A 72,089-nucleotide genomic window follows, 5' to 3' on the forward strand; every position below is an offset into this window, starting at 1 on the left:
TCTGTGTCATTACAAAGTCATGATTCCTTAATCTCTCTATTTAATATCAGATTGGTTAATTTGATATCAAGAAATGCACAAATGGCAAAGCTCTGAAAAAATAGAAATTCTAGTGTCCACCTAACTACTGTGCTACAGCAATAGCTTCTAATGCTCAAGAAATGAATAGGATGTGTTCACATAGAATATTCAGCTACATTTATGTTTTGAATGAACTTCTCAAACCTGTGGTTTCTCAGAACACTTATGCTTCCAGTAAAAAAAGTTACATGTTCATTGACATTCTTGTTCATTGAATAGTCAGTGTATAATAAGTGTTCAGATAAATTAAAATGGTTAGTGGGTCATGTGGAAATAACAGCAAAAAAAAAAAAAAGTAGGAAACTTACTGCATGCCTCTGAGTGCAATGGAAACAGAACAATTTCTCATTCATTATTCTACTTTAGGTATCTGATAGTTACTTTTAATAAATTTTACCAAAAATTGATATTCTTCTTATTTTGAAAATTGAACTATGATTAATACCTTCATTTGAGAGAACTAAATTTCCATATGAAGTTTTATATTTAGTCTTCTGCCCCTTTGGCCCTTAACTCCAAAAATAATAAAGATTTATTTATTTTTTTATTTTATGTGTGATGGAGTATGCACCCCACATGTCTGAAGGGAGTAGCAGAGGCTATCAGATCTCTACAACTGGAGTGATAGATAGCTGTTAGCCAACTTTGTGAAAGCTGGAAACTGAACTCCAGTCCTCTTCAAAGAGCAACAAGCATTCTTAACCACTATTCTGTCTTTCCAACACTGCATACACCATTTTTTAGTTCACTGTGTATAGTATTATTGTATCTTCCCTTATCTGTATTGAAGAGAACCATTTTCAGTTCTGATAAAGTATAGTATCTATCAGGAACTCTTTACCTAAATTGTCATCTTCCATTCTTCTTTTTTAGATATAAACCTGCCTTCTCTAAAATAATATAGTTTTTTTCCTAGTATTAATCAGATGTATTTTCTGGAATTTTTCCTACACATTTTGGGGATGACAACTCCGAGGATGATATCTATGTAAACATGCCAGTTCTTTTCAAATGTTGAAACATCTCTGCTTGCTCAATTGCTAAGACCCTAAGGTATAAGTTTCAAAAAAGAGCTTGGCCACCCTGGAAGCATCTTACCTTTACTGCTGCAAAGGTGCATCAAAGATACAAGTTCATTTTCTGCTAACTAACTAGTGTTCTTAATCCTCAAGTTTAAACTGAGTTTGGATTCTTGAAATGTGACTAATTGTTGAGGTTTTTTTTTTTTTTTTTTACAAGTCATGATTGGATTGGATGCATAGGAAACAGAGAACAAGTGAGTCTCAGGAGATTTAGCTCTAGATTGGATTTTAGCACTTGCATGAAGGATAGGAAGATAAAAAGGTCAAGGGACGCTTTTGTTTGCTTTTGCAATGAGACCTATTACTGCATGTTTGTAAAGGGGACTGATGTAACCGAGGTGGAAATTCAATGATTTATTACTGAAAGTATAAATTCCCAGAAGGCGGGGCTGAGAACACATAAGTGAATAGAGACAAAGGTCAAGCTTAAAAAGATTAAATCTGAGCATGTACAAGTCCACCTAAATCATTGAAAAGAGGATTTGTTAGACAGACAGAATGGGTTTGTTTTGGTTTGGTTTGGTGAGTCCAGGAAACTGTCTTTTGTTATGTGACAGCTGGTGGGACTGAGTTACAAAGATACATTTGTGTTAATACCTATGGAGTCCTTAAACAGACCTTGTTAAAAAGGGATACTGTCTGTTAGCTCCTGAGAGGAGTGTTGATTCTGGATCTACTAAATTGGATGTTAGCTGAGTGCAAACAGATCCACTGGGTCTCACCATTCCATCCCATCCTGGACTCAAAAAAGAGCAATAACTTTTCCAAGTCTGGTCTCAAGTTTACTCAAAATGTTATTCAGTGAATATACTAAAGTATACTTGGTTTGATTTTAGATCTAAATGTACAAGAAAGAGAAAGTTGGGAGAATAATCATAATATGCCCAAACTTCCACCAATGGAGGCATCTCCATAAATTATAGGCTAAGTACATTGTCTCCTGGTGTTGAGGAGGTATTACCAGAATCTTTTATTGTTCTCCTCCTAGATTTCTGGTCCTTGCTATGTTAGTCTAATAAATTCAGTTGAAATTAACACAACAGCATAGAGGTGTGTTGAAGGCAATGTTGATTGTAAAACAACATGAAAAATATTCAGGGCTAAGAATGGGCAATGGGATAAAAGTTCATTGAAAGGGAAACCCTTTCTTAGTGAGAGCAGAGAGTGGCCAGAGAGATCACAGTGTCTACCCATTTAGGTAGATAGCTTTAATACTGTTTTTTAAAGTGTTCAGATCAATTGGCTAGCCTGAAAGACAGTAGATGTGTAGGTGACATTCTGACTCATTTCAATGAACTCGTAAGGAAGGTGGAATGGCTCCTATTTGTTCTTTACAAGAAAGGTTCCGTACAGACTACAGTTTTCCTATAATTTCCAAAAGTCCTGTTTCTACCCCAGGCCAGAACCCAGTAATCAGAGCCGACATTCTAGGTCCTGGCTCCCTGACTGTAAAGGCTGCTCAATTCTGTCAGGCTCCCTAGACAAAGTATTTTACTGTAATGTCAGAATTAAGGTATTCATGAAGGAGAACTTACTGTTTGAAAATATTTTGAAAAATATTTACCTTATTATGAATCTGATGTATACTACTTTTTAGGCAAAGTTGGATAACAAGTTTGAAGAGAGATTTTGGTTCTAATTTGCAGTATTCTCTTAAAACCTAAAATAAGATTTTTAACTTTTTATCAGAACTTTTAGCTAACTGTATCTTAAAATGGTTGATTGCTTAAGATCTCACATTTGAGTTTTTTACTATGTTTTTCCTAGATTGTTTGACTTTCCCCCTTTGCATCATAAATACGCAGTACATTGAAAGAACAACAGTATTTACTTTCCTCCAGACAACATTATGTAATACTAAATATTTAACTTATAAAAAAATATATAGTTTAAAAATAGGTAAAATATTTTATATAAAATTTTATGTTGTTATATTTTAATGAATTTCAAAAAGTGAAATTAAATCTTTGTATATATATTTGTATGTCAATAATTTTTCAGGCACTTTTTCCAAATTAAGCAATTCCTACCCTACTTTTTAAATAATGACTATATACAGCATCAATCCTTAGAGCCTGAAGAAGTTTTCTTCAGTAAACTGCCGAATCAGGTCCTATGGAAAGAGTTTGATGGTTGTATAATGCCACTCTGCAAATTTCTTGACATCTGAGCACAGGGAGAAATTACATTTGAAGATGTGAAGGTTCAGAAAAGAATTTTGTCGAGTGAAAAGAAATTTCACAACTTGAGATAGACAGACTTTCGAAAATACCATTTTAAAATATGCTGTTTTTCTAGTGTAATGAGATAAGCCAGTCTAAATGCAACTTACCAAAACTTCCTTAAGGTCAGAAACTGATTAAAAGAAGCCTTCACTCATGTTTGATAAACTATATAATATTTAGTGTAGAATGAACACTAATATGAGGCTCATTTTGATGATAGAATCAAAGCTTCTTCAAATGTTTCTTTGAGAAAATACATTCTTAGAAACAGGGGACTCAGTTTCTTCTCTCTGTCATTGCTGGAAACACTTGTTCTATTCTTTCATTTTTTGCCTTTTTTGCTTTTTAACTTATAAGAGTAAATTCTCTATGACTGGAGTCTAGACTTTTAGAATGAGCAGTAACAGGTCAGATATTCATCTTAGCCTTGCCTTCACTTTAATTTACTGAGGGTGATCCAGGCATCAAACATATTTTCTGACCAATGTGATATATCAGCATGACCCTGAAAAAAAAGTCCAATCGTTACCAAATAGGCTCACTGGACATGTTCAGTGATTCTTCATTCAAAATAAAAGTAGATATTGCTTTTTGCTTGTTTACTAAAGAAGAGGCTTTGAGTTAATTGTGTTCAGAATGCATCTTAGAGAATTGACCTAAGGTTGAACTCTAACAGGCAGGTAGGTACCTAGCACCAGTTTCCAAGTAATTCCTCAACAAATTTTCACCCCCAGATGGCAAACCTTCCCCTGGCACTTCACATCCTAACAACTACCAATTAGAAAAAAAGCAGAAGTTAAGTTTATGGTTTGGCTCCCAGTACCAGCCAATTATGTTAAAGCCCATAATGGCCCACATCTGATGCATACCAGGCTAGATGTCCACTTCTTGCGTCCATAAATTGCTTGCCTGAAACTGGGCATGAGGCTCCTCCTGTTTTCCTGTGTCAGAGACGGTGGTGTGGCCCAAGATTGAACTTGAATAAAGAGATTCTAATGTGGTTGTGTTGGATTCAGCTCCTTAGGGAGTTCACAAGTATTTGTGGCACAACATTACCATTAGCTGATGTCATTCAGAGTTGTGAACAAAGCTATAGGACATCAGAAACTACACCATTAGTCCTATGCTTAAAGCCCCAAAAATAAGATTATATTAGAACTTAATAGAAGAATAAAAATATCTCCAAGCTTTCAAAGTATATGTCTTCTAAGAGTTGAAATAACCTTAGATATATATTATTGGCACTAAAGTACTAGACATATTATTTAGAGCATTATTCACATGACTATTTTTGATATGTGTTGAGTCTGTCAAAAATTATCTGGCAGAAGTTAAGAAATCTATTTCAGGTCACGATTTATAAATAAATTTAAATTTTATTACACTAACAATAATCTAGAAAATCTTCAAAACTTAGTTAAGACAAAGGAGATTCTGACCTTTTTATCCATGTTGGTCCGATACAGAAACTTTGAACATTGTAGGCATAATAGTTTTGTGCATTATGTAATGCTTATCCTTATGTCATTTAAATGCTGATTTATTTGCCTTCACATCTTGTTACAATCTTTATATAATGCTTATGTGTAAACAATACTTACCATTGATTCTCTGCCTTGTCAATTAATACTGATTATCCAATGGCTAAGCAGAAGAGAGAATAGGGCAGAAACTTCAGCCAACTAAGGGTAAAGAAAGAGAGAGAGATTCAGATCAGCCACAAGGAAGAGAGGGTTTGAAAAGACACCATGAGAATAAAACATCTAAAGCCAAAAAAAGCCAGATGAATAATAATATGCAAGTACTGTGGGAAGAGGCTGGGAGATAGCCAGATTCATATAGGGTTAAGGTATATCCATTAACTGCCCATATATTGAGGTGTAGCTTGAAATAAATGTTTTCTGCGTCGTTATTTGGAAAATTATACAATGGAATATTACTCAGATGTTAAAAACAATGAATTCATGAAATTCTTAGGCAAATGGATGGAACTAAAAAATATCCTGAGTGAGGTAACCTAATCACAAAAGAACACACATGGTATACACTCACTGATAATTGGATATTAGCCCAAAAGTTCACAATACCCAAGATTCAACTTACAGACAACATGAAGTTCATGAACAAGGAAGACCAAAGTATAGGTGATTTGGTCCTTCTTAGAAGGAGTAACAAAATACTCATGGTAGCGAATATGGAGACAAAGTGTGGGACAGAAACTTAAGGAGGGGTCATCTGGAGACCGTTCCACCTGGGTATCCATCCCATGTGTAGTCACCAAATGTAGACACTGATGTGGATGCCAGAATGTGCATTCTGACAGGAGTCTAATATAGCTGTCTTTTTAGAGGTCTCCAAGAAGAGCCTGACATACACAGAGGCAGATGCTCACAGCTAACCATTGAACTGATCACAGGGTTCCCAATGGAGAAGTGAGAGAGAAGACTGAAGGAATTGAAAGGGTTTGCAGCCCCATGGGGAGAGCAACAATACCAACCAACCAGAGCTCCCAGGGTCTAAACCACCATCCTGGGAGCACATAGGGAGGGACCCATGGCTTCAGCTGTGTAAGAAGGGGAGAATGGCCTTGTTGAGCATAGGTGGAAGACGAAGTCCTTGGTCCAGTGAAGGCTGGATGCCTCAGTATGGGGGAATTCATGGGTGGGGAGGTGGGAGTAAAAGAGTGGGTGGGAGCACATGCTCAAAGAAGCAGGAGGACAGGGGATGGGATAGGGGGTTCCTGGGGTTGGAAATGGGGAAAGGAGTAACATCTGAAATGTAAATAAAATATTGAATAAAAAATTAAAAAATAACTACAGCCATACTAATTTCATGAATCTATGTTAATATAATGATCATTTCACAAAACATTGCTATATTCCAAAGCTTAAGCGCAGTAAAAATGAAAATATAGGATAAAAAAGAATGATAGAGACAAATTACAGTTCAAGCAGTAAAACAATATATTATATAATCATATGTAAAATTATAGAAGATATTCTTCAGTATACAGGAGGGTTAGCTAAATAACAAAATAGAAAATTACCTTAGGCATTTGAGAACTTTAAAAATAAAAGAGGTTATTAGCAACCTTTAAGGAAATTTTGAATTATCAATTTCAAACATTATTGAAGTATGGTAGCTACAGCACAAATGAGCATGTATCTAATGGGCCAAAGGTAGAAAGCAAGACAGCCCACCACCAGGGCAGACAATAAGTGTACACTGAAATCTGGCACAGAAAAATCATATATGCTGTATTCCTCTTGGTAGGATGAAAGAGAATCTAAGCACACTGACCTAACTGGCAAAATTGGTAAAACAAAACAGAAAAAAACATGAAATGCTTTAATTTTCTTTTGCTGGAAACATTAGACATTCCTTCTTTTGCTTATCATCGATTCTCACTTTCTGTTTCTGTTTCTCTCTGTCTCTTTCTCTCTGTTTCCCCCTTTCTCTTTCTTTCTCCCTTGTGCTCTCTCTCTCTTTCTCTCTCTCTCTGTCTCTCTCTCTTGTGTGTGTGCATGTGTGTGCTTATATATGATGTTCATTAGTGGTACACAATCATATATGCATGCATGTGCATGCACATGTATGCTAATGCATATGAAAGTCAGATGTTAATTTTAGATATCTTCTTTAATCTCTCTCCACCTTACACTCTGAGAAAAGGTGCCTCAAAGAGCCTGGAGCTCATAAATTCAAGTAAAGTGCTTTGCTAGACAATCTCTGTCCCTTGAACTACTGGGGTTCCTAATAGGTATATGACACTTGAATTTTGACTGAGGACAAACACAGGTCCTCGTGCTTTTGTGATAGACACTTTACCCACTGAGACACCTCCCTAGGCCCTGTCTATCAATAACTTCCTTAGACTCATGGAAAACCTCAAAGAACATTGTGGTACTTTTGTCCTATGCATTTAGTAAAATCCTAATGACTACTGGAGATATGCTAGGTCAGAATGTAGGATGAGTACACTGTGCTTTAATTGATGATAGACTCTTCCAGGTAAAACCAACAGTGATTTCCTAACTATTCTGTACTTCTCTAAAATTTTTGAGTGCTAAGTTGAGTCACAAATTAATCTTGTTTAGACTGGATTCTGCAGACATACTCTAAGATATAGAATTGTAATATTGAATTAATTTCATGAAAAGAAAAATTTTTGTCTTCAGATAACAGAAGAGTAGGCTGCACACTTTAAAGCAAGCTTCACATTAATTTGTCATCAGTTCTTTATGGCTCAGGACCTCACTTTTAAAGGATTAGAAACCCTGCTACAGCAACTCATAGAGCAGTTGCTCAAAAGAGACACTAACAAACTTGGCATGTCCCAGAAACACAACAGGTTCCACAAAGCATCTTCGAATAGAAATGGATGATGAAAGTATTCAGAACCTGTAATGGGAGAATTTGGTGTACAGGCAAGAATGATCAAGAGCTGGAGCAACAGTGAAGCAGGCAAGAGCTCTTTCTGCTCTTAAAGAGCCTAGTATTTGGTCTTAGCATCCTTCCAAAGGCCAGTACCTCTAGCTCCAAGGATCTGACAAGCTTTTTTTCTCCTTTACAAAGCCCAAAATTTATGCATACATACACACACACACACACACACACACACACACACTCACACTCACACAGATACACACACTCTCTTTTTATAAATATTTGTATTTTATTCATATGAGTATTTTGCCTTCATGTATGGTTGTATATATCCCGGGAATGGAGTTGCAAAAAGTCCTGAGTCACCACATAGATGCTCAGATTGGAATTCAGGTCACATAGAAAAACAGAAAATTCTCATAGCTGAGCAATGTCTCCATACCCATAAAATAAAACTTAAAAAAAATCACTATTTTCTCTCAAATGCATTTTTTGAATAAAATAACATTGCTCTAAATAAAATGCCTTTTGCAGGTAGCCCCCTCCCCCAAACACACGTGTATATAAGCCAGAAGTTGAAATGGTATGTTTTTCTGGAACAATCATCACTTTATTGGTTAAAGTAGAATTTTTCTGTATACTGAGATCTCAAGCTTGCCTAGAGATAAACTTCCCCTGCCTCTCAAAGTTTAGAATTGCCAGCAGTTGTCTGATCCATCTTTGTGTGGCAAGCACCGTATTTGCTGTTTCCTTGAGAAATAGTCATGCCAATTCAAAATGGGATTTTCCTTGTAAAATTCACAGACTATAAACTGGAGAGTGCTAATGTGAGTGAGATAAACACAGTTCTTTTTTGGAAAAGTTGCTGCTTTAAGGGGATCAGTACATTACCACTTGTGATTATTGAAGAAAGACTTCTTGGCCTGCCCTCTGATCTGCTTTACCCTTTAGTACTGGTCTATACTAACGTCTAACTTGTTCGTTTCACTCAAGGTTAGCTACATTCAGCACCACAAGGAACTTAGTCATCTTGAGAGGTCAGATTTGATTTGATAGGCACACCATCTGATATGCAAATCCAAAATTATATATATATATATATATATATATATATATATATATTCCTAACAAAAAATGTACAAATAGGATTTATAAAATGTGACAAATAAAATGATACTTAAAAAGAAAGGAACATAAAAAATTTACCAAGAATAAAGTTTGAACAATGAAGTGGCACAGGATCATTAGTTGACAGCTAGTAGAAATGTCAGTATTAACACTACTTCCTTTACTAGTCTGACCAAGGGTTTCAAAAGTTACCTGCTTGGGTAGTTGTTCAAATAATATGATAGATTTGTTTTTGCAATTGTTCCCTATATGCTCTACTAAAATTTCTTAGATAGACATCTGAAGGAAACACAAGCCTGGCATTTCAGATGGAGAGCAAGAAAGCAGAGTCACTGCAGAAGATTATTCTAAATCCTGGTAAATGATATGTATTAAACAAACAGACAAAAAAACCAACAAATATGAAAATTCTACCCTTTTCAGTACTTTACAGTCAAAAAAGAATAGAGCTAGGAAATTTTGCTACTGATTTCTGTTTTCAGTATTTTTTTCCAAATAAACACAGTTTAGGTTTTCTTTTTTTAATTTCCCTTGTTTCTCTCCTCCCTTAATTATTCATGTTGTTGAGTATGTATGCATGTGTGTGCTTGTGTTTGTTTATTAAAATACGCCTTGATCATATATATATGCATATATATATATGTATATCATCTCTATTGGAATAATATTAGTTGAAGTCTCATGCAGAGTTATACAGTTGGAGAGTCTGTTTACTCCCTTTGCAACATACTTTATAAAGCTACTAAATTCCTGAGGTAGGTCTGTCTCACATCTTGGGATATTTTGCTCTTGTCATCAGCAAACAGGCAAAGTACGAAAGAATTCTCTTCTGAAGACAGAAAACAGGGATTTTACAATAAGAATCAGAGCCTTCTACTCACCACCATGCATCAGTGACCTGAAAAGTGCAGGGGTAAGAGATAAAAAAGAAGGGAAAGGAAAGCATATGTAGGAATGGGAGAGAGCGAGAGAGAAGATAAGGTGATCTTTAGATATTGGCAGTGTGGAAGTAAGGGTTATCCCAGTATAAGCTAAGGAGTATACAAAATAGTGTTAAGAACAACAAATTAAGAGAGCCAGGCTAAGGCCATTATAAACAGTGAATTAGAGTAAAGAGAAGAGAGATAATTCTAGAGTGAAGGTATGGCCATATGTAAAAGAAAGAAAGAGAAAATTTGAACTAGAAATGGAGCATGCACAAGAGAGACAGGAAGAGTGAAATGTGCAGTGGAAAATGTGGCAGTTGAGAGAGTGTAAGGAATTCTATGGGAGTGGATGTGACAAGCAATGACAATGACTGGAAGCTAAACAAAGTATAAATGTGTGAGAGAAGTGTGAAAAGGGACAGGAACAGAATATGTGTCAGGATGAGTGACAGAATAACTGTTACACCAACGTTAATTTCTAGCCCTACAGGTGTGCAGTCACCAGGCTGCCACTGTATTTTCTATATTTTCTCCTTACTCCCCTCTTTCTTCTTCTCCTCCTGCTCCTTCTTTTATTGTTCAGGTAGCAGTTGATCAAAATTAAGAAAATTGAAATACATGTCTAGATGAATCAAAAGCCAGAAGATACATAATACAAATAACAAAACCCACTTACTCAATTTAGTTAGGGTTATTATCCCCAAGGAAAGGGATCAGAAGTGTAGTGCTGATGAGGATGAGGAGGAAGTGTATTCTTGTACACTGTTGATGAGGATAGAAATGAATACCTTCTTAAAATATAAAAACAGAACACTAACATGATGAAGCCATGTCATATGTCCAGGACATCTCTACTTTGTGTTTCATAATACTGTTCACAGTGCCTGCAAAACAGACACTGAATTTCCAACAGATAAGGTGTGAATAAAGTAACTGGTTTGTACATTTACACAGTGAAATATTATTCAACCATATGAAGATATAATCCTGCTTCGTATGACATGGAAAGAACTAAAAACTATTGATTGATTTAAATAAGCCAATTTCAGATACACAGGAGCATATGATTTTGTTCATGTGGTTACTATAAAAAAGTTGAAGTTACAGATATTAGAGATAGAATGGTGAATATAAATCTGGAGAAAAAAACATTTAAGAGCAATTGCTAGTCTTGCAAAGAACCCTGTTTTCACTCCTGAAACATGCAACTGCCAACAGTATATAAGAACTCTTCCAGGGAATCTCACCTGGCCTTACTACACATATCAACATTGGAACTTCATGCATACAAATAATTAAGTAACAGTAACAAAAATTTTTAAAGTGGTACTTTCTAGAGGCTGGAGAGAGTATGGAGAAAGAAGAAATAGAGAAAATTTAATCAGTGCTTTCTAATATATTGATAAAGAATTCAGGCATGCTGGTGTGCTGATTCAGCTTTAGAAGAGATGGTAATGGTGGTAAAGCAATACACACTTTCATAAAGTTTCACAAGAAAGTAATTATCTGAGATGATGAATATGGTATCCCTGATTCAGGATTTAAAAATTCATACAAATAGCAAAAATATGTGCTATTCTACAAATATATGCTAGTTTTATGCTGATATATTCTAATTAGAAATATCATTTACATTAGGGCATGACATATGGCCCAATAAATAAGAATATTTGTTTTTCTTACAGAGAACCTGTGAATGACTTTCAACACTAATATGATGGGTAATAATCTTCTACAATTCTAGCTTCAGGGGCACTATATATACAGAATATATTCTCCATTCTCTTTGTTCTGGCTTCCAGGGGCACTATATATACAGAATACATACACACACATATATATATATTCACAAACTTGCATGTACACATATAGAGAGAGAATGACTAGTACAGGTAAATACAGAGTGGCACTATTAGGAGTTTTTGCCTTGTTGGAATAGGTATGGCTCTTTTGAAAGACATATTCAACTACTGGATGGGCACTGAGGTCTCAGATGCTCAAGTCATTCCATGCCTTGAGAGTTAGAGATCAAGAGTTAGAAATCTCAGCTACTTCTCTAGCACCATTTTTGCTTGCATGCTACCACATTTCCCATCATGACAATAATGGACTAAACCTTTGTCCTATAAGATAGCCTCAATTAAATATTTTTCTTCATAAGACTTGATGAGGTTACAATGTCTCTTCATAGCAATAGAAATCCAGACTAAAATAACACGCAAGATAAAATCATATAAATATATTAAATTATATAAATTAAAAAATAATAGAATATTTTATATGAGTATGATATTTTGAATCTCTAGTTCCTTTAAGTTAGGGTTTTGCCATTATTGTCTTTTCCTTGTGTGTATTTTTTGTGTTTATGTATATTTGCGGGTATCCAAATGACCATGTAGTCATGTACGCTTTATCTTTTCATGCAACTGCTCTAATTTTAACATTAATTTTATGTCTCAGTTAGTAGTATGGATAATAAGTTATTTTCTTCTCATTATTAAGATGTGTTTTAGGATTTAAGAACAAGCGATGTGGATTTAGAAAGGTCAAAATTATCTAAATTAGTTTTCAAATAAAAAATAATGTCTATAATTCAGAAATGGGATGCCATACTGATTATATATATGATTCATCTTCGATCATAAAGTGTAATAGAAAATTTGCTACCATGCATATAATATTTGTGAAAACAATATTAGTTTATTCCTTAAGACTTTGAATATGGTAACAACAATTATGGCTGAAGGAATTTTCCTTTCTCCTTTTCACTGACTATAACATTTTTATTACTATTCATCTTTGGAAATAAAAATATTCATGCCATAGCAATAACGTATATGCCCCTGAGCAGTTGAAGACTAAGTTGAGTGACTTTATAGAAGGGAAACTGTGTTTTCATTTGAGGCACTGACATATCCATCTTTAATTTCAAAATTCCACTATCTTGCATTGTAAAGAAACATTGCTTCAAGGCCCAAGTAGACAGATAGATAGGTTAAGGCAATTGCAGTCAAAACTGAGGACTTAAGTTTGATCCCTGGGACCTACATGCTGGAAGAAGAGAACAGAATCTGAAAGTTGTTCATCGATCCATTTAAGCATGCTGATGTCCCATCTTTGTCATAAAATAAGTAATTTTATATCTGTCATATTAATGTGACTATCAATAGAATTTTTACTGTTGATTCTATTTACAGATCATCTTTATATTCTCAGAGGAACTACAAGGGAACTAGTTTGAGATAACACTAAGGCAGTCCTCTATGTAGGATGAGATACTCACAGGCATTTTTCAAGAACTGTTGAAAATCTGGCCTCTAAAAGGAGGGACACAAAGTTGTAAAAAGAAAGGTGTTGAACTCTGATGTTCTTATGGTAAAAATAGTAGCTAAACTCACATGGGCTTTAACAATATGGATGACCTCACAAATGTCAACTCAAAGAAGCACAGGGAGCTGACAGGTGACTAGCAGGAGGCAAGTTGTTCTAGAAAAATTAAAAGGTGATTTTGATTCATTATTCTGCAAGGCAATTCTTGGAGAAAAGTTTACATATAAATGTCTAACTGTGATAGGTTAGACATTTTTAATTTGTTTTCATATAAAATAAATTTCTTGAGTGATTTCTTAGAATCTTGTCCTAGAATATGCTTTAGAGATAGAATCACATTCGAGGACATCATCTCATGGATATTGATTGAAAAAGATAAGTTTTTGTGCAAATAAGTGCCACATGCAAGTACACACCAATCAGAGATTTTTATTTGGAACTGATTCATTATCTGGGACCTCTGCTAAAATGTAGACAAATTTTCAAATGTCAAAACTTGATGTGATGCTGGGGACATGTTACAAGATGAGGTCAGTCATGCACTTTGAGGTTTTCTGCTTCATTGAAAAATCTTCCAAAACAATTATCTTTCTGATCTAATAACACAGTTTTGCCAAATCTGTGAAAGTATGACAGATATTTTGGCTGAAGTGAGTTTTAGACACAGTAGGAATTTAAATAACCAGAAGCATCTCACTCGTGTTAGAAAAGAGCTTGGAGAAGGGAATATCTCTGTCATTGAAAGAAAAGTGGGAAGTTGAATTTAAGGGATGGTGGGAAAGTTGAAGGTGACTGCAAGCAGTCATCATGCTAAAGGGTCACCAGCAGAGTGCTGGTGACAGAGATATCCATTCTGAAGTCTGTAGTTGGGGGTCAGAGAATGAATTTGGGTCTCATTCTAAGTGTGGTGCTAGAGCATTAGGTCAGCGTCATTCTGTCATTAATACAGTCTTCATCATCCGCATGTTGGTTTCCTTCTCAGATGCCTTCTTCACCCCTATTTCTAGCTTCTGGAAGTAATGTTTGCTATTTTAGTCCCTCAAGTAGAGTGCCTTCATGAGCTTCCTTTCAAATACTTTTCTAACTCTTATAGAAGTAATGTGAGTGAAGAAAGTAACAGAAGGGCAGTTTGTCTTCTTTTTTTTAATAATTTATTTATTTTTTTATTAGATATTTTATTTACACTTCAGATGGCATCCCCTATCCCCTTTCCCCCCACCCCCCTTAGGAAACCCCTATCCCATTCCCCCTTTTCCTTTTTGCATTTATACATTTTTTTTTTAAAAGAAAATACTGGTAATCATAGGCTTTATAAGTTTGGAATTGTTCAATCAGAGGTGTAACCCACTGACCAACCTAGATATAACAACTATCTTTGACTGGTGGAGATACATGAATATCTGCCTCCCTGTCTCCCCCCTCTTTCTCTCTTTCATCACCTAGCTTCTCCTCTCCTTTTTCTTCTCCTCTTCTTACTCCTTTTCTTCCTCTCAGTATTCTCATGTTTTATTCTGTAGTACTAGGGATCAGATTGAGATCCTTGATCATGTGAACCCATTCTCCTCTGCTGAGTGACTTTCGTAGCTTTTTACAAGAAGTCTGTATCTCAGGCTAGCCTTGACCCTGAAGACTAAGTTTGCTAGAAAGACAAATTGTGCCACTAGGCTTGGTTTGAGCTACACTTTTGATAGCAATATTTCTAAGAACTACTTCTAAAGAAACTATGAAATTCAAAGTAAGGTAAGGTTTTAGGATAAAATTTAAGTGTTCAACATAATCATCATATTTTGTTGACAATATTATACCTGTAAAATAATTAAGTTAATTTTTAACTTTGAAGTACTGCCTAAGTATCATAAATTAATTCCTTATTTATTTCTACCATATTTTCAGCTTCTTTAAAGCTTATGTAAAATAGCTTTTTATATATATAATAAGCAAAATAAATGTATAAAAAGTAGTTATTTTATTTACAATATTCCCTGCTAGGTATTTATAGTTTTAAAAACTATAAATGGGTATAGCTTCTTTTCTACAAAAATATTTACCATGCAGTGTTGCATTATAAATAAATAGTAGTATAGAATATTTAGAAAAGGTAAGTGTAACATATTATTCATACTTCGAATGGGACATTAACTGAAGATGATTAATGCTTATGGGAAAATCAATGCAGCATAATAGATGAATGGACTTTGTTTATAGTGTGGTGAGTATTGGCACTACTTTCCAGCATTAGTACAGTCTAAGGGATGTGAACTGACCTGCAAAATATGGGTGAAAATATGTGGGGACGTATTCTCTGACTTAATTTTCCCAACTCCTTTTGTCTTTTATACTCCTACATATTTATGCTGATTTTAATAATATATTTTTCAATTGATGAAAACAAATACTAAATATCAAGTGTAAAAGACGTTAAATTAATTATTATATGTGTCTTAATATCTTTTCCATTCCTATGATATGACACCATGACCAAGGTAGCTTACAGGAGAAGGTTTATTTCAATCTTAATATTTTGAAATCTTGAAACCATATATATCATGGTGAGGAACAAGGCACCAGGGAGGCATGGCATGGCATTGGAGCAGCAGCTGAGAGCCTATAACATGATTCATAAGAATATGGCAAGAAGACCTAACTGGGAATGGAAAAAGTCACCCCTAGTGACACATCTTCAACAAAGTCCCAACACCTAATGTTTTCCAAAGAGTTTCACCAACCAGATATCAACTCATCAAACTTATACATCTATGGAAGCCAGTCTCATTCAGATCACCACAATATAAAAGACAAATTATCAACAAGTATATTTATTTTACATATTTTCATAATATTATTAATATTATATTTTATGAAATTATGAGAAAATATAATTATGTTAGCAGTTACTATAACTATAAAATATTTTCCTGTTTTGAGAATCATATTTCAAGGTGACTTCTTATTCATATCTAGCCCTAGTAAGTATGTCTAGTTATAGTCATGTAATTCAAATGGTCATGATTTATGAATATCTGTTTTTTGTGTACTAGTGCAGTTATAATTGAAAATTCATATACAGAAATGAAAAAAATTGGAGTTTAAAAATGAAGAGTGAGTGATTCTCATTTCCAGAAATCTTAAGTAATTTACCAGGCAGAAACCAAAGGAGTGTCGTACCCTCTGTGTCAGTGCTTTTATTAATTGCATATTCTATTTTATTTTCTTATTTTGTTTGAAGACTAGGGATATATATGTATATATTCCATGTTAGTTTAAAATTCACCATGTAACTCAAGTTAGACATGAACTCTTCCTACCTCTCCTCTCAGTTGCTGAAGCTACAGAAATGTGCCAATAAAACTATCTAGAAAGAGCAGTTTACCAATAGCACATTTACAACAACAACATGCAGTGATAAGTGAAAAGATATTTGGTGGATTTAGAAATACTTTCTAAAGGTCTACTCACAACGTCCCATAAGTGGATGGTCAAGTATGAATTTCTCCCAAGTTATTCCTCCTCATAGTGCTGTTCTTACATAAAACACATTTGGATTAAACATTATGAGTAAGTCTCTCTTTTATAATGATACAGAAGTAAGCACTCTTGAGAATCTAAATTGGACACCTGTAGAAATAATTAACTGAAGTACCAATTTAATAATTTATGAATTAAAATTGATGTGGGAAGTGCTAATTTACCGTTGGCATCCTCCTGATGTGAAAGTAATTTGTAATTCAACAAATCTGTTTAATTGTTAGTTTAGAAATATACCTTTACACATGGCAATCATTACCATTGTTTTTTTGAAGAAAACTTTTATAATAGAAGCATGCTGAAAAATGCCAAAATGCTAGTTAGGAGATATGCTTAAAGCTAATGAGGTTGATATTTAATTTAAGAGATTATATTTTAGGTTCTTTTAAAAATAGTTAACTTCTATAGCTTCATGCATAGAGATTCTTGCTTGCACAAATTTATAAACATTATTCCTCTATCAGAATTAAATTTTTAATGTTATTCAATATAGGAATAGATAACTATCTATGGCAGTGCATCAAATTAAAGAAAACAATGGGGTTATCAGACTGTAGAAAGATTTAATTTCATAAATTATAATTACATGTATAATAATAGTTTCATTTCCCTTTCTGGAAATAAGAAAAAAACATGCAAAAGATAGTAACTTGAGTGTCAATTATCTTCATTTTATTATGATTGATTTTACGTCTTACACTTTTCTAAAATCACAAATGATCTTTGCTTTGAAACAGATACAGAGACTCACATGACATCATGCAGAGAGTCTAAATGAGATGTCTCCATCAGACCCCTCCCTTCAGAGCTCAGGGAATGGAGAAGGAGAGTGTCAGAGCCAGAGCATACTGAGGATACCAGGACACAAGGCCTTCTGAATCACATAAACAAGGCGCCTGTGAACTCAGAGATGAAAGTCACAAACACAGGGCCTGTATGGATCTGCATCAGGTCCTCTGCATATGTTACAGCTTTTAGCTTAGTCTTTATGAGGGTGGGAACAAGTGTGTCTCTCATTCTTGTGCATGCTCTCATGACTCTTTTTTTCTTTTCATGGGTTGCATTTACAGCTTCAGTGAAATGTCTTTTGTTTTATCTTTTAGTTTGTCATGTTTGGTTGTTATTATCTCTTAGAAGCCTGTTCTTTTCTAATCAGATAAAGAAAAGGAGAGAATCTAGAGGAGACAGGTAGTGAGGTAGGGGGACCTGAGAGGAGTAGACAGTTGGGAAAGTATAATTAGAATATATTACATTTTTAAGAGAAGGCAAAAGATTTTGTTTCCATTTTCTTATTTTTTTTCCTTTGGTGTGGGGGAGGGGGCCAAGTCTATTTGACCCACTTAAAGTTTCGAAGCAAAATGACAGCAAGGTCTGAACAGCCTATGATGAAGAATGCAGCAGCGAAAGCTTCCATACCGGAAAGTTTTTAGGGCCAGGCATATTTTACAGGGTTGGCAGCTATGAGGTAAGGCAGGAGCCGCAAGTGGCTCCCTCGCATCTTCCCAAAGGGTGTCTCATTCAGTTTGACCCAGGAGCAGTCTATGACCACCCTTGACTGTGCCATCTGCAGTCTGTCTGCCGGAGACAGGTATTGAGTGCCTACTGAGCTGAGTACCAGACCTCCAAATCTTTGGCTCAGGCTCAGGCAGCGCACCAGACCCAGACAGGCCTGTTTACGGCTGATACGGCCTTTGGAGTCTCAGTGGCCAAGCTCCCACATAGCCAAGGCACAAGGCAGCACTGCAGGGCCCAGGACGCCCTGGTCCTCTGCCTCCTCAGGCTGATGCATGCAGCACAGTACCCACCTTCTCAGCAAAAGCATCCAGAGAACATGATAAAATCCTCAGTGCCTCGTTTCCATTTTCTACTAGATAAATGTAAATAAAAATATGTGGTGGTTGAAGGACTGAGGCAAAAACATTACAATGAGTTTGAGGCCAGTCTGGACTACAAACAAGACATAATCTTAATAGAAAGAATCTATCTATCTATCTATCTATCTATCTATCTATCTATCTATCTAGCATTAAAAGTGGTAACATGGACTCAGCAAAACAAAATTCACAGATGCCAGCTTTGAATGTTTAGTTATCTATTTAAATTTAAGTAGCTATAGAAGTCAGGAATCTAAGAGGAACCATGAGGGACTTACAGTAGACGGAAGTTTAAAAGTTTAGACGTTTCAGATTCGTTTGGTAGATAGGCTGAGATAATAGACCTGAGTAATAAATTGTCCCTAAAACTCAAATACCCACTAAGCACTGTGTTTCTTTTTGATGGTGGGAGGAACAAGATGTAATAATTTATTCTTCATCTTAGCAGAAATATTTCTGCATGCCACATACCACTGGATTCCTGGATGATTCACTGAGGTAGAATATCCTTGAAGTTTGTTTGGATTTATTTCCTATTTTCTGATATATGTATGTCTACCTCATACTCACTTGATCTAGTCAGCACAATGTCTTCGATGCAATGAACCAATGCAATGTTTGGAAGAGAGAGATGATCAAGATCCCTTTGAAATAAATTATGACATAGTTGGAGACAATGTATCCCTTGGATAAAACTGTAAAATTTACTGTAAAAGTAAGTTTTACTCACCAGATATAATTGTCTCTGTGGCATGCTGCCTATGTCTGCTAATCTAGGCTTAGTTCTGGAAGCTTCTGACCTCTGTAAAATCTAATTTAGTCCTAGAATGCTTTCAGCATCTGAGACATACTGCTCAATAACTCAGCCTGAGTAGTTCTCTCTGAACTTTGACTGAGTGATTCAACTCAGCTGCTCTGGCTCAAACTCCTTTCCAAGCTGATTCAGTCTGGCTTCCCTTAGTTTTTAACTGAATTGCTCTGCTTGGCTTTATTTTTTTTTTTGGGGGGGGGGCTTTCCCTTTATAGAAGATTAGATTTACCATTGTAATTTCCCTGGTCCTTAAAATTCCTTCATCAACACTAAACTGAAACATATCAGGCATCTCCAGCTACTCTCAGTATACACTATTTTAACAAATTTTTCAGTCAAATAATCAAATAAACTATTAATATCATGTTTAAATGTTTGTGCTTCTGTATTAAACCCAGGACCTCTACTAAATGGGCTTAAATTAATAGACTCAGATTGATCTAATTTTATGATTCTTCTACAGGTACCAAACACCTTTAAAATTCTTACCTACACTTTTACCCAGACTTCTTTGCAAATTCATTAAGCTCTTTAGTAGTCTCACTCAACTCTCTATGGACCAAAATTTCTATCTCCTCCATGTACTAAATTTTCCATCTCCCATATAGTAGCCTGCTCGGCCTTAAGTATGATTACAGGTTTAGATGCAACTATTGCTGGGCCCTGAATGACATCAGTATTGGCTTTATTAGAGTCTTCCTAAGGCAACATTATTTCTGGCTTAGCATTCAATGAAAGATTAATTCTCTTAAGACGTAGGGATTGGGATACATTATTTGCTGAATGTGGAGAATTTGAGGGTTCCAGGTCCAAAGCTTCAGTCTGTTCCTCCCATACATCTCTGTCCCATGTGACAGTATTCCATTTCTCACCACAATCAGTTCCCTTACTTTGATTTCTAACAACCTCTGAAACTAAAACTTGAATTTTCATTAATTAAACAAATCTTACAATGAGAGCTTTGGGTTGATCCTCCACAACGTGAACTTAGTGGCTACTAGAGAAAGGATTCCATGGTACATTTAAAAACCTGGGAATTGATGTTGTGCATCTAGATCAGGTCAAGTATTTCGCTAATTCATTCTTTTCTTCACTCTGTCTTTAGATACAAATTGGTTAATTATATCGGTATACTTATTCTTTTATGTTTTCAGTTCATCTATAAATACTAGAAGCAACCAGCTTGGAGGATTACTTTTCTTACTTTTCCATGAAGCAACAAACATTTCATACAGAGAGTTACTAAATTCTTACTAAATGCAGAAAGCCTTTCAAACATTTCTACCACAGGCTTTCAATATTTTCCATACCACTAGGGGAGTCTTTACTAACTGTAGGTGTTGATGAATTGCCAAGCCTGCTTGAGAATCTTAAAAAATTCATCCGTAAAATTCTGTTTTCCCTAGAACCACTCCTGGTACCACAGTCTGTTTTAGCCACGGCCCTGCAGAGGACAGAATTTTTGACTTTTTACTTACATTACTAACATACCTGAATACATCAGAACTAATAAGACTGTGTCCTCTAAATGTGAGCAGCAGGTAATTTATACAAAATTTGTGCCAACAGATTGTGATTTGTTTTCTAGATATTAGTTAATTTTTAATATCCATAGGAGGCAGTAATTCCTGAGATTCTCATAAGAGAAAAGTCTATAATGGTGATTGTTGAGGTCTGGAAATCACTGCACAAACTCCTCAGATACCAATCTCAGTCAAATAGGGGCTGTTTATTATTGAACTTACACCCCAAGACTGATTGATTAGGGACATGAGTCAGACTTAGAAGCTGACTGCGACATTAAGATAAGACTCTACAAGGCTTTTTAAATGTGAGATCTACAAATATCTGTATCAATGTCACCAATTATTATTCTGTATTGTTCCACCAATGAGGATTTAGGGATAGGGTACTTTCTTAGGAACATGTCTTTGTTGTATATTTATCCTGCTCCCATTTCATAAAGGAGTCAATTGTGACAGAGGACTTGCCTTGTCTAACAATTATGTCTTAACTTGTCAATCAGGGTGAGAGTTGTTTAACAGCCATTTCTTAACTTGCCAAGCAGGAAGTTTGGAATTAGCATTATACCAAGTTCATATCTCTTTATCCCTAGTAGAATGTCAGTTCCTAGGGAGGTCTTTGGAAATTAAACTTTACTCAATGCCTAAACAAAATAGGAATCTTATTACAAATAGTTTGTTATATTAGTGTAGGTGTCTCTTATATGTGGGGTCCATCTCACAAGCAGTATATAAAAGCAAGTACCATAAAACATTATACACAGGTGTAGAAAGTACTGCTGGGTGGTTGGTTCAAGTCCAAGCTTATTATGCCTTGCTACAGGAAACATTTAAAAAGGACTACAACTTCCCAAGCTATGGCCAGCTATTCTCAGTCTCTACTGTCTCTCATGGAGACTTTCAGACTCAGAGCTCCAAAATCTCTCCACCCAGCTTGCTAAATTCCCACTGGCAGGTCCTTACCATGCCAGCCCCATGCTTCAAAATCCCCATGGCCTTTGTGGTATACATCTGGCAAACCCACCATTTGCTATTGTACCTTACTCTCTTGAACCCAGTTGAACCACTACTTGAAGGAAAGTGCCACACAAACTTAGTTCATAACAGTGTTAACTCAATCACTGGGCAAACAAGTAGAATCCTAATCTTGTAAGCCATATTAAATCTAAATCCTCTAGTGGTGAATCTGCCAGGATTCTTCATATAAACTGGAAGACACTAGTAGCTACATTTTTGTCCTTACACTATCCCTCATTCTCTCCAGCTTCCTCTCTTCTCTTATCCAACCTGAAAGTCACCTGAGGACAAGACTCACTCCTCATCCACAGCCCTTCCCAAGAGAGCAGAATTTACATCAAAATACAAACAGCACCAGGCCCATCCGCAATGGTGGGTAACTAAACAAAGCTGTTCTACTGACTTGTCTTCTGATTGGTTTCCAAAAGCATAGAACATAACAGAATATATAATCAACTTGGCCATGAGAAATGTTCCTAGTAACAGCAGAAACAACATATGAAAAAAAATCCTCTTTATAATGTTAGTAAGAAAACAAAATGGCAGGGTAGCCAGAAAATAGTTACCTAGGCCTTAACGTTTAAACTAGGCTTTACTATTCCATCTAGACCTCAATATTTTACCTAGAACTTAACAGTGATTAACTCAGTGAGTTTGGAAATACTGTATATATTGGCACTTTTTAGGAGGGTAATTATTAAAATTATTGATCGAAAGTTTAAAAACACCAGTCAATAGTCTTGTTCCACTATGGCTGACACTAAAGTTATTCTACTCTAAGGACATCTTAAAATTTTTCTCTTATTCCCTTTCCATGGATTGCCTAGAGAATCATATGCCTACTTTTCTATTCTCTTTAATAGCTAACTGCACTCAAATAACCCAGTTTTAATGTCCAATAAGTAAGCGGATTTGTTTGGGAATGACAACACTTTGAATCAAGCTTCAATTTATTGTTTCAAAAAAGAAAAATCCCCGCAGTTAGATTTTGCCAAATTAAGACTCAGGAGACAGATGCTGGTGTCAAAATCTGCTAGCTCAGAGAGGCAGAGAAAGCACCCAGAAGATCATCTTACTCCAACATCCCAGAAGGAAAAGTGCCTTTCTCCTTTTTCACACTATCTTAAATATCTTCCTCTTCAGGGTCCCTCCTTTTTGTTTACTTAGTCTTACTCCTTGTCAGCAGGTTAACTGGTTCACTTCTTGACCTACAGTTGACTTTATTTAGCTCTTGGAAAAAAGATTTGTGCTAAGGCTGAGCCAAACCACGTGTACTTGTGTACAATAAACAGAAAGCTCTAGAATCAAAGGCTAAGCCATACCACAATTAGAAAGAGGTTTTTACAATTCACAGTCTTGGGTTTCACAATATGATCAAATATTCTGAAATGTTTCCTCCTTTATTTTCCTAAGACTATTCTTCAACCCCATCAGAGACCTAAGAAGTATAAATATTATGTAAATTAACTAGAAGTGCAGAGCAGCTTTCAAAACTATATGACAGAGACTGCTGGCCACCTGGACAGTCATCCAAGATTCCTCTGCAATGTTGGAGGATCTATGTCTTCTGGCTACTGGCCTGGATATCTGACAGATCTCTCTGTGAAACAGGATTTATGATGTTCTACTCTACCTTGATCTGGCAGAGTTCTACTTTCTCTATGTCCTGCTTCTCCACAACTTGGACAACATACTATCAGCAGTTGAGGCAAGGGCAGTTTTGTGGCCAGTAGAAGCTTGCCACATTTGAAACAAATTCCATAAGGAGATTCTTAGATGCTCATATTCTTTTTTTAATAGAATGGGGTTGCTGACAAGAGGTAAAAGGTCTCATTGTCAAAAATGTCTTAAATTAATAAAAGATCTTTAAATGCCATATTAGAGACAGATCTCTGATGTTTTTGAAGAGAATGATGTTTTTGATGTTTTGAAGAGAATTTTAATTATCCTAAACAGTTTGTAATAGTAGCTATCTAAAGGACATTTTCAAGAATTACACTGATATTGTGAAAATAAAATTTGAAAGCAGCATTGAGACAATAACAAAAAGTTCATGGTCAGCAAAGACCACCAACAATTTGTTAAATTTAGTAATAATAAAATATTAAGTCCCTGCAGGGGCAGGGTGACCAAAAATAAAGGCATGCAAGGGAGTGCCCAGACAAGTCCAAACAAGCCCAAGTGAGTAATCGGCTATCTGGTGTTTTCTTCTCTCTCCCTCCCTTTCTGGGAGGTCCGAGGTTCTGCAAGTTCTGCCAGTTCTGCAAGTTGCGGATGTTTGAAATATCCAATCATATGTAACCATGCCAAATTTTCCCCACTCTCCCCAACCCCTACCCATAAATATCCCAAGTTTCCTGGGTTCTGGGTCGGAACCTCTATCTCCTGCGTGAGATATGTTCCGGCCCGAGGGCCCTCATTATTAAACCTCCTCTGCAATTGCATCAAGATGGTTTCTCGTGTGTCCTTGGGTTCGTGCAGGTCCAGACTTTGGTGAGGGTCCCCTTTTGGGGGTCTTTCAATACAATACCTTAAAAGAAATTTATATATAGTATGTCATAACCAAGATGTAACCTGTTTTTATAATAAAAAGAAAGTATAGTAAATCTGATTATAATAATTTATTCTCTTTGGGCTGAGAGACCAATTATTTTAATTTCAGACCCCATTTTATAGAAATGTGTCCCCAAAATATGGCCTAGGCTCTTCTCCATTAAAACCATAAAGTGGGGTGAGATCAAGTTCATGGTTGAATAAAGACCCTTATACAATTGCATCTGATTCAGCTCCTGACTTGACTTTTAGGTTTCATTAACACTTCCTTGGCACTACAGAACATTTCCTCTTGATGAGCTATCCTTTTTCTTCAGATGTTTCACTCTGAGTGCTCTCTGGTTTCTTTAGTTGGATGTTTTACTGTTGTCCTGAAAAGATAAGAGCAAAATGTTTCCTCAAACCTAATTCAGGGTGTTCTCTTTTAGGGCAGGTTATATCTTTCCTTGGTCAAAATAAGTTTGGCTGTAGAAAAAGTGTTATCTACTGTCTTCAATTTGAAATTAAAACAAATCTTTTAACATTTTAAAATTAAATATAACTTTTAAATGTATTTCTTTTTAATCACAAAGGACATTCACATTCAATTTTATCCTGTCTTTTACATTTACATGCAGCTTTTAAATTTAAATCACTGAAATTTTTGTATGCCTGCCTCTGCAAAAGTTGGGATCAAAGGCATGTGACTCCCAAGTGCTAGGATTAAAGATGTGAACCCCTACTATCTTGTTAATTCCCTGTCAGCTGGTTGATTGCTCTGCCTCTTGAGCTAGCATTGACTTTATCTAGTTCATGGATTAAAGTTGTGTGTTACAGATGAACCACACCTCAAGTACTTGTTTACAGTAAGCAGAAAGGTCTAGCACCAAAAGCTCAGCCTTACCACAATTAGAAACAGGATTTTAAAGTTCCCAATTTTGAGGTTCAGAATATGATCACATATCTCACAACAACTTCTCTGATTATAACAAAAACACTCTCTGTTTTATGTATCCTTTTTTTCCAACTTGAATATAAAAGTTAGGTTCCAGCATTATTGAATTTTCAGATAAATATGGACATAGTGGTGATGCTATTGGGTTGCTAACTGAATGAAAATATCTTGCATATCTGTTTCTGGATTACCTGAATATAAGAGCAAGATGAAATCTTAGCAAGAAAAATTATATTGTAAACAACAAAAATACCACAGAGCAAATAAAGCATTTATCTCAAAAGTAATGATAAGGTAAGTCAGCATGTAGAAATCTGATCCCCATGGGGTAGAATTGCCAAATATTAGGGCTTTAAAGAATGATGAGATGTTTACATTACTGCCTTTCATGCAAATAAGTTTATATTCTCAAAGAGCATTGGTTCCCACAATTAATGGATTACTGGCAGCTTGATACAAGCTACAGAAACCTGGAAACTGGAAAGCTCAATTGTAGTGTTGTCTCCATCAGATTGGCATACAGTTATGCCTGTGAGGCATTTTCTTAGTTAAAAAATTAATGTGGAATAGCCCAGACCACTGTGTGCTGAGCTGCCCCCAGCAATCCTGGATTGTAGCAGAAAGCAATTTGAGAAAGCATTGTAAAACAAGCCAGAAATCAGCATTTCTCCACTGCCTCTGCTTCAGTTCTTACCTCCAGGTTACTGATTCTGTTCTCTCTATGATGGAATATAATATAAAATACAAATAAACTCCTTTCATCCTCAAGTTGGTTTTGGTTATGTCACTTATCGAGGCAATAGAAATCAAGTTAATGCGGTTCACCTCCTTTCCTCTTTGACTATATATTATGATGTTCTCACCAGAAGCCACAACCTAGTGCAATGCAAATAACAGTGTAGGTAAGATACCCTTCTAGAACACAAATTAAATAAATCTCTTTTAAAAACACAAACTATATAGTCTCAGATATAGTATGTTAGAAATATAAAAATAAAGCCTATACTCTAAGACATATGCTTATTTTATTTACTCCTTTGAAGTTCAATATTCTCTAAAATGTTTTCTTATATAAATCAGATAGGAAATGATACCTAGTCAAAGTAAATAATTAATATAACCTGATCTACTGTCTTGGTATAAAAATAAAGATCTAATAAAATTAAATTATTAAGAAGAGGTGAATAAATGAAAATTATGTATTTGTTCTGCTCTGCAAATATTTACTAAATAAATATTTACTAAATGATTACTAAATGATAATGGACAATGGAGTCAACAGAAGTATTTTAAAATCATATTTATTTTTCTAACAAACATGTTAGTACAGTAAGTTTGTACTCTGGTGAAAATGATAACAGTTAGAGGATCCATCTGATATCACCCAAGTAAAAAGAAAGCTTTATAATTCATGTCTCCCATAGAATGAACAGGCAAGTTTCAGTAAACTAGTGGAATGTTTTTTTTTTTGTTTGTTTGTTTGGGTTATTTTACATTGTTTGATTGGTTGCTTGCATAATCCACAACTGTTTGAACAGAATAATTGAAGAAATATGTAAATTTAAACATGTAGTCTATAACATGAGTGACTCATAGCCAAGTCTGAAGCCTATGAAGAATACATTAAGTGTGAGATAACATGCTGTTTATTTTGATATTTAATAAATATTTATGACACTTTTAGATTTATGACACTTCTAGGAAGTTTTGTACATATTAATTATAATATTTCAAAGATTATTAAAATCCTATTACTGAGAGTCTATCATAATCTGTTCAGTTCATTTAATATTATCATTTTTTATATATTTTAAAATTATAAAAATTATATTATATATTATAAAATTATAAAAATATATTTTTATATATTATAAAATTATTTTATATATTATAAAATTATGATATATATTATATATCATTTTTACATATTACTGTATATAATACATATATATATATGTTTATATGTGTGTGTGTGTGTGTGTGTGTGTGTGTATCCTGTGTGCAGGTACCCATGATAGTACCACGAAAACTAGAGAAGACCATTAGATCCTCTGAAGATAGGGGTCTCAGCTGTCTGAAGTGGGTTTTAAGAAATGAAGCTTAGTCCTCTTGAAAGCAGCAGGCATTCTTAACCACTGAGCCATCCTTCAGTTGATTCCCCTGTAATATTTGTGATAATACTATTTCACAAAAATACTTTTTCTTGGGTCTTCTTTTATCATTAAAGTTTGTGCTTATGAGTCGAAGAATTGTTACAACAAAAATAATGGTCACTAGAGTTGACCTAAGCAAACATAATTGCAGAGTAGGATACTACCAAATTGGTTACTCACATAGGCTGTATTCTTTGATGGATTTTGTAGTAGTTACTTTGCTCTGAACTACAGAAATATAAAATGTATGTGTCTGTGCATGAACATACATAGGTATGTGTATATGTGTATGTTTATGAATATGCATGTATGAGTTATGTGGAGATGTATATATATATATATATATGAATATTTATATGCAAGTATACATATATGTACATATATATGTATTCACACACATGTATATATGTCTATACATGTACACACACACACACACACACACATCTTCAGCTTATAGTTTGTGACTGTCTCAGCATATTTTCAGCCAGATCAGAGATACCATCTGGGTATCAACCTAACCCTGCAACTACTCCAAAACCAGCTCACATTCTGAGACTCAGTGTTAATACAAAAATGAAGTGCTCTCACATTGTTGACTACCGAAAATGGAGGCACTTCTCTTCCTTAGTAAATAATGTTGTTACTATGTGAACCTGTCCCATTGGAAGAAAGGGTTAGAAATTGAAACAAATTGGCTGAGAATATACAGCTTCCAGGGAATCTGAGGATTCCCTCTATGGTCCTATCTACATCCTTGGCTTCTACCTTCCTCATCACACTGGTAACTAATTTTTTTCTCATAATAATAATTGCTCCCTGTCTAATGAGTAAATTAATGGTTTATTTCAAAGGTCAATAAAGCAGATGCTTTTTGACAGGATAAACAAAAGAATTTTTATTGGATAGACTGAGTTTTAAATTTCTCAGGAATTTCATGAGGGAGATTTCTGTTAATATTATCTCCCTTATCTGCACCAATGGTCAACTGGCTCAGGCCAGGGTATCTAGTTTCTACTTGATCCAGACACCTTCATTCTGCTCGAAGTCCTTTCTCCTGGTGTATTATTACATAAAATCCACTTGCCTTCCCACCAAGTTGTGGGTCTCTATGCTCAGAAGCAGACTGGCTATTTATTTCCACAATAATATTTTTCTACTACACATGGAGTAGTATAATTTGGTGGGTTTACTTGTAAACTCACATTCAATATTTAGACAAGGGACTGAATTTGCTTCCTAGCACCCATGTTTTGCCACAGACAATTGCTTATAATTTCAAATCCAGGACATCTGCAGCCCTCTCAGTTATCATGGTCTCATAGCTAATAGGCAATGATCTCTTCTCTCTCTCTCTCTCTCTCTCTCTCTCTCTCTCTCCATCTCTCTCTCTCTCTCATACACAAATAAAATGAATGTTAAAATTACAATTTAAAACAATCTGCATTGCTAGTTGAATGATACAAGGTGAGACATATACTATTAGAAATAATTGGTTTGCATTTGTGTGTGTGATGGTGTGTATGTGTGTTTTATCTGTATGTGTTCCTGTGGATGTGTGCATTTGTGTATATAGAGGCACATTTATGAAATTATATCTTTTATGGAACATGACCATCAACAGTTCAAGTAAAATAACTAGCCAACCAACTCCAGGAATTCACTTGTATTCATCCCATATGCCACAGCAACACTGGAATCATAGAAGCATGCCTCAGTGATTCTCATTCTTACATAGGTATGGTTTTAAACTGCAGATCCTTATGCTTACAGATCCTTTAGCTATTTTATTGACACCCATCTACTAGACTCTTAATGATGGTGTATGACCATATGCATTTCTTACTGTATTAATTTAATATTTATGACATATTTTTTGTCTTCCTCAAATCCTGGCTTTATTCATGTCATTTTCTTTTCTATTTATTTATTTTAGTTACATTTTGTTTTTACAGTTCAGACATGTTTTATTTTTAATCAAATAATTATATGCTATTTTATAGTATAATTATATGCTATTCAGAGCGTGCTGGCCTACTCATTTGAGAATTCTACCATTGGAGAATTTTAAGAATATTAAGACCAGAGACAATCCATCATAGTTATTATTTTAGGCTTAAAAATAAGAAAAAATACACTGACCAGCTTACATTATTTTTCATACTTCTTTCTTACTTTTCATTACTCCTTTGTTTCCTTGAGATGATGAAATTTCCTGCAGTCTTTCCTGATCTGAAGTAACATTAATACCCTATTCACTGGAAACGCTCTGCCTGAAGCAGAGATAAAGAGGTACATCTTTAATCCTGCAAGCTGTCTCTGTGCACAGGATCAGACAATTTTTCTTTCACCAGTAGTCAGCATGCTTGACATCTGTCACAAAGACCTAGGCTATTTTTATTTTCCTATTGAAATCATGGTACAACATCTACCTCTTTGATTCTCATAGCAGGAAAGAAGTGAGTGATTTTCAGTAAAAGAACTCACCATAGTTCTCTTCTCTTTTCTCCCTTGGTACAAATATAGAATTAAAAAAAAAAATAAAACCTATTTTCAGTAGACATGCTATTTGGAAATATTAGAAGTAAGTAAAATTATGTGGTTATGCTATGAACAATATTTCCTTAAGAAGCAATATATAACTGATACGAATATATTTATTATTTCACATAATACTACCCTTAATATATTGAAGATTATCTCCTAATTTTATCATAAAAGTATTAATAGTAGTGTAAAGTTAGTAGGCACATATTTATCAGTAGCTGATAAGTTAAAATAGTAAAGTAATTATATACTTTAAAAAATTTATCATAAATTATTTGCTTGGAAAGTGGTACTTTCCATCAATATTGTTAAAAAATGGTAGAAGAAAATATTGAGATGTTTTAATAAAAATAATAAAAGTAGGGCAAATGTTCTGTTAGTCTAAAAATGTGTTGGAAAAAAATCCAAAAGGAATTTCTTTCATACACTGAAATATTCAATATTGTTCACTGTGTGAGAAATTCAAAAGCCAAGTACCAGCACAGAGCAAGCTGCATACTCAGAAAAAACAAAACAAACAAACAAACAAACAAACAAAAAACCCCAAAAACCTTTTTTAACAAAGACTGATTGGCTGATTAGAATGTTAGTCCTGTGGAGAGGTAGGATTGTTTCTGGTTCATGGGCTTATCTTTAGCTAATTCTTACCTCAAAACAGCCATTCCTTACCCAGCTCTATATTGGAACTAATATTTTGAGACTGACAATTAAATACCTTTTAGAATTAAGTTAAAAGACTACTAGCTTCCACCACCCCAGAAGCTAAGAATTTCATCATATTGCATCCTGGGCCTATAGAGGTACATTTTCATTCTCACTGTACCTGACTATATGATGTACTCAACTTTATATTTTAAGTTTGCATGGGTTTCTGATTTCTTTGTTCTGTGAAGTTATAAAAATATCATAACACGCAACCATGTTAATACAAGGAATTAGGGGTAAGTGAAATCTATATACCCAGGCCATGGTCACTTAAAATGACTCCAGAATTTTCATATAGGCATATAATAACAACTAGTAAAAAATAAGCTATGAATTTAAATGACAGTTAGGAGGTGTATATGTGAGGGTTCAGAGGGAGAAAAAGAAAGAGGGATTATAATTAAATTATAATCTAAAATAAAAAAAATAGTTAACCATGGCTAAAAAAAAAAAATTTGGTGATAAAACAAGGAAACTTTTTTTGAAATTTCCATAAATGAGGAGACCCAGATATCAATTGTTTTAATAAAAAGTACAGAAGAGTGTTAAAACATCAATGAAATTAAAGAAATGATTGCAGATATAATCCAAAAGAAAATATGAATAATAAGCCAAAACTTTAAAGTTAGGAATCACATCTAAAATCTAAGTAAGAAATTGTAATTAATGTAATAAAAAAATCAGTGAGGGTTCATTAGTAATTTCAAGAGACAGAAGAAAGAAGTCTCTTTGATGATAACTCCATTGAAGCACAAAAAGAAGAAAGAAGTTAAATGAACAGCGAAGTCTAAAAGTGCTAAAGGCTTATAAAGACACGTTGATGAAAGTTGATGAAAAGAAGCACTGCTCTTGGAGTCCCACAAGGAAAACAGAAAGAAAAATAAAGGAGTAATGCTCAAAAATACATTATCTTCAATGAAATTATAAGAATCTATAACTCTCATGTGAATGATGGGCTCCTAAGTTTGCCAAATACTGATATTTAAATAGTTACTAAAATAACAATCAAAGCAACAGATCAAAACTCTAGAAAGCATCAACACAGCTCAATGAACAGAAAAACATCAATTGATTTCTTATCAGAAACCACAGACAAGAGAAAGCTTTGAAATGATATATCTAAACTACTAAAAATTGTTGTTCTATATTTGACAAGAAATGTACTTCAGAAATTATATTACGAATGAATAAAAGGAAGACATTGGTTATACTAGAGTTGTCATAAAGGAAATCACACTGAATCTTACCTGTTAGGAATATAGAGGACATTGCATAGTTATTCAATGTCATAGAAAGATCTCTAGTAAAGATAGTCATGTATGTTGTCAAGAACAAAAGCCCATACTTTGTATTTTAAAATTTTATGGATTTAACATTTTTTCTATATTAGTAAAGATTACTATACAAAAGCTAAGACACAATTTGCAATTTTGACACAAAGTTATATGTTACAAATGAATAAATAAGCAATACTTGTTTATAAATTTTGTATCATCTCAAATTCCAGTGTTATAATCTTCAAATGTTAGTATAATCTTCATGGTAATGACAACCATAAGTCTTTACTTAAACATATTTATGTTAAATATGAATGGTTTAAGTTACTGCTGCTTCAAAACTAACAACTTTTAACCTGTGTTCTTTCTCAATGACAATGTCAATACCAATAGACATGATATAATGTGGAAAGGAGAAATGTGAGAGAACACTATCTCCAGATAAAAAACTATAGCAATTATTGATTTCTGAGAGAGGAAAGATTAGTCACCCTCAGAATGAGCTGCCTAACTGGTTATTCAGTACAAAAGGACCAGCACTGAAATCATATTTTATAAGTACATATATGTGTATACATATACATATATACATGTTTATATGTCTATGTCTCTCTCTATATATATATATATGTATATATATATATATATATATATATATATATATATGAATGTTCTACAACCTGCTGTGTCCATTTAGTATTGATATATATATCATGTATGTTTGTATGTTTTTCTGCTTATAAGAGTAATAATTAAAGATAAAATTACTGTGAATTTGAAAGGGAGTTTTAGAAAAACTAAAGAAAGGCTAAAGAGATGAGGGAGAAATGGACAATTAGTTTAAAATTTGCAACATTAATATTTTTAATCCTTATTATACCCTCTTCCCTTTTGTCTACCTTCAAGCTCATCTTTTATTTTCGTATAGCATCTACTGTTTTGGTTTTTTAGTTAATGATTCTTGTGAATAAGTTGCACTTACCATGGCAATCCTTAGTAACTGCTCTATCTCAAATTTTCTGTCACATGTTAAACTCGTTTTCCTTGTGATCATATAAAGAAATTGGAGAATTATTTGAGAGTTTATTAAAAGTCTTTATTCTTCCTCCACTATGGCCAGAGAATATGCTAGGTATATCTTTACTTCCTTTAATTTTTATGCTTTCTTTCATAACCTAGGATGTGTTCAAACCTCTTTTTCCTGTTTTTTAACTGTTATGCATTTTGTTATATTGAATAGAATTCTTATACTTGACTTAATATTTAAGTTTTCAAAACTGATTAAAATGTGTCTTTTATTTAGATTGATTTAAGTCAGATATTTAATGTACATCCTGATCACACCTCCTTAAGACACAAGTGCCTCCCTTGCTTCTTTACTGTGGTGATTTGAATAAGAAATGTTCCCCATTGGCTTCAGTATTTGAACAATTAATCCTCTCTTGCTGCTCCTTTTCAGGGAGATTTAGGTGGTTCATCTTTGCTGGAGGAAGTATATAATTTAAGTGGGCATTGAGATTAAAAACCTAGGTCCACATCCAGTTTGCTCTCTTTGCTTGTTTTTATCTTAAAGGATATGAACTCTGAGCATCCTTTTCCTACCAGAATGCTTGCTGTTCTCTGCCATCTGTCTGCACCAGGATGAATTCTTATCCCTCTGAAACTGCAAGCCCAAATAAGCTCTTTTTCATGTTTTCTTTGTCATGTTATTTTATATCAGCAACAAAAGAGAAATTAATAAATTAAGGGTGGACATGATGTTAGGTCTTGCTTTAACTTGAGTCATATTCCTATACCCCTTTTGCTTGCTTTCAGAACTTGGGCCATGAAACTTATATTTGATTAACTGTGTTTATTCATTTAGATTACACAATTTGTTTCCCTACATCTGGGCCTAAAGAACATGCATGACACTTTCTCTGGTCCAATGAGAGTGGGAAACCAGAAGAGGAGATTTAAACAAATATCTACATCATAGACAAGTCAATTATGTATACTGTAAAGCTTTAATATAAAATTGATTTACAAAACCAAGATTATAGTATAAATAAGTCTGTGCTCTTGAATCTGTGAGAAATTTTTAATGCTGCATTACAGAAGTAATAACTTTTTAGGTATATACAAAAACAGGAAGTTCATTAACTAAACCAGAATACTTCACAGTGAAATAATATATCTTCATGAAATATAATTATAAGTGAACAATGTCAATATGTATGTCTTATCAAGAATAGTGTATATACATAGTAGTCTTTCAAATAAGAACAACAATGAATTTAGTACTCACCTACTCACCCCCTTTGGTTTTTCTTTTATTTTTTATTTTTTATCTATATTTTTTTTATTGGATATTATATTTACATTTCAGATTTTATCCCCTTACACCATTCCCACCACCACCCAGGAAACTCCTGTCCCATCCCCCTCCTCATGCTTTTATGAATATGTGCTCCCTCCTACTCCTCCACTCCCCTTACCCACCCTCAAATCCACCCCCCACACTCTGTGTTCAGCCTTCATGGGACCAAGGATCTCCTCTCCCACCTATGCCCAACAAGGCCATCCTCCCCTACATGTACAGATGGAGTCATGGGTCTTTCCCTATGTGCTCCTGGGCTGGTGGATTAGACTCTGGGGAGCTCTGGTTGTTTGATATTGCTGTTCTCCTCATGGGGCCACAAAACCTTTCAGCTCTTTCAGTCTTCTCTCTAACTTCTCCATTGGGCAACCCTTGGTCAGATCAGTGATTAGCTGTGAGCATCTGCCTCTGAATATGTCAGACTCTGGCAGACCTCTAAGGAGACAGCTATATCAGGCTCTTGTCAGCATGCACTTCCTGCCATCTACATCAGTGTCTACTTTGATGACTGCACATGGGATAGATACCCAGGTGTAATGGTTTCCAGACAGCCTCTCCTTCAGTTTCTGTTCCACAGTTTGTCTCCGTATTTGTTCCCTTGAGTATTTTGTTACTCCTTCTAAGTAGTTCCAAGGCATCCACATTTGGTCTTCCTTCTTCATAAGCTTCATGTGGTCTGTTAGTTGAATCTTGGCTATTTCAAGCTTTTGGGCTAATATCAGCTTATCAGTGAGTAAATACCATGTGTGTTCTTTTGCGATTGGGTTACCTCACTCAGCATATTTTCTGGATCCATTCATTTACCTAAGAATTTCTTGAATTCATTATTTCTAATAGCTGAGTAATACTCCATTGTGTAAATATATCACATTTTTTGTATCCATTCCTTTCTTGAAGGACATCTGGGTTCTTTCCAGCTTCTGGCTATTATAAATAAGGCTGTTATGAACATAGTGGAAAATAGGTCTTTGTTATATGTTGGAGCATCTTCTGGGTATATGCCCAGGAGTGGTATAGCTGGATACTCAGGTAATGCTATGAACAATTTTCTGAGGAACTGCCAGACTGATTTCCAGAGTGGTTGTACCAGCTTGTGATCCCACCAACAATGGAGGAATGTTCCTCTTTCTCCACATCCTCACAAGCATCTACTATCACCTGAGTTTTCGATATTAGCCATTCTGACTGGTGTGAGGTCGTATCTCAGGGTTGTTTTGATTTGCATTTCCTTGATGACTAAGGCTGTTGGGCATTTCTTAAGGAGCTTCTCAGCCATTTGAGTTTCCTCAGTTGAGAATTCTTTGTTTACCTCTGTACCCCATTTTTAATAGGGTTACTGGTTGTCTGGAGTATAATATTTTGAGTTGTTTGTATATATTGTATATTAGCCCTCTATTGAATGTAGGATTGGTAATGATCTTTTCCCAATCTGTTGGTTGCCATTTTGTCTTATTGACAATGTCTTTGCCTTACAGAAGCTTTGCAATTTATGAGGTCCCATTTGTCAATTATTGATCTTAAAGCATAAGCCATTGGTGTTCTGTTCAGGAACTTTTCCCCTGTGCCTAGGTATTCGAGGGTCTTCCCCACATCCTCTTCTATTAGTTTCAGTGTATCTGGTTTGAGGTGGATGTCCTTTATCCACTTGGACTTGAACTTTGTACAAGGGGATAAGAATGGATTGATTTTCATTCTTCTACATGCTGACCTCCAGTTGACCCAGCTCCTTTTGTTGAAAATGCTGTCCTTTTTCCACTGGATGGTTTTAGCTCCTTTGTCAAAGATCAAGTGACCATAGGTGTGTGGGTTCATTTCTGGATCTTCATTTCTATTCCATTGATCTTCCTGCCTGTCTCTGTAACAATACCATTCAGCTCTTATCACTATTGCACTGTAGTACACTTTGAGGTCAGGGATGGTTATTTCCATAGAAGTTCTTTTGTTGTTGAAAATATTTCTGGCTATCCTTTTTTTTTATTATTCCAAATGAATTTGAAAATTGCTCTATTTCTATGAAGATCTGATTTGGAATTTTGATGGGGATTGCATTGAATCTGTAGATTGCATTTGGCAAGATGGCCTTTTTTACTAAATTAATTCTGCCAATCCAGGAACATGGAAGATCTTTCCATCTTCTGAGATCTTTGATTTCTTTCTTCAGAGACTTAAAGTTCTTGTCATATGGATCTTTCACTTCTTTGGTTAGACTCACTCCAAGATATTTTATATTATTTGTGATTATTGTGAAGAGTGTCATCTCCCTAATTTCTGTCACAGCCTGGTTATCTTTTGAGTAGAGGAAGGCTACTGATTTGTTTGAGTTGATTTTATATCCAGCCACTTTGCTGGAGTTGTTTATCAGGTTTAGGAGTTTTCTGGTGCAAGTTTTATGGTCACTTAAGTATAGTATCATATCATCTGCAAATAGTGAAATTTTGACTTCTTCCTTTCCTATCTGTATCCCTTTGACTTCCTAGTCCCTGATCTTAGTGATATTGCTTCAAGTTTTTCTCCATTTAGTTTGATGTTGGCTACTGGCTTGCTGTATATTGCTTTTACTATGTTTAGGTATGGGCCTTGAATTCCTGATTGTTCCAAGACTTTTAATGTGAAGGGATGTTGAATTTTGTCAAATGCCTTCTCAGCATCTAGGGAGGTGATCATGTGATTTTTTTTTCTTTAGTTTGTTTATATAGTATTTTACATTGATGGATTTCCGAATATTGAACCATCCCTGCATTCCTGGGTTAAAGACTACTTGATCATAGTGGATGAGTGTTTTGATTTGTTCTTATATTCGGTTTGTGAGAATTTTATTGAGTATTTTTGCATCAATATTCATAAGAGAGATTGGTCTGTAGTTCTTTCTTTGTTGGATCTTTGTGAGATTTAGGTATTAGCATAATTGTAGCTTCATAGCATGCATTGGGTAGTGTTCCTTATGTTTCTATTCTATAGAATAGTTAGAAGAGAATTGGTATTAGGTCTTCCTTGAAGGTATGGTAGAATTTTGCACTAAAACCATTTGGTCCTGGACTTTTTTTGGTGGGGAGATCTTAATGACTGCTTCTATTTCCTTAGGGGTCATGGGACTGTGTAGATGGTTTATCTGCTCCTGATTTAATTTGGTACCTAGTATCTGTCTAGGAAATTTTCCATTTCATCCAGATTTTCCAATTCTGTTGAATATAGGCCTTTGTAGTAGGATCTGATGATTTTTTAAAATTTCCTCAGTTTCTGTTTTTATGTCTCTTTTTTCAGTTCTGATTTTATTAATTTGTATACTGTCTCTTTGCCCTTTGGTTATTCTTGCTCAGTGTTTATCTATCTTGTTGATTTTCTCAAAGAACCAGCTCCTGGTTTCATTGATACTTTGTACAGTTCTTTCTGTTTCTACTTGGTTGATTTCAGCCCTGAGTTTGATTATTTCTTGCCGTCTACTCCTCTTGGGTATATTTGCTTTGTTTTGTTCTAAAGCTTTCAGGTATGCTGTCAAGTTGTTAGTGAATGTTCTCTCCAGTTTCTTTTTGTAGGCACTTAGAGCTATGAGTTTTCTCTTAGTACTACTTTCATGGAGTCCCACAAATTTTGTTATGATGTGTCCTCATTTTCATTAAATTCTAAAAAGTCTTTAATTTTTCCCTTTATTTCTCCCTCGACAAAATCATCATTGAGTAGTTCAGTTTCCACTTGTATGTGGGCTTTCCATTGGTTTTGTCATTATTAAAGATCAGTCTTAGTGGTCTCTAGGGTGCAAGGGATTATTTCAATTTTTTTGTATCTGTTGAGGTCTGTTTTGTGACCAATTATATGGTCTATTTTGGAGAAAGTACCATGAGGTTGTGAGAAAAAGGTATATTCTTTTGTTTTAGGGTGAAATGTTCTATAGATATCAGTTAAATCCATTTGGATCATAACTTCTGTTAGCTTCATTGTGTCTCTGTTTAGTTTCTGTTTCCACGATCTGTCCATTGTTGAGAGTGGGGTGTTAGAATCCCCCACTGTTATTGTGTGAGGTGCAGTGTATGCTTTGAGCTTTAGTAAAGTTCCTTTTATGTATGTGGTGCCTTTGTGTTTCGGGCATAGATATTCAGAACTGAGAGTTTATCTTGGTACATTTTTCCTTTGATGAATATAAAGTGTCCTTCCTTATCTATTTTGATTACTTTCGTTGAAAATCAATTTTATTTGATATTAGAATCGCTATTCCGGCTTTTTTCTTGGGACCATTTGCTTGGAAGATTGTTTTCCATCCTTTTTCTCTGAGGTAGTGTCTGTCATTTTGCACAGAGGTGTGTTTCCTGTATGCAGCAAAATTTTGGATCATGTTTATGCATCCTGTCTGACACCTTTTTCTAGGTTGTAGTTTGTTTCCATGTGTTGGAGTTTTCCATCAATTATCCTTTGAAATGATGAGTTTATGGGAAAGTCTTGTGTAAATTTGGTTTTGTCAATGAATATCTTGGTTTCTCCATCAATAGTGATTGAGAGTTTTGCTGGGTATAGTAGTCTGCGCTGGCATTTGTGTTTTCTTAGGGTCTGTATGATATAAGTCCAGGATCTTCTGGCTTTTATAGTTTCAGGTGAGAAGTCTGGTGTAATTCCTATGGGTCTGCTTATTCCTATGGGTCTGCCTTTGTATGTTACTTTACCTTTTTCCCTTACTGCTTTTAGTATTTTTTCTTTGTTTTGTATATTTGATGTTTTGATTATTATGTGATGGGAAGTATTTCTTTTCTGGTCTAGTCTATTTGGAGTTCTGTAGGCTTCTTGTATATTTATGGACATCTCTTTCTGTAAGCTAGGAAAGTTTTCCTCTATAATTTTGTTGAAAATAATTACTGGCCTTTTAATTTGGGACTCTTTGTCCTCATCTATATCTATTATCCTTAGGTTTGACCTTCTCATTGTGTCCTGGATTTCTTGGATATTTTGGGTTAGGAGCTTTTTGCATTTTGCTTTTTCTTTGACAGTTGTGTCAATGTTTTCCATGGTATCTTCTGCACATGAGATTCTCTCTTCTATCTCTTGTATTCTGTTGGTGATGCTTTCGTCTGTGACTCCTGATCTTTTTCCTAGGTTTTCTATCTCCAGGGTAGTCTCCCTTTGAGATTTCTTTATTGTTTCTACTTCCACTTTTAGATCCTGGATGGTTTTGTTTAATTCCTTCACCTGTTTGATTGTGTTTTCTTGCAATTCTTTAAGGAATTTTTGTGTTTCCTCTTTAAGGGCTTCTACCTGTTTACCTGTGTTCTCCTCAAATTCTTTGAGAGTGTTATTTATGTCCTTCTTAAAGTTCTCTATCAACATCATGAGAAGTGATTTTATTTCTGAATCCTGCTTTTCAGGTGTGATGGGGTGTTCAGCACTTGCTATGTTGGAAGAACTGATGATGCCAAGTAATGTTGGTTTCTGTTGCTTACATTCTTGTGCTTGCCTTCGCCATCTAGTTAACTCTAGTGCTACTTGTACTCCCTGTCTCTGACTGGATCTTGCCTTTCAAGTCATCTTGCTTGTATAAGAACTCCTCAGGGTCCAGATGTCTCTGTGATCCTGTGATCCTGAGCTCCAGCTGCTCTGAGTTCAGTGGCTCCTCTAGGATGTCTCAGGATATGGTGTCTGCCATTCTGAGGTCAGTGGCCTCTCTAGGATGTCTCGGGCTATTGTGTCTTCACGGGAGCACACCAGCTGGGTGCCTACTCCAGCCACAAAGACCAGGAGAGGAATGGAAGGGGAGTGGTATTCCACAGGTGCCAGATTTGGGTGTCTGGTAGGTCCTGAGGGAACCCTACTTCCAGTTGTAGCTCTGGGGCTTAGGGCAGTGGGAGACTGTTCTTACCTGCTGCTCTGAGTTCAGTTGCTCCTCTAATATGTCTCGGGATAAGGTGTCCTTAAGAGAGCACACTGGCTGGGTTTCTGCTCTATCCACAAAGACCAGGAGAGGGCACTCACATCCTTACAGAGTTGACTTTATATACATTTACATTATACAGGCAAGGTCTAAACTCATAAAACACCTGAACATTTTACCACCCTAAGGTTTTCCACAATTCACTTGGAAGTCCTTAGTACCACTCCGTGTTAGAAAGGTGTCCTCGTTTAAAGATAAAATGATCTCTATATGTCCATGTGTTTGATTACTTGATCCCCAAATGGTGGCACTATTTGGAAAGTTTATGAGATTTTTAGGAGAAGCTTTGTGGAGGAAGTACATCTTTCAGAAAGGAAAAGGAGGAAAGCAATCTTTCAGAACTTTTAACCTCCTATTTCCTCTTTCCTTTTTGTGCTTCCCGAGTGCAGATAAAATGTGACTAGTAGTTTCTTATCCCTTCCTTTGCCGTCATGCTTTTCCTGCCTGGTATTGTGTTTACTGTGCCATGATGCATCTATATCTTGAAGTAAAAGCCACAGTGAAACTTTCTCTCCACAACTGTTTGTTGCTATTGCTGTTTTTTGTTTTGTTTTTGTCTTCACAGCATTTTATTATCACAACAGAAAGGAATCAATACAGACATCATTAAGCATACTAGATACATTTAGAATCTTTAACATCTGTAATATCCTTTATAATATATAATGAATTTACAAACATCCTTTATAATATATAATGAATTTACAAACAAACTGTAAACAAATATTCCATTAACTGAAACACTTTATTCAAGTGCACAGAAAATATAAATATCACCATCCTAGTTAGGGTGACTGCTGATATGATAAAACACCATGACCAAATGCAAGTTAGAAAGTTTTTATTTTTCTTATTCTTCCATATCACAGTCCATCGTTGAAGGAGGTCAGGACAGGAATACAATTAGGTCTTAAACCTGAAGGCAGAACATGATGCAGAGGCCTTGGTTGGGGGACTGCTTACTGGCTTGCTCCTCATAACTTACTCATCCTGCTTTATTATAGAATCCAGGACTAGCAGCCTGAATATGGTACCACCTACAATGAGCTGGGCCCTCCTATATCAGTCACTAATAAGAAAATACCCTATAGGCTTTCCTACAGCCAGATGTTATACAGAAATTTTCTCAGTTGATGTTCCTTCCTTTCAGATTACACTTGCTGTATCAAATGGGAATAACTTGTCACCAGTGAAATCACCTATTAAAATCAATAGTAAATCTGAAAAATCAGTGATTTTGTGTAAATCTGAATGTGTCTGTTTTATAAATTGATAAAACTATGTACAGTGGAAAATGACATTATGTCAAAGAGCATAGTTTCAAATTCAAATGCAATTGTAGAACAAATTATCATCAAAATGAGCAAAACTAAATCATGTTAGAACATTTAGAATATTACTCTTGATTACAGCAAATATAAAGGGAGAATGTGCAATAAGTTAAAAATCTAGATAATAGAAATAGAGCAGAGAAAATAAGGGTTGGTTAAAACTGTTATGAATTAGCATTTCTGCTTCATAAACCCAAATACCTTCTTGTTGCATTTATTCATATCCTTTTTATTGGTTATTTTATTTATTTATATTTCAAATGTTATCCCCCTTTCCAATTTCTTCTCCAACCCCTTCCATTCCTTGTCCCCTCCCGACCCACCCATGCTTCTATGAGGGTGCTGCCCCCACCCACCCATCCACCCACCCACTCTCACCTCATTCCCCTAGCATTCCCCTATGCTGGATCATTGCACTTCCACAGGACCAAGGGACTACCATTAATGCCAGATAAGATAATCATCTGCTACATATGCAGCTGGAGCCATGGGTCCCTCCATGTATACTCCTTGGTTGATGGTATAGTCCCTGGGAGCTTTTGGAGGGTGTCTGGTTAGTTGATATTGTTGTTCTTGTGGGGTTGCAAACCCCTTCAGCTCCTTCAGTCCTTCTTCTAACTCCTCCATTGGGATCCCCATGCTCAGTCTGATAGTTCCCTGTGAGCATCTGCATTTGTATTGGTTAGGCTCTGGCAGAGCCTCTTGGGGGACAGCTACACCAAACTCCTGCCAGCAAAGTTTTCTTGGCTCAGCGATAGTGTCTGGGTTTGGTGTCTGAAGATGGGATGGATCCCTAGGTGGGGCAGTTTCTGAATGACCTTTCCTTCAATCTCTGCTTCACTCTTTGTCCTTGAATTTTCTTTTGACAAGAGCAATTCTGGATTAATATTTTTGAGATTGGTGGGTGTTCCCATCCCTCAACAGGGGGATATGCCTAACCTCTGAATATGTTCTCTACACGTTCTATCTTCCTTTGTTGGGTATTTCTACTAATACCATTCCTGTTGGGTCCTGGAACACTCTTGGGTCCCCGGCATTTTGGACTTTCTAGTGGCTATCCCCAGCTCCCCACCCCACACAGCTACACACCCTTGTTTAAATTCCTGACCCTCTGTACTTTTCTTAAAGTGTGATAGTCACAAAGAATCAAGGATTTGCTTCTCTACACATTCTGATTCTGACCTTACTTTTCATTAATTTTTCACAAATTCAACTATCTGGGAAAATGTTCTAGTGTTAATTAAATGACTTCGAATGGATGTGTACTAACTCTCAGAAGTATTTTTAAAACCACTTATCCATTCAGTTAAAATAAATTGGGATAATGGAATTTCACTGTAGCCTATGCTTCTAGATTCATATAAGGTATCAGAACTAATTTATTTTGAGTTGTGAGAGTTTATCTCTAGAAGTAATTGTTAATTCAGATTAACTGTTTAGATTGTTGAAATAACTCTTGATTGAACTTGGGCATCCACCTATGTATAGAGGAATATTAATCCAGCAACATGGCTGCTCTGACAAGGGATCACATATCTTGCTGGAATGTAGATATGCCACACACCTTTAGTCCCTCTGACTGGAAAACAAACACACCTTTATTATAGCTCTTTAATTCCAAACAATAATACCTAATTGAAACCCAGAAAAAGTGGCAAGTTAAGAGAATGATTTTACAGAATGAGTCAGAGACAGCATACATCAAACTCTCATGAGAACAACAAAGGACAGAGAAGCTATTTAAGAGCACCAAAGGAAGCGAGAGTCAGTCATTTGGGAGTCAATGCAGTATAGTGAGGTTGAATTTGTTAGTGAATTCATATAGCTCAGTGCAGATCAAAGGAGAGTTGAATACAAAGAATAAAAAGAAGCCAAAAGATTCAAATAAACTGTCAAAGTTAGTTTGAGGCCAAACAGAGCAATTCAGTGAGATGTGGAGAGAATCCAATTTGAATCAGTCAGCTTGGAGCAGAGTTTGAGACAGAGTTGAATGAGCCAGAACTATATAGGGTGAGGTAATTCAACTTAAGCCTCCGAGATGACAATTACATCAAGTGAATAAAAGTTACTTTATACCTATGACTCTTTATTTTTAGTGTTGATGGATGCCACTCACTTAGTTTAGAGCTGCCAGTCTACATTAAAGTATCATGACAATGTCTAAAGTACCTCAGAGGGTAAATATACTTTTTTGAGTGCTTATTAATAGTTACTCAACGTTTTAGTATTTCTACAAATATATTAAGTGTCTTTCTTTTCTCCTAAGAGGAAATGATCTCTCTACAAACTGGATTACCTTCTATATAGTCCTTTTGAATTTAAGTGAGGTCTTCAGACAATATTATCAAATAAAAAATAAATTCTCCTGGAATTTCTTAGTCTGACAAATTTGGGCTGATTTATAGAATACTGGTAAATGTGGAAGAACGGAGGACACCTTGGTTACACACTAAAATAAAACAACTGTGTTGTTCTTTGCCTACCATATCAGGCACTGCATGAGGTTTCCACAGGCATTCTTATCATGTGATCCTAATGTCTGAAGTGACAAATCAACTGTGTATGACTTGGGCTTACTCTCTTCATTCTCTGAACTGTCTTATGTTGGTTTTACTCTGCAGTGTTGTTGCCTTCCCAGAATCTATATTTGTAGGAATAATTTCCATTGATTCATCTATCGTTTTTATTTTAGATAAAGAAGACTCAAAAGTCTCATAACTCCTGTGACAGGGGCATGACTACATGAGCAGTTCTAAGTTTTGTTTTCTTCATTCTAAGTGACTGTGTGGATATGCAGTAACTTCTGTGATGAAGTCAGAATGAGGAGAACTAGAACAGAATGTTGACATATGTCAGCTCACTGAAAACTTTCTGTGGTGGCAATGTATTTCCCTGTACAAGTTTTGCCACATTGCAAAGTAATCTATCTACCTTATTCTACCCCCTCTATCCAGAGTCACAGATAGAGAACCAATATAACATGTTGACCTTTTATTCTCTTAGTTCTTTCATAAACCTTTTGAAACAGCATCCTCATTTGAAGACATAAAACAATGAAAAGAGTCCTGGAGTAAAATAAAACTTTACTGTCATTCTCAGATAGAGAAATGTAACAGATACACATGATAATTATTTACAATTATATTTTCATAAAAATAGAAAATATAAAGTCTGTGTTTTTAGTGTCCTATGAGTTTAATTAATAGGAATTAGTATTTTTCAAAGATTATTAGAGATACCACAGAAATAATCCACTATAATGGACAAAACCAAAGAACCTTAGACGTAAGACCATAATCAATTCTGAAAGGTAATGAAAGTTTATGAGGCTATATCGTAATAGCAAGTTAGACTTTTAAAATTTTTGTATTTCAATATTTTAAAAGAATCACAAATTTCTTTTATTTATATCATTTGCTTCAAATTTCCCATCCTAAAAGGGGATAAATATATTAGAGTTTAATGAGACTTTCACATGCTTTCTACACTGGGACTATTGTTTTTTAGAAAATATAAAATTCTTGAAGCCTTTTTGTTTCAACTACAAGTAATGCAATTTTCATACCTTAAATTTATTAATAATGATTCTTAAAAGTAGGTTACTGTAAAAGAGTATATAAGTTAAAAAGTAGGTTATTGTAAAATGGTTTATTAATAAAATTTATCCTCAAAAAGATATCAATATAAACTAAATACTGTGTGCCAAATATTCTCCTGGTACTCAGAGATTTTGATAAATTCTGTATAATCATTTATCCAATAACTTATGAGAAGTCTAAACTCACTGGGTAGTATCTGAAGCAGAAAAATGGTTGTTATTGTTTTTTTTTTTTCTTTGAATATAGCTCGTTTGAGCCTGTTGGATCTCAATATATGCAATTTATGTTTCACTGTCTTTTTGTCTTCATCACACCAAAACTAAAAATGTTCTGAGCACTGTTGTCATGACTATCTGTAACTCTAGCACTGGGAGTTCCCACACCTCTGGTCTCCAGAGGCATTTTAAGCAGAGCAAATTAAAGGTTAAAAATAAAAACGTTCAAAACTTAAATTCATACAAAAATAATATCAAGTGAGTTTATTTCAAACTCCTTTTCAGTTTCTCATGATGAATGTTTAATTATTTTAAGGTGAAGTAAAAAAAAAAGTACAGTGCACAGGACTCAATCCACATTGTTATATCACATGTCAGGTATTATATACTAATAAGTAATTTTAGGAACATATCTGAGATAACATAATACCAAAACTTTAAGAAACTGCATTTAGGCCACTTTTAAAGAGAAAGGTATGATTGAGATTCCTCAATGACCCCCAGAAAATGTATCATTTTTTTGTTGTTTTGGGTAAATTTAAACACTGTGTACCAGATAAACAGTGAGCTTTCCACTATGACCATCTGCATCTTCACTGCGTCAGTAAGATCTCAGAAGCTATAAGAACTTGTTGTATAAGCCGGATGGTCAATGTTTGATTTCTAGAATCGAAATGGCTGAAAGAACTAAAACCACAGACTGACTGAATCTTACATGTGGTGTGGTACAAGTATGTACCCATTGTACATGTCAATCACACATCCGCAATAATAAAATATATTATACAAAAGACTCAATTGTATAATATATTTAACTCAGTAAATATATCCAAAATGCTATATCTCCATTTCTTATTTATGTTTTAAAATACCTTATATGTTCAGTATTAAATTTCTGAAAAAGTAGTTCTTGCTTTGAGAATATGAACTTTTCAATAAATTTACAAATAAGAATATTGGTTTTATAATATTTTATAATTTCTATTTTATTATAACAAACTTATAGTTTCTAATTTTATATACTTCCTTGATCAGCAAATATTAATTTCCCAAAAAAGTCACATAAAATAATTATAATTTCTTTGTATTTCATTTTTGTTCATCCACTTGAGGTCCTTTTTCTATTAAATGTAGTGCTCATATGTCATGAATATGATACTTAGTATTTGCATGCTATGAGTAAGAATTATAGAATATAAAAAAACTTGCCGTTGTTTTAGGAAAATAGCATTTTTACTTAAATGCCTGTCAGATTTAGTAATAAATGTGTTGTCTGAAAGAACTCAAGCTTTGGAGAAAAGATTACAAAGAAAAAACTATTAATTCCATAACATCGATTTGTGTTAAAACAGCTGAATAAACTCCAGAAGAGTAATATTCACCTTATAAATGTGCTTGTGTCTATACTGTCTTCTCATAACCATGTGAGCTGTTTTCAGACCTTTAAGCTGTGCAGTGTGTCAAATCCTCTTGGCGCTCCTTGTTTGTTTTCAAGAAAAATTCAGAATTCACAGAAACTACTGTTACATCCCGCAATATGCTGAAGATTACTAGAATATTCCCCAGTTCTGTTAGAGTTCTCCTACCTTTCACTGACTGCATCACAATGTCATTCAGAACCTTAGCCCAAGCTGGTATATTGCTCTTAGCAAACAATTCCTCCACCCCCAATCAGGCTCCTTTCTGGAGGCTCTCATCTTTGGTCCAGGTGGGACATATCTCTCTAGAGCTACATCTGTTGTTGCCAGCTTTCTTGGACCATGCTGAATGCTTGGCTTCTTCTTTCCTTTGTTGCTTATATGTAAATAATGAACGTACTCTGGGTGATATTTTTGTGTGCACAGGTGTTCTGTCTCTCTAGACTCTGACAAGTACAGTAAGTACACTGTGAACTTCACAGTTTCTTATTTAACTATGGGACAAGAAGTTGCTCACAGGCAATGGAGAATTAATTAATTAGTCATCTTCCTTTATGGAAACAAGTTTAAAGCTTGAAGGAGGGAACTCATGCGTCTTTGAGGAAAAAAAAGTTCAGAAAACCAAACATTTTTAAAGAAAAATATATTCACTACTCTTCATGAAGGAAAAACTTGAACTCCAGGTTCCATATCAAGAAACATCACCATAAATGGTTGCTAATGTTTTATAAGGCTTGACCAGAAGGAATGACTTCCCCAGAACTTGCTTGCTAGATTGATAGTTTCCCTGTGATTGATATTAAATCTCCTTTCAGATGTATCTTTTTAAAACTGGGAAAATTTTTATGTCTGTTCCTGAAACAGAAAGAGGTTAATTAAAACAAAAAAACTTTGCAATACAAAACAGAAAAAAAAAAACCTATTTTCTTCCAGAAACACTGACAATAAATTTTGACAATCTATATATCTATGCTGATGGCATCCTTACCATAAGTGGTAACAGTTCCAAATCCCAATTGCACTGACTCTTGTAAACTGTATCTTTTTACCTATGGAGAATCCTCAGCTGTCTTATAAATTAAATCTCTGTAATGGTTTAAGTGAGAAATGGACTTCATGTTCTCAGGCATTGGAACCTTTGATCACTAGTTGATGATACTCTTTGGGAGGTTGTGACAGTAAGGGCTTACTGGAGGAAGTATAACATTTGGGATGGGCTCTAAATCTCTCTAAGATTTTCCTACTTCCTGTTTTCCTGTTTTCTCTTCAAGAGTCATGATATGAGACCTTGACTTCATGCCACCATGCAGGCTGCTTGCTTTCTGCTCTGACATTGTACACTCTAACACACTGGATCTGAAAATAAAAATAAATTCTCTTTTCCATAAGTTGCCTTCACCAGGATGTACTATCACAGCAACAAGAAAGTAACTAATTACACCACTCTTAAAAATTCTTCACTAAAATGTGATCGCTTTATTGTCTTCTACCCTTAAAGCTATATAAGCTTTATATAGCCCTTTAATAATTAGCTAGTGTCATACTGGACAATAAATTACTTAAAGATTACCTCTAAAATGTCAAGCAGACTCCTGAAGACGAGCAATGAGATACCTGTCAGTGGTGGTGTTCTTGCACAGAAAAAAAAGAAGATGTAAACTTGAGAAGTGAAGTGGATTAATGAGTGTTCAAACTGGGATTAGTTAATGAGTAAAGAGTAAATATGATCAAAATCTATACTATGGGTATATAAAATTATCAAATTCATATCAATAAAATTAATTTTATATTTATTGCAATCTAAAAATAAATAACATTAGAAATCTAAATTTTTTTTCAGAGTGTAACTTAATATGTCAACAAATTACATAGTTCAACTTAAACATTAAGACATTTTTACTCCATACTAGATTGTATTTGATAAAGTTATCAGTAGATTAAAATGACCATCATGTCTGAATTTGAGACTAAGGCTAGAGGTTGTATCTTAGAACAGAAAATCCAAAGAAGCATTTAAAATTTTATGAATAATTAAACTTGAAAAACACTGGAGGTACTACAATATTATGTTGTGATAAAAAAAGGTCACTGGCACAGATTATGTGATATAGTCCTGGATGAGATGACACTTTCTGGCTTGAACTATCAGCTGCAATACTTAAGCAATTTTGGTATGAAACCTAAGGTATGTTCTAAATGGTGTGTTTTGCCATGCAGTACTCCAGCTGGTTGTGTGATTGACAGGTTTTTGTTTTTTTTGTTTTTTTTTGTTTTTTGTTTTTTCTCAAGGGAGGCAGAACGACAAAGGAGACTTCAACAACTCACAACAAGGGCTTGAAAATGTTTTATCTTTCAATGTGTTTGCTTGTTTATGGGAACTGGGCACCAAGAACAAAGAAGACCTACCATTCACACTGATGGTAAGTTGATTTTATTTCCTCAGTGCTGTGACAGTACATAGCATGTCTGGTGCTCCAGAAATCTCCTGTTTATCTTACTCACAGTAAACATGATATTGGAAATATCACGTTGACACTCTAATTTTGATTTGTAGGCCATGGAAGTACTGCATTATATGCTATTTTTAAGTGTGTATGTGTGTGTGTGTGTGTGTGTGTGTGTGAGAGAGAGAGAGAGAGAGAGAGAGATTATGTGTATGTGTGTGTGTGTGTGTGTGTATGTGTGTGTGTGTTAGAGATACATGGAAACAAAGTGGTAGAGAGATAGAGAAAGGTATGTTCTGGGAATAAAAAGCAGGTTACCCTGTACAACAGGCAATTGCTTGACAATATCCCTAGCCTTATATTTGTTTGTTTGTTTGTTTCAATGTACCTACAAAGTCTATACAAGAGATTGAACCCAGGACCTAATGTATGCTAAGGAAACTCTCTATATAAATCATGAATTAAAAATGAGTATAACTAACTCAAATGGTCAAAGGGAAGCTTTGCAAGTGATCCCAACTTACATTGTCTGAGGTGTGTTGTTACTTCAAAATGGATTTATTTTTTCTGACAAATATGTCAAAATATATACATGCTAAATGTCCAATTTTACAATATATCAATAATATATAAATTAAGTTATTTAAAGAATTCATAATGTTGAAATAACCTTATTATTTAAGAAATTATAAATAGCTAGAGATCTTCATTTATGAAGCAATACTTAAAGTGTTTTGAAATAGAACTTTGTCTTTTTCTCTAAAATGAACATAATGTTCAGCATTTCAATAAAATTAAAACTTGGAATCTACTATGTAATGTAATTAAATTTAACAAATGCTAAAATTCCAAAATTGTTATTTTACTTTCGCTATGAAAATCTAGTCTATGAGGGTTTTGTCTTGATTTAAACTACTAATACAAATTTTAAACAAAAGGTTTTTAACATCTCAATAAAATATCATGTTTTTACTTTCCTTTTTCAAACATAAAGTGTAAACTTTTTCCAAGTTTATAAACTTTTGATTTTCTTAAAATTTTATGTTAGTGCTGAGAATAATGGCAAATTAAACTAACCACAGAGTCTGGGGGGTCTGAAACAATTTTGTGTGAGCCTATGAGTAAAAGGGAACAGAAAAATATCATTGCAATTGATTTAACCAAAAGAACAAAAGGAAGGTATTTTGCATAAAATTTCCAAATTATCCTAGCAACAGGAAACAGCCAAAGAAACTTCATACTGTTTTGAACTTTTTCTCCTTCCTTTCTTTTCTTTGACAGTCAGTCATCCAGTCTGTTACTCTGAAACACATTATTTTCTCCCAAACGCTAATACAGAAGCAATTGTTTAATTTTTTTTAAAAGCTTACTACATTCTCACAAATTTAAATTGACTAAATTCTCAAATTGTCACCCTATATGTTTGTGTGGGGTGGGGGAGGGGCAGTACAATGATGCTGAAATTCAGTGCTTTTGCCTATTTTAGTGTTCTTAAAATCGTATTTAGATTTTCTCTTTGACTTTGAATAACGTTTTAAGATGTTCTTTTTTTGGCAAACTTTGTCTACTAAAAGGTCAAGAAAGTACTGAAAATCAACTGAAGAAGCTGTAGTGGTTACTTGTTTAAGATTCTTTTACTAAGAAAATGATCTCATTAAGATGATGTATATGCCTCAATTTACAGGAGTTCCTGAGGCTCTTTCAGAACTATTAAAATACCCTTGTTTTGTAAGAATAGAAAAAAAACCACATGAATTTCAAAGAAATTCTTCACACTCTCTCATTTGTTTTTTTTTTTTTTTTTTTTTTTTTTTTTTTTTTTTTTTTTTTTTTTTTTTTGTGGATCTAACCAAAGTATAAGAGTATAAATCTACCTAATGATAAACACAAAAATTGTGGTCTGTAAATGATTTCAAACATCACCCAATACCTCAAGAATGTGATCTAATGATTCTAACGGTTGAAGTCTAATACTTGTTTTAATCCACACTCCTCTGTCTCTATTTGTCTCTCAATGCATTCATTCAACACAGGTTAAACTGTCCATGGGGTTTGCTGGCACATTAGAAAGCACAGCTATTATTGATTTCTTCTATTAAACTGAAGTTAAGAAAAAGATGAACTAGGTGTCTTGGCCCAAAGGGTTTCCTTATATTTTTTTCTTGTTTTTCCTTTTTCTCTTATCTGTGACACATTGCTCTAGTTCCAAGTTTTAGGAAATGACTGAGAAATGCACCTTAGTTAATTGTTTTGTTAGCATGTTTTTTCTTCCCCTTTGCTTTATCTTAATTTGAACATTTCCTACAGGCTTTTAGATTTTAATAGAAGTGTACAACTCTCTGTACATTGGGTATATGGTAATGGGTACATTGTTAATATTATCAATAAAGAAGGAGTTTTAAAGTAATTACACTTTTAAGTAAAGTGGAAAATGAAAATAAAAATTCAAATAAAACCCTGGTTATAATTATCCAAATATACATGGGGCAGTCAGAATATGATACCTCAACCTAAAATAATAAAATGTGATTGGGACACGTCAATCAAAATGACATTTTCTAGTTCTATTCATTTGTCTAAGAATTTCATGAAGTTATTGTTTTTAATAGCTGAGTAGTATTCCATTGTGTAAATATACCACATTTTCTGTATCCACTCCTCTGTTGAAGGACATCTGGATTGTTTCCAGCAAATGGCTATTATAAATATGGTTGTTATGAACATAGTGGAGCATGTGTCCTTATTACATGTTGAAGCATCGTCTGGGTATAAGCCCAGGATTGGTATAGTTGGGTCCTCAGGTAGTACTATGTCCAATTTTCTGAGGAAACTCCAGATTGATTTCCAGAGTAGTTGTACCATCTTACAATCCCACCAGCAATTGGGAAGTTTTCTTTTTTCTCTACATTCCCACCAGCATCTGCTGTCACCTGAGTTTTTGAGCTTAGCCATTCTGACTGGTGTGTAGTAGAATCTCAGGGTTGCTTTGATTTACATTTCCCTGATGATTAAGGATGTTGAACATTTCTTTAGATGATTCTCAGCCATTCGATATTCTTCACTGACAAGTGGATATTAGCCCAAAAGCTCGGAATAATCAAGATATAATTCACAGACCACATGAAGCTCAAGAAGTAAGAAGACCATAGTGTGGCTGTTTAGGTCCTTCTTAGAAACGGAAAGAAAATACTCACAGGAGGAAATATGGAATCAAAGTGTGCAGCAGAGACTGAAGAAAAGGCCATCCAGAGACTGCCTTACCTGGGAATCCATCTCATAGACAGTCACCAAACCCAGACACTATTATAGATGACAAGAAGTGCTTGATGACAGGAGACTGATATAGCTGTTTCCTGAGAGGCTTTGCCAGAACCTGACAAATACATAGGCAAATACTCAAAGCCAATCATTGGCCTGAGCACAGGGTTCCCAATGGAGGAGTTAGACAAAGGACTGAGGAGCTGAAAGGGTTTGCAACCCCTATAGGAAGAACAATATCAACCAACCAGACCCTCCCAACATCAGAGCTTCCAGAGAGTAAACCACCAACCAAAGAGTATACTTAGAGGGACCTCTGTCTCCTCCTGCATATGTAGCAGAAGATGGTCTTGTTGAGCATCAATGGGAGAAAAGGCCCTTGGTCCTTTGAACGTTCGATGCCCCAGTATAGGGGAATGCCAGGATGGGGAGGTAGAAGTGAGTACGTGGGTGGGGGAACACCCTCACAGACGTAGAGGAAGGGGGCATGGGATAGGGTTTTTCCAGACAGGAAAACTGAGAAAAGGGATAATATTTCAAATGTAAATAAATGAAATATGCAATAAAAATTAAAAAATAAAGTAAAATGTACTTAGAGAAATATACCAGGAAATACATTATATATGTATATATTATAATATATATAATATTTTATATAAATAATGTATATAAATAAATAAATAATATGTATATATAATATATATTATATATATAAATAATGTATTTCCTGGTATAATTCTATAAGCACATTTTATTTATTTATATATTTATTATATATATATGTGTTTTATATATATATATATATATATAATATAATATGATATATATGAAAAATAAATAGTAGCAATTGTGAAAGCATATGAGAGAGAAATATCAGCACTTTATCTTTTATACTCAACATGCTCAAGACAAATTAATAAACACATTATTTAAGCATATAAATGTGCCCATAAAAGAAAGTAGAGAGAAAAGATAAAAATATTTGCTATTTGCTATAATTTAAGCTTTAAATAACTCCACGTGTATTTTTCTATTAAATGATCACTTATATTTATATTATCAATTAAATTGTTGGTAGTGGCATATGTGTAATGAATATCTGTTCCTGCCCCCAGTTAGTGATTAAAAGAATAAGTACTCAGAGCTAACATAGCTACAGCTGAATCTATGTGGTTAAGTTTGAAGTTACTAGCTTTTTGGAACTCATGTGCTTAATTTTGGAGGCCAAATTGTACAACAAGTTGCTAATTGAGGTATTATTCTGATTTTAGAAATATGCTAAGGAGACATATGCCAGTTGCAAAAACACAACTCAACTTTTGCAAACACATGGGTAACATTCCATTTGTTTAAGAGATGACTAGTGCATGACAAAGGTTAAGAAATTCAGTGTGCTATATGACCTTGGCAAATGTTGCAACAAATCATTTATTTTCAGTAGAATGAAGAATAAGAATCAATAATGCATTTTATTATATAGTCCATATAATACACTGAAGCAAAAAACTACTTCCAAAATTTTCAATAAATAGGTAGAAATAGAGCCTGTCTGGTAGCTTCTCTGTTATTTTAAATCCTTTTTATTTTCAGTCTTTTAAAAAGATCTCCAAAATAATCAATAGTCATAGAAAGCATTAAAATGTGTTTTTTCAGGTATCTTATATTAGTTTGAAATACATTGAGTAATCTTACTGTATTTATCTTTCATTTTTTTGTGTTATGTCCTTCATATATGTTCTCTCATTTTATAATGTTCTCTACCTGTAATACACCTCATACCTTATTTAACTACCTTTTTTCTTTTAAAAACCAAAGGTCTTACTCTGCATAAGCCCTGAACTTACTGTACATTCCAAGATCCTCTTACATAGGATATCTTTTTTATAGCCTTTCAAGTGCAGGGATTGCAAGCAGGTACGTTAGGCCTGGATTGACTATCCGTTTCTTAAATATTATTTAAGCTTATGTGTCTTTGGATTTATTATCATTGTGGTTTCTGTTTAATGCTACTTCAGTCCTATCATGTGAAATAATCAAATAGTCCACATTTATTTATGTAATAACTTTTCCTTCTTGGAAAGTTACGTGATGCATAGAGAAGAAAACAGTAAGGTCAATTATGTAGCCCAGTATGATTACACAATGAATAGTTTTATCAATGTTTTAGTATACATTTTTTGGTGTTATTCCCTTTATTAAAGATTAGTTATGCTTATGTTTATTATATTACATCTGGCGCCAATGTACTGATTTAGGGATATATATATATATATATATATATATATATATATATCAGCATGATATATATACATATATATATATATATATCAGCATAATGTATATATCCCCAAAATACCACTTCTATTGTAAAGAAATAAAAATTGTGCACAGGGTATTCCATTTTATTTTTACTATGCTAGCAGTGTAAGCACATTGTATGACCTGCATGTTGCTGTTTCTTTTTATAAGTCAGAAAACACAAAATGCCAAGAGAATTCAAAGTTATTTTTCACATAACTGCATTTTTTTGTGTGATATGTTCTGAAGCTTGCTCTCTATTGCTGTGATAAACACTGACCAAAACAAACATTGGGGAGGAAAGGGTTGAATTTACTTAACATTTTACTGTCTGTCACCAATGAAAGACACAGAAGTAGCTCACAGAGGGAAACTGGAGCTGGTACCATGGAAGAATGCTGTTTACTGTCTAGCAGCCCTGTTTCCCATTCGTCTTGCTTCCTTGTCCAGCCCAGGAGCACACCCTAGAGCTAGTTCCTCCACCAAAGGACTGAGCCCTCCTTTGTCAGTTAGCAATAAAGAAAATGCCCCACAGACATACCTTTCTGCCAGTATTAAAGATTTCTGAGTTGGAATTCCCTTTTCACAGATTTGTCAAATTTCCAATCAAGATTAGCCTGGCACATGACAGTTTTTGTTAAATTAACCATCACTAGAAATTTAATTAGAGAATTAAATTGTTTCTTTTAATATTATCATCCACATCTAAAAGATATATTGACTATGCCGTTACTAGCAAAGAGATATTTTGGGATTAGTAAGAAAAAAAGCTTTATGAATTCTAGGCAAGCACCCTCTTACCACTATGAGCTACCTTTCATGTTATTAAGTACATCTTATGAAGAAATATTGTTAAGTAGTGATAATTACAATAGGGTAATAAGAAAAATTTCATCTGTATTCTAGTAGAAAATAAAGATATAAATGCATGTATACAGGTCTATAAATGTAAGGATTTGTGATATGAGAAGAATGATATTTCAGACTCAAATGAAGGCAACAGCAGAGTGTTTATTCTGAAGAGAATCTGAATGCATGGGTCCACCAGATTTTGGAATGGAAAACAGAGGTATGGACTTTGTAGGGTCAATTTAAAGCCTGTTAAGGTCAGAGTGGGTGGCTTTTGCCTTCTTTCCTCAAGATTGGCTGGTTGTATCTCCAAAGGTATGGGTGCCTTTGTGATATGGCTCCTGGAGATTTGGGGGACATTTGCTCATTGGTGGCTTTTGCTGGAATTGACTTGTTTCAGACTATCGCAGTTCTCAGAAACAGAATCTTAGGCCTAATCTCCCAAACTGCTAGTTTATAGCCTGTGATAAAGTCAGCCTGGCTCTGGCTAACTCTGTTCTTTCATAAATATGTACATGTAAGTACCCATAAAAGTACATTAGTATTAATCATCAATAATGAAAGCAAATATTTAGATTATGTCATTGGTTTTGTTTATTGTTTTTTATTTTTCAAACAAATATGGCTTCAGCGAAAAGGCTAGACTGACTGACACCATGACAGTCTTCAAATTGACAGTTCAGGAGATGAAGCCTAAATGTCTGTCTCCAAGATCTAGCAAGTCCACTTAAGTTCAGGCCTCAGATGTTGCCCTGCCATCTGGCCTGAGGCAAGGAAATTGGGTCAGTAGCACTCTCCAGGCTTCCTCAGTAACAGTTTCCAGCTTTCTCCAGCAACACTTTCCAGCCCCCACACCCCAGTAATGGTTCTGGAATGTTCCTAGAATTGGAACAAGATAAAGGTCACCTACCTTGAAATTCCTGTAACATGCCTCAAGTCAGGTTTGCAAGCTTACTTGGTTGTCTCTTTCTCTCTCGGTAATGGGAGATTCTAGCATGCTGAACTTCTGCAAAATAAAACACTCTTTACATTTACATACGATTTGAGTCCAGGGTATCAAATCATGAACCCTTACATCACTATGTAGCTATGAATAGCCTGCAACTTGCTATGTAGAACAGGAAGGCCTTGAACTCACAGAGATGCACCTGTCACTATCACCTGAGGGCTGGAATTAATGACATGTGACTTTAAGTCTGGCCCATGACAGATTTGTTTTTAGAGAGATGACTTGGAAGTATTGCTTGAGGAGAGGAAATGAATGGTAATGTGTATGAAGTCAGCAAACAACATGCTTAACAGAAGAAAGAGCAGCAATAAAAATGATGTTGAAACTACCCTACCAGACACTGAAACATTAAGCTCTGTGTGCTGTATTAGGTAAACAAATTATTAACATAAGAATTGAAATGGCTCCAAATATTAACATGCTCCTATATCACAACGTAGCTGGATAAGCAACAACTGCAGCTGTTTTCGGAGGATTTCAAGACTCTAAACTCTTAAAAGTTACTCACTGGAATTCATAGCATCTGCCACTGTGATCCTCTCCTGATTTATCTGGCAAACATTAGGAATGAGAACGATTGTTAAAAGCTACTTGAGGTTGTTAGCAACTAATTAAAATTTCAGGGAAGAAAATCTGTCATTAAAAAAGCTAAACCATTGGAGTATTAGGCCCTTGAAATTGAGTAAATCTAAAACTACTACGCATTGGTGTCTAAACAAGTCCAAAGCCTTATTACAACTGCTCTTATCCCCTGACATTATCCACTGATTATAAAACCCTTCATTTTCTATCATCTCAATATCTGTGTGTACTTTTGTAGATGATTCAGTAATTCGCTTGTTGACACAAACCATGTTCTCTATAATTAATTGGTTTTGGCTTTGTGAGAGAAATTAACTCTGCCACTGACCAGTTCAGCACAGTTATAAGCAATACATATAGAGAATGAAAGCTTAAGAAAGAAGAGACATCATACTAGAGATAACTATCATAATTATTGGCTTACAGACAACTCTACTAGGCTTCTGCTAGGAACCTAGCAACAGACACTATCAAGAGCTTATATCATCACCTGCCTCCAGGTGCAAGCTAGGTACAGCATCTTATAAGACCACTAGTTACCCTACTCATCCTCTTTCCCTTCTTCACTCATGGTTTGTCCTGATGTGTTCCTTGCTGGGCTCTATTCATCTCTTCCTCCCTTCCTCTCTTCCCTTCTCTTTCTGTTCGTCTCCCACTCCCTTCTCTGCCCTCATAGGTCTGTTTCTTGTTTCTCTAAGTACTTGAATGGTGTGACACCTCCACATGGCCCCATCAGTTATCCCACCACCATTGTTATCATACTGCATTATAGTGTTATAAAACATAACAATAATACTGAGACAGATGTTAGAAAACAGTAGCAAAGCGTGATACTATTCTCGTGCAACTATTGTGAATGTATAAAGAGCTCTCCTGGAATAAGAACTCCCACCGGGACTTGGTGTTTGTAATGGATGAAAGAAAATGGGATCAAGGGCTCTGGCCTGGATACCGGTGGCTCGAGCAGTCTCCCAGCCAATCTGCTCCCCTCTGGAAACTGAGTCCGGAGGCATCCTAGGAAGGGCACGGATCACAGAACAGAAGAATACACAGCCTTGGTGTATCTACTCATCAAGCATACTGAGCAGACCTGCCCAAACCTCCTATGTCCTGGAATTCCATCTGGATTCAGTGAAGACACAGCATCAGAGACTTATCAACTTACTCTTCCCCCTACCCCTCTTCTAAAATCTCAACGCCCGTAATCAGATTGAAAAAGTTAGTTTTGTTTTTTTTTGTTTTTTTGTTTGTTTGTTTGTTTGTTTGTTTGCCTGGCGGTGGTGGCGCACACCTTTAATCCCAGCACTTGGGAGGCAGAGGCAGGCGGATTTCTGAGTTCTGGTCTACAGAGTGAGTTCCAGGACAGCCAGGGCTATACAGAGAAACCCTGTCTCGAAAAACTAAAAAAAAAAAAAAAGAAAAAAAAAAAAAAAAAAAAAAAAAAAAAAAAAAAAACAAAAACAAAAAAAAAACAGAAGAAGTTAAAAGAAGTTAAAGAAGAGTCAGCACCCCTATTCCCTGGGCTTGGGGACTAATGTAGTTAATAATGGTCTGTCTTTCTAGGGAAAAGTAGTGGGTTTGTTAGAACAGGGAGGATTAGCTAGGACTTATTGTATAGCCATAACCTATTGGGAGAAATCTGTATAATTATTATCAAGATGAAGTAATAATTTCTTAAATGGTACAAAATTTACTTTGATTTCAAATTTAAGGTTTTCATTGGTATGAGCTTCTTATTAATATAAAAGTTAGATGAATATTGATACTCTCATGGGCATTGTGCCTGTATAACACATTTAGGAATACAACGCCTAGATCCAGTCCTTCTTTAACTTTTTTAACTGATTTGGGATGGGTAACCTATGAGTTAAGGGACTATAGCAAATTCGTGGCTTTCAGTTTATTGTTAGGAGGTTTCCCATATTTTATTTAGAAATATCTGAGAGGAGTGAACAGACAACAGTCCAGGTTACCTTACATGGATGGTTTTCAAAACATCAGAAGTCCATAGAATTGATGCTACAAATATTTATATATTAATGTCCATTCTGATTAGAGACCTGTCTGCTCCTGACAGCTTCCTGTCTTGGATTCTAAGAAGAAATTGAGCATCCTTGGAGTTACTCCAGTTGTGTGGTGAAAGCCACTAGGCAAGAATTGCCTCTTTCCATCTACAGACAAATTACTGTCCAGAAAAGGACACACATGCAGAATAGTCGACTGATTATATCTGCCTAGACAGAGTAATCAGCCCTTAATAATCCTGCATCACTAAGGTTTGTCAGATGACTCTGGGCCAGAAGGATGAAGATTTGATGCTCCAACGTTCGGTAGTATAGGGGCTTTTCAGGTGTTCAGCGGTCTCTATAAATTGGCTAAGTTTTAGAAGCTATTTAGTGCTTCCCATAACTTCAATTAACTCAGTCATTCTGGATATGAAGGGGTTGAAGACCTATACTCTCATAGCCAATCCTGGCTATTTACTTTGAGAGAAAAGATCTGAGTACATGGTTTCCAGCTGACATTCATTTTAAAGCCAAAAAAAGCCAGGATCAAAAGTAAGTGTTTTAGTTAGAAGATGACAGAGGTTCTGGTTAGTCAACAAAATGATGGACTGAGTATTAGGACTATCTTGTACCTCACTGGTACAATTAGGAATAAGTATGCTCTAATTTTATTTTGAGAGAAAAGTTTTACTTTAATAGGAAGTGTGATATGTAGGAGGAGCTAAGTGGGGAGGAGTACTGAGAAGAAGAGATGGAGTAAGGAGAGAAGATGAAGGAGAGGAGAAGCTAGGTGATGAGAGAGGTGGCAAGGAGACAGATGTTCACATGTCTCCACCAGTCAAAGATAGTTTTATATCTAGGTTGGGTATTGGGTTATGCTTCTGATTGAGCATTACCAAACTTATAAATCCTTTGATTAACATTTAAAAAATTGTATAAAAGCAAAAAGGAAAGTGGGGGCACGGGACAGGGGTTTTCTAGGGAGGGAAAATGGGGAAAGGGGACGGCATCTTAAATGTAAATAAAATATAAAATAAAATTAAAAAAGAATGGAGATAAGAAAAAGAAAAAAAGAAAATGGGATCAAGGAAATAAAACAATTATTTAAAAATTATTTCAAAAAATAAAAACACAACAAATATTATGAAGCAATAGTGAAACGAGTGCACTGTGGTCAAGATAGTCCCTCTTGCAATCTGACCATATCTAGTTTCAGTTAATGTCTTGAGTTCTCATTGAGTTACCTTATACTACTGAAAATCTTAATGACCCACAATGCCTTAATAAATAGCTTCAGTAAGGATCAGTCCTTCTTCCAAAAATCAGTGTTCTTTTCTACTGGAAACTACATTTTTCAGTAAACCCCTCTGCAGACATGCTGTTTCATTCAATGCCTTCACATCATAGCCCCTATTAGGTTAGGTGGTCACTGCTTTGCAACCTTTATATAGTAATCTTCAAGGGTCTGCATGACTGAGTGGCTTTCTTTTTGTCTATAGGGAGAAGAGGAATTTGTACTGGGAAAATAATGCATGTTTACATCTCTTTGAAAAATACCTTATACAGAGAAAATATTTTCTAAGAATAAATTTGACAACATACTGTGAATTCTATCTGGATTACAAATGAGTATCTTTTAGTCAGTTACCAAAATAGAACTCAGTTCTGAAACAAACTACAACAAAAAAATGAAAATAAAAAAATAAAAGAATTCAAGATAGCAACTTGTAATATTCAAAGATAGACTAACATTTATATTTTAGTATGTAATATTTTATTTTATTATTTAATAAAATATATATGTATATATAATTCCTTTCTTCAAGATTATGACTGTAACTTGTGCTCATCCATACTAACTCACAAAGATGATATCAAAGTGGTGAAAAATTTTAAAAATTTAAAAATCTACAAAAATGGAAAGAACAGAAAAGAATTTTAAAATCATACACATAGTTCAGAAGTTTTTTTTTTTGTTGTTTTTTTTTTTTTTTTTTTTTTGATAAAGTTGCAACCCAGGCTGGTCTTGAACTTTCTGTGTAGCCAAGAACATTAATGTTTAATCCTCTTGCTTCCTCCTCCTAGTTATTATGTTTACAACTTTGTGCCATTATATCCAAATAATATAGGGTTGAGTACAGAGTTGACGATATTAAGGTTTTGGGTATGTAAGGTAAGCACTATGCCAACTGAGCTACATTCCCAGCCTTTCAAAAAACAAATGAAAGAATGACATAGAAGATCATAATATGTGAAGTCACAGCCATGATTTAAACTCATTGTGAAAATGAGGAGTAAATCTGCTCTATGGCCCCCGTAGAACGTCTGGTTCTCAGAAACTTCAGACAGGTAAAAAGGAGATACCAAGGATAAGTTTAAGTAAGAATGCCAATGTTGGAGGCCTATTCTTTTCTGGAGGGAAACAAAGGAAGAATGGACCTGGGGGCCAGTTTAAGTGGTAAATACTTGGAAGGAATGGAGAGCCAATCACACATGAGATGCATTGTATCAGAGAAGAGTAATTTAAAGAGATGGAATAAAGGAAGTTCACACAAAAATCATTTTCTTCAAATCAAAAGATCTGAGTCAGGCAAGCTGGTGTGGTGTGTGCAAAGGAAAGATTAGATTCGTATAACACACCTAAAGGTGTAAGGAAAGAAATGATTCCACAAAGTAGTCTGATGACAAGTACATGCATGTTGGGCATGTATACTTCCGGAGACACAAATGACATAAGCACACATGCATGCATGCATACACATGGACACAGATTCACATTCCTCAAATTAAAAATAAATATAAAATTATTTGAATCTTTAAAAAAAACTTGACTGTGGACCACTTACTTTAAATCTCTCAATTATAGAAAACACATGGAAATAATAGACAACAGTTAGTCTACACTTGTACCCACTCTTAGCCTTGAGAAGTTCTATATTCTATAATAATTTTGTATCTATTTTCTTAGTTTCATATATTTTTGTTAACTGTATTTCTTTAAAATTTGATTACTATTCCCAGAAACCAATAGCCAATTGCCATCTAAAAATAGAATATAATAAAATAAATAGAACCAAGGCAAATATGAACAATAAAAGCCTATGCTAATGTAAACAACAGACATCATGTGTTGGGGTCCACACTAGCCCCACGTTGGGGCGGCCAAAATAATGTTGGGGTCCACACTAGCCCCACGTTGGGGCGGCCAAAAACGTCACAGCCCAGGCAAAATGTTGAGGCCCGGGCCAACCCACGTTTGGGCGGCCACTGTATCCCAGCCCAAGCTGCCGCTCCAGTCTGCGGGTCGGGGTTCAGCAAGAGCGAGGGTGAGGGCAGACTCTACCTAATGTCTGATGTGTCTGATTCGTCTGAACTCAGTCTGTCTGACTCTGATCTGTTCTGTCTCTGCCTTTTATATGTCTTACTTCTAAGCCACGCCTCTAAGTTACACCTTTAATCATGCCCTTAGGTCTTGTCTCTAACTCTGATCTCTATACTTCTAAGTCATACTCTTAAGTCACACACTTTAATCTCACACACCTTTAATCTCAAGGTATTAGTCTTGATGACAGAGGCTTTACAATCCTTTACTTCCAGCCTGTAATAATGGACCTGTGTGGGTTTCATTTGAATACCATCTCATACAAAAGCCATCAGTTTGTTGAACCGCATGGACCCAAAAGACAAGAGACTTAACAATGCCTGAATAGTTAGTATGACAGCAACACTCTTTTTAAAGGGCAACATAACTCCCTCTATCAGAGGAGTAAAAAGTGTAAGCCTCTTCTATTCTGTTTATAAATGTCTTATATCAGAATCTAAATCTATATAAATACAAAACTGATCATAGCTTTGATCTAAAGAAAACTAAGGAAATCCCTGTTCCTGCTCTAGTCAATCTCAAACCCCAAAAACAACTATAGTAACTGTGGTAGTGGGTTTTCTCTTGGGTCTAAACAATCTAAATCTAAAACAATCTAGTTCCCCACTAAATCATAAGTCAGGGAATCAAGAATCCAATAGAGCCACCCTGGAGATATGGGTGGTGATGTCTTCTTCAGCACTGATAACTTCTCAGGTCAGGTTTACTAGTTGATCTGTTCTAGTTTAAAGGCAATTGTGAAGCATCTTCATGTTTCCTGTGAAGAAAAAATACGCTTCTCAGGGGGTTTCTCCTCCCTGGATTTGTTATTGTTGTCTATTTGTTTAATCAGTCTCTCTGGCAGCCAACGTGCAGCATCTGCAGTTTGGGAATATATGCAAACAGAACCTCTTCCCCAGATAAGCACTGGATCTGGCCCATTCCAGGTTCCAGTTAATGGGTCTTTCCAGAGGACTGAAGAGTACATGATGAAGAATATTTCTGGGGGATCTCTTGGTAGGATACCATTCCCCCTTTTTAATTTTTTCGAATTGACATTTAATGGTTTGATGTGCCCTTTCTACTATACCTTGGCCCTGTGGATTATATGGAATACCTGTTTTATGTAGTATTCCCAATCTTTCACAAAATTGGTGGAAACTGGAGCTTGTATAGCCTGGGCCATTGTCAGTTTTTATCTGTTTAGGCACACCCAATACAGCGATTGTAGCAAGCATATGAGCGATCACATGCTTGCTTGCTTCTTCAGTTTGTAATGTTGCATAAATGAAACCACTGTATGTGTCTACACATACAAGTATATATTTTTGCTTGCCAAATTCATTATAATGAGTAACATCCATTTGCCAGATACTATTTGGTATCAGTCCCTTTGGATTTACACCCAAATGAGGAACTGGTAAAAGTTTAACACATGATTGACATTGTTTAACAATTTGTCTAGCTTGTTCTCTGGTAATTTTTAACATACCTTTTAAAGTTTTAGAATTAAGGTGATGTAACTCTTGAGCCTTTATGGCCTTATCCAAGTTAGATTGCGAATCTGATAAAATAACTGCAGCTATTCGAGTAGCTAGGTCTGCCTTGGTATTTCCTTCAGAGAGAGGACCTGGTAGCCCAGTGTGGGTTCTCAGATGTCCTATAAAGAATTTACACTTTCTCCTCAAAATTAATTGTTGGCACTGTAAAAACAAATCAGCTGCTTCTGAGGAATGCTTTATTTGTGCAGCAGTTTCTAGCAGAGGGATAGACTGAGCTATATATGAGCTATCTGTATAAATATTAATAGTTTGATTTGGAAATGCTTGAAACACCACAATAACAGCATGTAATTCAACCAATTGAGCTGATACAGATGATGTAGCAAAAGAGATTACTTGATCCTTAAAGGCATAAGCAGCTGTTCCTGATGAGGAACCATCAGTGAAAACTAGCAATGCTTCCTTGATAGATTCATGTGCAGTACGAGATGGAAAAACAAATTCATGATGATTACAAAACTGAACCAATTTATGTGGTGGATAATGATTATCTATCTGACCAGCAAATGAAGCACATGCAATAGGCCAGACTTCAGAATTCTGCATAAGCCAATCAACCTGATGCCTTGTATAGGATTGTACTATGATATCAGGATCTTTTCCAAAATATTTTTGACTGTTATCTCTGCCTAACATAATTATATCTGCTACAGCTGCATAATATGGATTAAGAACTTTCTTGGGGGTTGAGGGAAGATGAACCCATAATATGGGTGCAGTTTGCCAAAAAACTGCAGTAGGAGTTAATTTAGTGTTAAAAATAAGAAAATATAAAGGCTTAGAATAATTAATATGAGTTACAAATTGAGATGAAATAGCATTCTCTACTTTCTGTAAGGCTTTTCTACCCTCCTCTGTTAGAGCCCTGCCAGATATAGGGTCAGGATCTCCCTTGAGAATATCAAACAGAGGCTTCAATTCTCTTGTTGTAAGTTTCAAATATGGTCATAGCCAATTAATATCTCCTAATTGTTTTTGAAAATCATTAAGTGTCTTAAGGGAATCAGTCCTCAGTGTGGCTTTACTATTAATAATACGTGGACCATTAATCTGAAATCCTAAATAGGTATATGGGTCTTGTAATTGCACCTTTTCTGGTGCTATTTGTAACCCTGCAGTCTGTAAAGCTGTTCTAAGATCATCAAAGCACTGGAATACCTGTTTTCCATCTTTTCCAGCTATCAAAATATCATCCATGAAATGAATCATGTAGATTTGCTTCCACATATTTCTAACACCCTCTATGGCAAAAGCCACAAACTTTTGGCACAAGGTAGGACTGTTAGCCATACCCTGAGGCAAGACCTTCCATTGATATCTTTTCATAGGTTCCCTAAAGTTTATAGAGGGAACACTGAAAGCAAAATATTTTCTATCATTAGGATGCAAGGGGATAGTAAAAAAAAAAAACAGTCTTTTAAATCTATAACTATTTTTATAATAACCTAAAGGTATGGCCACCGGTGTGGGCAGCCCAGGTTGTAAGGCTCCCATTTTAATCATGGTTGCATTAATAGCCCTCAAGTCTTGCAACAATCTCCACTTTCCTGACTTTTTCCTAATGACAAATATTGGGGTGTTCCAGGGAGAGTTACTCTCTTCTAAATGTCCTGCCTGTAATTGTTCCTGCACTAGCAACTGGGCAGCTTGTAACTTTTCGGTGGTTAGGGACCACTGATCCACCCAGACGGGCGAGTCCCCTTTCCAGGTGATGGGATCAGCACAACGTCCTAGGGGTGCAGCTGAATCAGTAGCCCTCATCAAAAATACCCCAAGCCTCTTCTTTCATTGTTACCATAAACCTTGGTTCTATTTATTTTATTATATTCTATTTTTAGATGGCAATTGTCTATTGGTTTCTGGGAATAGTAATCAAATTTTAAAGAAATATTTTGAAGGAAACAGAATTCCAATGTGGAATCAGGCATCAAACCTTAGAGTAAGGACACAAAATACTACATTTCACTGGAATGAGTTTTGGAGTTCAGTGTGGCCCTGATGGGGACAGAGTGACAGACAGGGCCCAGGTGTGAGCCTCCACAATTGTCATTGGCTGCCTTGGGCATAAGTTGTATTTCTATAATAATTCACATATTTCACATTTCTCTAAGGAATGTCCTCTCTGATAATTAATGCTAATAATTCCATGATAATTAGAAACAGCATAAGTCCAGGTGTTGAGGGTGAGGCTCTGTCTTAGCAAAATGGTAAACACTGGGACATTTGGGATGGCCTTTAAGACTATCAGAAAGAGCTCTAAATATAAGAGTTTGAAAATATAAAATTTCTCATATATGCAAAAAAAGGATGCAGTATGAATTATATAAGGGGCTTCATGAAGCTAAAGGAACAAAGGAACACTATGAACCAAGTTGTCAGAAAGATACAAAAGCAGACAGATTCTTGAATTCAAGGTCAGCCTGGGACACAGCAAGAAATGATAATATCAGGGTTGGGTCCTACTCAAGTAGTTTATTGTTTGTGGTTAACAAAGACAGACTTACCTCTGTACTCTTTTGCAATGTTAAGAAAATAAAATCTATGCTTGCTTTCTTCTAAGAATAAAAGGGCTGGGGTCATGGGATGGTGATTTGTAAGGTAATCAAAAGGACTGGAATGACAATATAAAATGAAAGAATAGACCTGTGTTCTGTAAGAGATGAGCAATGCAGAGATTTTTAAGATAAAAAGAGAGAACTAATTATAACACACACACACACACACACACACACACACACACACACAGTTAAGCAAACAGGACATGGACAGAAAGATCTCTTAGAATAGCAAGCAAGAGGGGGGATGGGGTAAAGGGTTAGGCATCAGTGGAAGTGGAGGGCCTTGGTGCCTGAAAATTTGGATTCCCTAGTGGTGGGGAATTTGAAAGTATGGAGGCAGGAATGGGAGGATGGTGGGAGCACACCCTCATAGAAACTCCCAGAATTATATGGATTAGAAATGACAGAAGCAGGTCTCCAGAAGACTAGATTCCAGAATTCAAACAAAAAATTATCTTGGTACTAAAATTTGTTTTGAGAATTGTATACTGCAGAATACACAGCCTTGGTGTATCTACTCATCAACCAAGCTGAGCAGAACTTCTCGAACCTCTGATGTCCTAGAATTTCAGCTGGATGTAGTGAAGACAGAGTCAGAGGCTTATCAATTTATTCTTCCCCCTGCTGCTCTTCTAATATCTCAATGCCCATAATCAGCTTGAAGAAGCATTACCTCAGGACCCAGCTATACCACTCCTAGGCATATACCCAGAAGATGCTCCAACATATAACAAGCACATATGCTCCACTATTTTCATAGCAGCCTTATTTATCATAGCCAGAAGCTGGAAAGAACCCAGATGTCCTTCAACAGAGGAATGGTTACAAAAACTGTGGTACATTTACATAATGGAGTATTACTTAGCTATTAAAAATAATGAATTCACAAAATTCTTAAGTAAATGGATGGAAACAGAAAATATCATCCTGAGTGAGGTAACCCAATCACAAAAGAAAACACATGGTATTTACTCACTGATAAGTGGATATTAGCCCAAAAGCTGGAAATAGCCAAGATTCAACTCACAGACCACATGAAGCTCATGAAGAAGAAAGACCAAGTGTGGAACTTAGAAGGAGTAACAAAATACTCCAGGGAGCAAATATGGAGACAAAGTGTGGGACAGAAACTGAAGGAAGGGCTGTCTGGAAACCATTCCACCTGGGTATCCATCCCATGTGCAGTCACCAAAGGTAGACTCTGATGTGGATGCCAGGAAGTACATGCTGACAAGAGCCTGATATAGCTGTCTCCTTAGAGGTCTGCCGGTCTGATATTCAGAGGCAGATGCTCACAGCTAGCCATTAATCTGATCAAGGGTTTCCCAATGGAAACCCTTGAGAGAAGACTGAAGGAGCAGAAAGGGTTTGTGGCCCCTTGAGGAGAGCAACAATACCAACCAACCAGAGCTCCCTAGAGTTTAAACTTCCAGCCTGGGAGCACATATGGAGGGACCCATAACTCCATATGTATATGTAGGGGAGGATGGCCTTGTCGGGCATAGGTGGGAGAGGAGATCCTTGGTCCCATGAAGGCTGAACACTGAGTGGGGGGAATTCGAGGGTGGGGAGGTAAGAGTGGGTGGGTAGGTGGGAGCACATCCTCACAGAAGCATGAGGAGGGGGGATGGGATAGGAGGTTGCTGGGTGGTGGGGTAAATGATGTAAGGGGATAAAATCTGAAATGTAAAAATAATATCCAATAAAAAATACAAAAAAAGAAAAAATGTGTAAAGCACTTAAATTGAGAGAAGTAATGTGTTAGGACAGTTTAGCATCCTAATTGTACATTATCAATAAAATAAACTACTGGAAAAAAGAATTATGATTCTTAAATCATAAACATGAAATTCTTTTAAATACATTAAAGTTCAGTGGATTAAGATAAAAAAATTTAATAAGGAGCCATCATGAAGGTTTTTTTTTTTTTTTTTGAAAGAGAGACAGGTCACAGATGGTGTAAAAAGAAGAAGATTTTCTGTAGAGGCAGTAAAGCCTTCAAGCTGCAGAAGGGGTGTTTATTTCTCTTAAGGCCGAGCTAGCTATTGGCAACTCAGTAGGCATAGACATATCATAAATCTGTAGGAAGTCACAGTGTAGATATAGCAGAACATGTGATATAATGCCTAGAGACAGTATCTTCATTCTCCTAATGATTCCATCAAGGATTCAGGCCCTGAAGATGCCACAATACCCCTGATCTGCGATTCTTCTGCTTACTTCATTCTGCTCTTGAGCACATTTCATTACACTTCTTCTTGTAATTCAGTGCCAAGCAATCATCTCTGTCTGACACATTCAGAAAAGACAAAAATATATTCAAATGCCAGGAAGTAAAAATGATGAGAAAATGAGAAGAGGTGGTACCAACTTACCAAGACTAAATACTCCCCAGCTTTCCAGTTTCCCACTAAAGGAGATGCCATAGATTCACCTACTTGTTGCACTTTTAATATGGTAGTGTAGTGCAATTCTCAACCTTAGTTTTTTTTTTTATAAAGGTTTTTACACTCTGTCCAAGTCTGCCTACGATTCAGACAGACAGACAGACAGACAGACACACACACACACACACACAGACACACACACACACACACACACACACACACACACACACACACATGTGACCAGTAGTTAAAGCAGATAGAAAATCATAAGAAAAGATTACTGGAGGGTCATTGACAAGGACATCTGGAGTGATGTCATAAAGATAGAAGTGTAGAAGACATCACTACTTGGGAAGACTTTAAAGTTGTACTTTCACATCTTCACAACCAATAGAGAGCATCTACTGAAAAGAAAATATGGACAACCAGGGAGACAGAATGATTGAGCTAGATGATGTGAGGCAGTTTCTGTCACTGGCCATTCATAGGCTAAAACAACAAAAATATAAAACAGGAGCTTTGAACTTAGAGGTAGAGGCTATGCATGGACTCTTGTGGAGAGCTTTTAGGGCTACTTAGAAGGAATCTGACATTGGCCAAGGACAAGGAAATGGGCTTCAGACAGGAATCTGACATTGGGTCATGACAAGGAAGTAATTTCAGGCAGGAATCTAAATCTTAGCCTAGAACAAAGAAGTAGGTTTCAGGCATGAATATGACTTGGGCTAGGACATGGAAGTAGGCTCAGATATTTTGGTCATCCTGATAAACCCTTGGAAACAGTGATCACAGGACTTTATTTCCTTGCTTGTTCTTTGAATATTTGTGTTTATTGCCTTGCTTGTTCCTTGAATATTTGCATCTATTGTATTACTTGTTCTTCAACCTAGAACTGATTTTAATACTTACATGTAATTAAAATGTTATGAAAGCAGATTGGAAAGAAATAAACCTGCCTCAGCCTCAGAACTGGATGGGGTCATGCTACAAAAGAAGAAGAAGAAAAGAAGAAGAAGAAGAAGGAGAAGGAGAAGGAGAAGGAGAAGGAGAAGGAGAAGGAGAAGGAGGAGAAGGAGAAGGAGGAGAAGGAGAAGGAGAAGGAGGAGAAGGAGAAGGAGGAGAAGGAGAAGGAGAAGGAGAAGGAGGAGAAGGAGAAGGAGGAGAAGGAAGGAAGGAGAAGGAGGAGAAGGAGAAGGAGAAGGAGAAGGAGAAGGAGAAGGAGAAGGAGAAGGAGAAGGAGAAGGAGAAGGAGAAGGAGAAGGAGAAGGAGAAGGAGAAGGAGAAGGAGAAGGAGAAGGAGAAGGAGAAGGAGAAGGAGAAGGAGAAGGAGAAGGAGAAGGAGAAGGAGAAGGAGAAGGAGAAGGAGAAGGAGAAGGAGAAGGAGAAGGAGAAGGAGAAGGAGAAGGAGAAGGAGAAGGAGAAGGAGAAGGAGAAGGAAGAAGGAAGAAGGAAGGAGAAGGAGGAGAAGTAGAAGGAAAGAAGAAGTTAATGAAGGGTTGGCACCCCTATTTTCTGGGCTTGGGAACTGAAGTGGTTGCCTTTCTAGGGAAAAGTGGTTTTGTTGGAACAGGGGAGATTAGCTAGGATTTATTGCATATCCATAACCTTTTGGGAGAAATATATATAATTGTTATTAAGATGAAGTTATAATTTCTTAAATGGTACAAAATTTACTTTGATTTCAAATTTAAGGTTTTCATTGGTATGAGCTTCTTATTGATATAAAAGTGAGATTAATATTGTTACTTTCATAGGCATTTTGCCTGTATAACACTCTTAGGAATACAAGGCTTAGACCCAGTCCTTTTTTAACTTTTCTAACTGATTTGAGATGGTCAGCCTGTGACGTAAGAGCCTATAGCAAATTCATGGCTCTGAGTTTATTGTTAGGGTGTTTTCTATATTTTATTTAGAAATAGCTGAGAGGAGTTAACAGACAACAGTCCAGATTGCCTTACATGGATAGTTGGTTTTAAAAACATAAGAAGTCCACAGAACTGACGTTACAAACATTTCTGTATTAATGTTCATTTTGATTAGAGACATGTCTGGTCCTGACAGCTTCCTGTCTTGGATTCTATGAAAAAAAATGAGCATCTTTAGATTTACTTCAGTTGTGGTAAGACAGCCGCTAATCAAAAATTGCCTCTTTTTAACTACAGAAAAATTACTGTCCAGAAAAGGACACACTTGAAGAATAGTCTACTGATTATATCTGCCAAGACAGAGTAATCAGCCCTTAATAATTCTGCATCACTAGGTCTGTCAGATGATCATGGGACAGAAGGCTGAAAATCAGATGCTCCAACACTTTGTAGTATAGGAACTGTCCAAGTCTTCAGCAGTCTCTATAAATTGGCTAAGTTTTAGAAGCTATGCTTGGTACTTTCCATAATTTCAGTTAACTCAGTCATTCTGGATTTTTGACAGGGTTGAAGACTTATGGTCTCATAGCCAATCCCGGCTGTTTACTTTGAGATAAAAAATTTGAGACAATGGTTTTCAGCTGATATTCATTCTAAAGCCAAGAAAAAAGCCAGGTTCAGAACTAAGTGTTTTAGTTAGGAGAGATGACATAGGTTCTGGTTAGTCAACAAAATGATGGACTGGGTATTAGGTCTATCTTGTACCTTAATGAGACAAATTGGTATAGTTATGCTCTAATTGTATTTTGAGAGAATAGTTTTATTTTGACAGGAAGGGTGATATGTTGGAGGAGCTAAGGTGGAAGGAGTAAGGAGAGGAAGAGGAGGAATAAGGAGAGGAGGAGAGGAGGAGCTAGGTAACAGAGAGAGAGAGAGAGAGAGAGAGAGAGAGAGAGAGAGAGAGATATGGAGGCAGATATTTGTGTGTCTCCACCAGTAAAAG

General features: G+C 35.5%; 1 pseudogene; it reads right to left on the reverse strand.

Moving 5' to 3' along the window:
- Positions 1 to 18,010: 18,010 nt before the first annotated feature.
- LOC117707341 (18S rRNA aminocarboxypropyltransferase pseudogene) lies at positions 18,011 to 21,868 on the reverse strand (annotated as a pseudogene).
- Positions 21,869 to 72,089: the final 50,221 nt, after the last annotated feature.

Source organism: Arvicanthis niloticus, chromosome 4, assembly GCF_011762505.2.
Source record: "Arvicanthis niloticus isolate mArvNil1 chromosome 4, mArvNil1.pat.X, whole genome shotgun sequence".
NCBI classification, from domain to species: Eukaryota; Metazoa; Chordata; class Mammalia; order Rodentia; family Muridae; genus Arvicanthis; species Arvicanthis niloticus.